Genomic DNA, 72,089 nt, shown 5'->3' with positions numbered 1-72,089 from the left:
GTATCCATAAAAACGACGATGAATCTATTCTTTTCCCTAACAATGGCACACAGTGAGATAGGCCCCCAAGCTTCAGTTTAATGATTCAAACCTTCTTTAATACACGCTATGAACTTGAATCAATCATCAAAACATGTTAAAACACGACACATCAAGAGAAACAAAAAATCAAGAACCTACATGAATATGCCAAACTTGAGGCGTGAAATATAAGGGTTCTTACATGCTTTCAATCATATAGACTTACTCCATATTACCTTGGGAAGGAGATTGATTGGTTGCTTGGCCTTGAGAATGCTTGTAACAAAAATTATGATATTTTCTCTTTCTTTGAATTTTGGCAATTTTGAAACCCTAGTTCCTTGCTCTCCTTCTCCTACTTTTCGTTCCCTCTTGGCTGCAAGTGTTAGCTATATATAAGTGAAGATGTTAGGTCAATTTTTTTGGAAAGAAATTGTGTGATTGATGACTTGAAAATATTGAAAATAATTTGATTTATTTTGTATGAAACCTTTCTATTTTCATTCAATCAATCTCTTCCCAATCAAATAGTTGATTTAATTGAGTCCTAAGAATGATATTTGAGTGAAAAGATTGAATCATATACCAATTTGATCTTTATTTTATTTTTTCTTGATTTAAATTGAATAAAAATCAAAAATAAATAAGATAAAAATTCAAAACCATGCTTGAAAGAAATTCCCTGGCCCTCAAGGTATTTCTTGGGCCCTTATGTGATCCAAAACAAAGCCCCATAATTTAATTTGTTATTTTTGATAATTTACCCAATTTATTTTGCATTTGAATGAATAAAATTCAAATAAATAGAAATAAAAATTCCAAAAATATGAGAATTATTTTATAGGTCCTTGTTTGGGTCATATATGTGTTTGAAGTCCAAAACTTAGGCCCATTAACTCAAAAGTCCAAAATTGACCAATTAAGGTTTTGTGTATTTCTTGAAATTTAACCAACTTGTGCGCTTCATATCTCCCTCAATATTTATCCTATGAATGTGTTCTAGGACTTTTTGGAAAGCTCAAGATGTCCTTTACAAGACACTTTGGAACATATTTTGCATTCGAGGATTTTATCTTGATGATATGGCCTTTGACAGAAAACAGCTTTTTGCGAGCTTCTAGAAGGACCTGTAATGTTTTGGCTTATATCTCTTATGCGGAAGCATTTATTGACCTTGAGCCCAACATAAAAGTTGTAAAGAATGAATTTTCCTTTAAAATAGGCTTTGGTTGGGAAATTTCTGATAAAGCATGTGGGAGATATGATTAGTCAAAGTACAGTTGACTTTTGCTTAGAAACCCTGATTTAGCAATTTGGACTTTTGTGGATTTCTGATATTTCCTTGATGAATCATGATCAAACCTTGATCAAATGATGAATGTGACATCAAAATATTGATATTGACCAAAAATCAAGAGTTTTGACTGTAATTTGACCATAGTTGACTTTTAGGTCCAATTGGTCGACTGTTGACCATTTGAGCTGTTGACTGAGCATTCTTATGAATCAGAGCTTGAAACTTGGCATGAGGACCCTTTTAAGCATATGAGAGGCCATGGGATCCATTTGAGGTCTTAGAAATTGATTTGATCTTTGAGAGAAGCTAAACCCTAGTTCAGAGACACTTGTTTAGGAGATAGGTAGCTTTGAGCAATTGGGGATCTTTGAGCATTTGAAAGTCAGATGGAATGAAATATGATGGGCAAATTTTGGGGTATAACATCTGCCCCGGTTCATTCTCATAATCTCATTGCATATTTGTTTCAAATCCGTGCCTATTTAATCTCCTCTCATAATCTTTTTTTCTCTTTTCACACATTCATCATTCTCTAAGTTTATGCGTTTCTGTAACCTGTTCTCTCTCTTCTCAAACCCTAAAAAGAAACCCAGAAATCTCAGAAGTGCTTCAATGGCTTCCCCTTCAAATCAGAATGTTGGTTCATCTTCTCAGCAACAACTTCAACAAGAACAAGATCAAGAGCAACAACTTGTTCCCCAGATAACCTGTTCGATTCCGTTAGATCAGTTGGAAGTTATCTGCGAGATAATGGTAGATTTTGATAATCTGTAGAAACATGATGCTCATCTTACAGAAAATATGGTGTTTCAAGGTTGGGGACCTTTATTCTATGATCTGTGTGGTCCAGTCTACCCAGATTTAGTGAAGGAATGCTGAGTGCATGCAACTGTTATGCCTAAAGCAATTCTCTCCATAGTTCATGGTGAATTCTTCTCAATCACCGAACCCCTCATAAGGAAGTTATTTGGTTTGATGACTGTTGAATGTGTTACTGAAGCAACTCCTAGAACTGATTGGGAAGTTGTGTATGCTGAGATCTTTCAGAATGGACAGAAGTCAAAAGAAGTTAAGGGTCTGAAAACCATCTACAAGGTATGGACTAAGATTCTTCTGGGTTGCTTCTACCACAGAAAATTAACAAGTTCTTCAAACTTCGTCAACAAGGATCACCAATACATTATGTATTGTATTGGTAAACAAATCCAGGTGGGTCTTCCCTTCATCATCTTCAATCACTTGTGGCATGTTGTGAATGATTCAAGAGACGAAATTAGGCTGCAGTATCCAAACAAAATAAGGAATGTTATTCCTTTTGGGAGAACCCTCACAAATCTTCTGGTTTAAACCAAGATTGTTGAAAATATGGAGAACGCTGGCATAGTCAACAATCCTTACACCATTATTGGAAGTACTCTGAATGCTCTTACTCTGAAGAAAATGGGTATAATCAGGTTTATTGATTCTAATCCTCAAGCAAATCCAGAAGTTAGGACCAGAAGAGGTCCTGTTTTGGCTGATTTTGAGTTGTTCTTTAGAAATGAACAACCAGAAGTTATTGTTCGCTGCATCGCTATGCACAGAGAAGCTGGTTCTAATTGTGAACCTATTTGGATAAGCAAGCAGAAAGCTCTCACTACTAAGGATGGAGTTCCATAAATTGTTCATGAGAAAGAAAGGAGAACCAAAAGAAGGTTAGATCTTCCCACAATAAGTGAAGAGAAAAGGAATGATAAGAAAGCTGATGAACAGAATGAAGAAGATGAATCAGAAAAGAAGAAGCATAAGAATGATGATAAGAAAGAAGAAGAGAAAAGAAAGAAAAATAAGAAAGATAAGAAGAAGAAAGAGGAAGAAAAGAAAGAGTTTGTTGATGGAAGATACTACCATCCCATCACCAGTTGGAAGCCTCTTGAAAAGAAGGAGTTTGTTGATGAGCTTGCAGAAGAAGAGAATCCTTTGGCAATGGTTATGTGGACGCCACATCGCTACAAGGTTCTAACTGGAGATTTTCAGTTCTTATTCAACTGGCTAAGGGAGCATCCCTCTGAAAAAGAACCAAATATGGTATATCCAGAAGTTGAATACCCTCCAGAACCTGTTGCACCAACACCTCCAAAGAATCTAGCTGCAATTCTTGAAGGCCTAGAACATCCTGCTGAAGAAATTCCTGTTGAGGAAAATCATGGAGATGTTCTTATGGTTGAAGTTGCTGCAAATCCTCCTGCTATGGACAACAACTTTGATGTTGCTTCTGCTGGTCCTTCTGCTTCTGTGCTGATTAACACTATGAAGGAGCTCCAACATAATCAAGCTAACTTGGCTCTTCTTCTAGACAAGCAAGAGGATACAAATGTTGAGTTTAGATCCTTCATGCAGGATCAGAAGGAAGCTACAAGGAAACAAGTTGAAGAAACTGCAGAGATTAAGAACCTTCTGGCCGTCTTAGCTTCTAAGTTTAGCCAGTCGTAGTCTGTCTTGTGTCTTAGTGTGTTTTCTTGTTTTCTGCATCTGCTTGAATTGCATCTGTTTTTCTTGTATTGCCTATCTTCTGATGATTATCAATGCAAAATTATATGTTCTTTCTTCTCTCTGTGTGTTTTGTTCATCTGAATCTTTATGCTTTTTGATGTTATGACAAAAAAGGGGAGAAATATGATAATTGAAATTGATTTATAATATCAATTGCTGGGATTAAGTCTCAACATTTCCTAGCATTATTTGCAAGTTCTTCTGTCTTTGATAGTTTTGCAGGAATGAGATATTCTGGTCAAAGCTCAACATGAGAAGCAAATACATGGGGAAAAGCAATTCTAAGAAGAAGCATGCTCTTAGAGAATTGAAGCAAGCTTAGTGCTTTGAAGGTTCAGGATCAGAAGCAAGAAGAATGCTCTAACATGCTCTGTTACAATTGATTACAAAGGGAAATTCAAAGCTCTACAGCTGTCCAATGGAAGCTCTGAAGAGAAGCTCTTAATGTTCTGAAGTTCTATTCTACGTGAAAGTTTCAACTGAAATGGAAAAATACTCATGGAAGTCTTCTATTTATAAATTCTTCTAGTATTAATTTTAGGGGGAGATTTTTAATCTCAGGGGGAGACATATTCACACAATCAAATTATATGCTTATGCTATAACTATGTAATTGTCTTTGTTAATCTGATATTCTGGATACAAATTCATATCAATTATATATGTTTTTGTTATCATAAAAAAGGGGGAGATTGTTAGAACAAGATTTGTTCTGATCAATATTATATGTTTCGATGATAACATTATATATGAATTTTGTATAAGATAATGTGGTACTCTAATCCTTTGCATTTTCCCTTTCAGGAAATATATAAAGAGTATGCACAAATCAGCGCTCAGAAGCAACTGACTCAGAAGGTTCTGGATGGCTTCATCAGAACATGCTCGGGCAAGACATCAGAAGATGGTCAAGCATAATCAGAGCATGAACTGAAAGCATCAGAAGAATGAAGTCGGAAGCAGAAACTCTAAAGTTCTGATGGTATCACGCCCAAGCTCTTCAAAGTCATAAGACAAGAAGATGCTCTGCACCAAAGCTGTTGACTCTGATATTCAAACGTTGTTACATACAAAATCTGACTCCAGAAGAAAGTACAAGATGAAAGGCTGAAACGTCTAATCTCTGACTGACAAAAGGAACGTTAGAAGCTACAAAAGGCAAAGTCAGTAAAAGCAGCAAAAGCAAGGCTCAAGGTAGTTGACAAAAGTGAGAAACATTAAATGCAGCGCTGTACTATTTAGGCAAAGCATTAAATGCTCCCAACGGTCATTTCCTCTCAGCGCCTATAAATAGAAGTTCTGATCAAAAGCAAAGTAGAACACTTGTGCAAAATACTGAAACACTATTAAAATCAAAACTCACGAACTTCATCTTCAACCTCACAAACTCTTGCAATATTTAGTGAGTTTTAAGCTTAGAACTTAAGAGAAATATCACTATTGTGATTACAGCTTTATTAGAAGCAATCTATACTCTTGTAAACATTATTTTACATTATTTGTAAAAGGTTCCTAGAGTGATCAAGCTGTGATCTGTAGACTCTAGAAGACTTAGAAGGTTTCTAAGTGAAGAATTCCTAGAGTGATCAAGTTGTGATTTGTATACTCTAGAAGAATTAGAAGGTTTCTAAGTGGATAACCATTGTAATCAATTGGATTAAATCCTCAGTTGAGGTAAATCACTCTAAGGGGGTGGACTAGAGTAGTTTCTTTAACAACGAACCAGGATAAAAATAATTTTGTTCATTGTTTTTATCTTACAAGTTATTGAAGTCACACTTATTCAATCCCCTCTTTCTAAGTGTTTTTCTATCCTTCACTTTAGTTTTCTTTTTACGTTCTCTTTGCATTCTTTAGCTTTCATTTCAGAACCTCTAAAACAACTTTCGTCCTTTGCTGTTTTTCCTTTCAAACACTCTCATCTTTTCCAATGGCCTTCAACCAAATTGTTGATCAACTCCAACACCATAATGCCATCCCCTTGGTTGCTAGCATGAGTACTTTGCTCCTGAACCATGGTCCACAATTCTTTGTGCTAGAACATCCTCTGACTAACGAAGGCAAGCTGCGTATCTTTTGTTCACAGGTTCTACTCCCTTTCCTTCTTGAGGATAATGCTCATGGTTTAACAAGTTAGGGGTTTGTATTGGGTTTTCCCCCCGAGTTTTTTCTATTGGTACTTCTTCTTATATCATCTTGTCTTTGACCTCAATGAATTCCTCCAACTAGTCTCTTGACATTCTGTATCCTGAGGCCAATTGAGCTAAGTAATTAGCCTCTTGGTTGTCGACTCGTCTGATATGCTTGATCGACACATTATCAAACTTTTCCATCAAACACAATGTTGCGGCGACATATCTTACCAAGTTTTCTATAGTCTTTGGTTAATTGTTTCACTACTAGCTCTGAATCTCCTTTAATGTCCACATCTTTGATCCCTACATCTATTCATGAAAAAAAATGTGCAAGATGGGCAAGAAAATATTATCAATATTGAACTTCACTTGGGAATGAATTTTGAATCTGAGGAGATGGCTTATGACTTTTATAATGAGTACAGTAAAAGAATTGGATTTGGTATTCGTAGAGAATATGCAAATAAAAGTAGAATAGGTGGAGTTTTAACTTCAAGAAGATTCACGTTCTTTAAAGAAGGTATACGAAGTGTTGACAAAAGACGACATTAGGTTGAGGAACCTAGAGCAGAAACCAGAACGGATTGTCAAGCACGTGTGGGTATTTCACTTGATCAGAAGATAAGAAAATATAAAGTTGTTGACTTTCTGAAGCACAAGCATCACAAATTGTATTGGCAGATGAATCTGGAATAAGACCAAAGGATGTGCATGAATATATGTCCAAGCAAGTCGGGGGAATAGAGACTATTGGCTTTACAAGAAGAGATCTTAAGAATTACCTTCGAACCAAAAGAAGTCAATCGCTAGAGTATGGTGAAGTGGGTGCATTGATGATGTATTTCAAACAAGAAAATGAAAATCCCTCATTTTTTTATGATTTTCAAATGGATGTTGAAGAGCAAATAACAAATATATTTTAGGCGGATGCACAAATGATAAATGATTATGGTTACTTAGGTGATTTCATTACTTTTGACACCACATATAAGACAAATAAGGATTATCGACCGTTGGGAGTATTTGTTCGACTTAATAATCATAGACAAACAGTCATTTTTGGGGCAGCATTGCTATATGATGAAACAATCCCTTCTTTTTAGTGGTTATTTGAAACTTTTCTCCAAGCAATGGGTGGAGAAAAACCTAAAACCATTCTAACAGATCAAGATGCCGCAATGGCTAAGGCCATTTCTTTAGTTATGCCTGAAACATTTCATGGATTATGCACTTGGCATATAAGACAAAAAGCTCTAAAGCATGTGAACATCTATATCAAAAAAGTGTGAAGTTCAGTTCAGATTTTGAAGCATGCATAGATCTACATGAAAAGGAAGGTGAGTTTTTGAATATATGGAATTCTTTACCTGTTGAGCATAGTGTTTTGGAAGGTTTGTGGTTGCATTTGATTTTTCAACTGCGTGAAAAATGGGCATGGACTTATGTCCGAAAAACATTCACTACAGGTATGAGATATACTCAATTAAGTGAGAGTTTTAATGCTGAATTGAAAAATCATTTGAAGTCAGATTTAAATCTGGTATAATTTTGTATACATTTCAAAAGGGTTGTCAATGGTAAACGTAACAATGAGTGTGAACAGAATATGAGTCAAGACATAAGCTACCTAAATTGAAAATGAAGAAGGCTCATATGCTCATACAAGCTGGAAATGCTTACGCTCCAAGAATTTTTGAGGAGTTTCAAGAGAATGTGAGGAATATCAAGATACTTGCATAAAGAATTTGAATGAAGGTATGCATGTTGTTACAAACTATGGTAATGAAAAGGAGAGAATAGTAATGGGAAATTCTATGGAACAAAAAGTTTCTTGTGATTGTCGTAAATTTGAGACACATGGTATCTTATGTAGTCATTGCAGGTATTGATTTTTTTACCAACACACAATCCTTTTACAAAACAACACAGAAAATATTTTATGCATCACCCATATGCTTGTGCTTCTCCATAAGTGCCTATCAATGCATTTTTTCACAAACAAATAATCTTCATATCCATCTTTAATAACATACTCATGACTTTCTTTCCCATTTAAATTCAATCATATCAGCATATTTGCACATACACACAAGACTAAAGTTATAGCTTCAACACTAATCTCAACTCCCTTTATTCTTATCAGCTTAAACAACTTCATAGTTTTATCATAAAATCCACTGCGGCGGCGAGAAATTTGAGTTTATGGCGGAGAGAAGCAAAAGTTCACAGCGGCGGAGAGAAGCAAAAGTGCACGGCAGCGGAGAGAAGGAAAAATAATTTGCATGAGGTGGAGAAGAAGAAGAAGAAGAAGAAGAAGAAGAAGAAGAAGAAGAAAATGTGATTTTGGGTTCTCTAATTTAGGTTTGAGTGTTTTTAGCGTGTTTGAGTTGAGGAAGAAGTACAAAATTTGATTTTGGTATTTCCTGTTTTATTGCTAAAAAAATTACTTTAAACTTTTAATCTGCACCTTTAAAAAACTAATTGACACGTGTCGCATATCTAAACAAATAATCGGATAACAAGACATTTTGTTAAATGGAGCAGATACAGACTCTATTTGCAGCCTAATAATAACCCATAAATGAGATATTTAGATTAAGGGTTATGCTAGTCAGACCCCTCAGGACACTCTTTAAGGATACTAAATAAAAAAATATTCTTTATACTCCCTCCGTCCCACAATGAGTGATCCAGACTCTAGCACGCCATTTCACACATATTAAAAAAGTGTATAAAAGTAAGAGAAATAATATTGTTTTTACTATAGTACCATTATCATGTACTAGTAATATACCCGTGCGTCTGCACGGGTAAAAATTATTTAGTAGTGTAAAACTATATTGTAAATTAAGAGTTATGTTTATGTATATTTAGCTGCAAATTGAAATAAATATTTGTGTCTCAAATAAAGGTAATTGTTAATTAAAAAATATATATATTGCTGATAATGCCCCGTGAAAAAAATAAAAAATTTTGACATTTGAAAATAAGAATTTTATGTTTTAAATAAAGGTAAATGTTTATTAAAATAAAATACATAGCTGCAAATTGAAAATAAAAATTTCATGGCTCAAATAAAGGCAATTGTTAATTAAAAAAAAGATATTCTGCTGATAATGTCCCGTGAGAAAAATAAAAATTTTGACATTTGAAAATAAGAATTTTGTGTTTTAAATAAAGATAAATGATTATTAAAATAAAATATATATTTTGTTGACAGTGGCCCGTGAGAAAAAGAAAATAATTTGACATTAAAAATATAAATTTTGTGTCTCAAATAAAGACAAATGTTAATTAAAATAAAATAGGTGTGAGAAAATTTAAAAATATATTAATTAATATTTTTAATAATAGTAAATAAATAAAAATGATTTTATATAGTGTAAAATCTATCTAAATATAAATATAAATTTAAAATAAATTACTTAACTGTAAAATGAATAATAATAATAATTTAAATTCAATTGTATTAAATAATTTTATATAAAAATAAATAAAGAATTCGTAAGATAAAGAGAAAAAAAAAGGAAATTTTAATGTTTGAAAAAAAATTCATTGTGAAATTCAAACTTTAATGAAGTGGTTTTAGTGAAGAGAGAGAAAAAAGTTATTTAAAAGTGAAGTGAAAATGTGTTGAAATGGGAGGGTGGTGTAAGATGGTTTTAGTACATGTGACAACATGAGAAATGATGGGAAGGGTGGTGTAAGATGGTTCTAGTAACATACCCGTGCGTCCGCACGGGTATACAAAAATTAGTGTAGTATTATTTGAATAACATGAATAATATGGATAAAAGTAAATAATAAAAATATTTAGAGAATTGACTCAATAAGTTTACAAATCATACTACATCAAAAGAATAAGTGAAATAAGAAGGCAAAAAAACTTTTGACATACAAATTTTAACTGATTATGAATTTAACTGATCGTGTTCCGTTATAACATTTTTTTGCGTGAATTTAACTGATCGTGTCCCGTTACAAATTTTTGCATTAATTTAAATGATTAATATATTAATAGTATGATATAAATTAATTTTATTATGATTTTTTTTTTAATCTAATATGAACAATCCAAGCAAGCTTGTCTTCAAGCATAAAGAGATCATTGGAAACAGCCAAGCATCAATTACAATCTCATGTTCTAGGCATTGTAAGACATTGTAGGAGAGGTTCTAGAATATTTACTGTTGGAACGATTCTAGTCTGTAGGTTCTGATCGTACCTGATCAGAAGAATCGTCAAGGCAGCAATATCTGGCTTGAAGAGCAAGATGGGGGGGTACCTGCAAGGTCCTCCGATGCTTAAGTTAGTAGCTATCAGAGAATGAGGGTTGAGAGTGAAGAATGGAATACCTGACCCTCTAGTGAAAGAGGGTATTTATAGCCCCCAGCGCTGGGCCAAGGTTCCCTAATTGGGCCAAATCCAATTGGAGGCCCACGTGCTAGGGAACTGTCAGAACGTCCCGTGCTAGGGCTGAGTCAGCAGGAGACTCACGTTCTGGATGTGCATGGCGTAGGGTTCGGAGATGGTTGACCGAATCCTTTGCTGAAGCGTGACGCGTGGTCTACGCGCGTGGACAACTCTTGACGGTTACCCAGTAAATGGGCCCAAATGATTTGGGCCTGCTCGGCTAGTGTCTTCGCGCGTGGACAACTCTTGACGGTTGCCCAGTAATTTGGCCCAAATGACTTGGGCCTGCTCGGCTGGTGATAAGAGCTGGGCCTGCTCGGCCCAGTCTAGAACAGGAGCCCCCCAAGTCATTAGTCTTGTAAGGGTGATGACTTTAACTAGGAGGTTAGCCGAGCACGAGCACGAGCAACGGTTTTCAACGGTGAGCTCCTCGTATGCTTAGGTCGACGGGGAGAGGAGTCGCTGCAGGTCATGAGACCGAATGGTGATCGGCCGGTGTCCATGGGAGCCGGGGAGGCGTTGTCCCTTGGTTTTCACTTGACACGTTTCGGTTACCATCTGTCAGCGCGATTGACAGGTGTCAGCTGTGTAGGTTGTCATTATTTCTGCGCCGTTTTTAGGGATGAAAGTAGACTGCGCCCTTTGGAGTTCCCAAGATGCTTCGGGACACGTGGCCTCTTTTTGTGGATGGAGCCGCCTTTGGGGTGTAGGCAATGATGGCGCCTCCTAGGCTGCCTAGGCCATCATGACACCCTTTGGCCTTTTTCCCTATATAAGGAGTGAGGAGATCACTCATTTGTCACTTAACATTTTTCAAACCTTCAAGATTCGTTCACTGCTCTCCTCCTCGTCTCGTACATCTCTTCTCCGCTCCTTCAAGTAAGTTCCTCGTCTTCTTCTTGTTTTTATTTAAGTTTCATGTATTAGTTTTGAGTGCGGCGGGCATGATTGATGAGTGTATCGAGCAAGGTTCATGAATTAGCCGAGTAGCTCTAGAAAATAATCGTTTCTCCCATGCGTTTGCCGAGTGAGATTTGAGTGAACGGGGCAAGAATGTTTGAATGAGACGTCTAGCCTTTAGGATTAATTAAGAGTAGTTTGAATGCCACGAGCAGTGGGGGTTGTCTGTCTCGGTGAGGATATGAGTTTGCCGGGGAGGTTAACGTGCCTACCGTCCTCCGCTGTATGCGACGACTTTATTCTGTGGGCGCATTAGCTCGTCGGTCATTCGGTGATTGGCGGGATTCTCTTCATCCCTTTTCCTCGCCCTTTCACTTGACTTGCGGTGGAAGGGTGGATTTGACCAGTCGAATTCACTGTTTCCTCTGCTTTTCAGGTAAATGGCCGACGAGAACAAGGACGATATCGTCTTCGACATTTCAGACGGGGATGAAGCTGTTGGTTCGCAAGGGGACATTCCCATCGTCGAGACCTCCCCGAGGGAACTTGAAGAATGGGTGGCCGTTGCTCCGAGGATGATTACATTGCGTTTCTCGACGAGTCCTAAGGAAGCTTTTAACGTTATCGAGGACCTTGACCAGGACGAGGAGCCTTCTTGGGGCGCCTTTGTGCCCAAGTCTCACCAGAGGATCTGTTCGCAATTCCCTGGTCCTCGCTTCGCTATGTATGAGTTCGTCTTTAAGGAGGTCGGCCTTCGACTCCCATTCACTTGTTTGCAGCGGAGCGTCTTCGGTTGGCTGCGCCTGTGCCCGTCCCAGCTTCATCCCAACGCTTTCGCGTTCTTAAGGGCTTTTGAAGTTGTATGTGGTTTTTTGGAGGTCGAAGCGACTCTGCCTCTTTTCTTCAGGGTATTTCATTTGCAGAGGTTGCGTGACCCGGATGGCAAGTGGAGTTGGGTGTCTTTTAAGCAGCCGAAGAAGCTGTTCGCCATTTATCAGGACTCTATCAAGCATTTCAAGAGTCGGTATTTTTTGGTTAAGCCACTTATCCCTGATGCCGAGAACCATTTGTTCGAGGAGCGCGAGTATATCGAGGACGGAGTGAAGAAGGTAGGTCCATCTGCTCGGTTCCCGCTGGAGTGGCAGCCTGATCACTTTGAGCGTGGGACTGACTATTACATCTTCCGGGATGAGGATCTCAATGAGCGGGATACAGGGGGGTACCAGCGGCTCACATCTTTCGTGGACGGGTTTAGACCGGCCGTATGTACGTATCCTAACGGGGATCCCCTATTCGAGGAAGATGGAGGCCCCATGCTGGAGCCTCGGTATATCAACACCAAAGCTGTCCTCGAGTGCGGAAGTTACGGGGACGCGATGATTTTGTTAGGTGAGATAGCTATTTCTTGTTCGAGCAATATCCCTTTGGTTCTAACTCTTTATTTTGCAGGAAAAATGGCCGACCTGCATGACAAAGTTGTGAAGATGAGGGCAAAGAACAAGGCGGCTGTCAAGCTGACCGTGAAGCGGACGCGGGTCGAGGAGGTTAAAGCGGCTGCTGCGGGTGCCCCCGACGGTGGCTCTCCCTCGTCGATTGGGACGACCTCGCGTGGTTCTCCAGCCGGGAAAAGGCAAAAGAATGAAGGGACCCCGGAACTTCGTCCTCTTATCATCGACAATCCTTCCGAGGAGGATATAGTGCTGCCCTCTTGTACTCTGCACAGAGGGATCTTCTCAAAGAGGAATGTGCTGCTCGAGCGCGAGGAGGTGAGGCATATAGTCAAGCGAGACCGGGCGGCTCGAGATAAGGACTTGTCCGAGGATCTTGAAGGGATGATGAGGGTGGCCGCCTTGGCTTTGGCCCTCAATGCCCAAAGTGTCTGTCCTAAGAAGGACTATGATGCTCTGCAGACCAAATATGATGAGCTGGAGCACGAGTTTGAAAATTACAAAGACAAGTATGAGGTCCAGAGAGGCATCGTTGAAGACCTCGTCAAAGAGCAGAACAAGGTCGCGGATTTGGAGGCCGAGGGAAAAAGGCTCCGTGAGCGAATTGTTGAGTTAGAGAGGTCTCATCTCCCTGCTGCCGAGGAAGATGAAGACGAGAAAACCTTGATGACGCGCTCCCAGCTTCTGGGCAAGGTGAGGGAGCTGGAGGTCGACTGTGTTGCTACCCTGGGGGTTGGTTTTAAAGCTGCGGTAGATCAGCTGAAAGTCCTCAACCCGTGCTTGGTGACGAGGGGCATTGGTCCGTACAATAAGGTTGTGGACGGGCGAATTGAATCAAACTCGGAGTTCGAAGACTAGGAAGATGAGCAGGAGCCCCAGGGTGAGGAAAACGGTGCCGAGGATGAGGATGGTGACGTCTGACCAGTTTGCCTTTGGTTGTGGCCTGCGTGCCAACGTTTTGTGGCCTGCGTGCCAATGTTTTGTGGCATGCGTGCCAATGTTTCGTGGCCTGCGTGCCAACGTAAAGTTAGTGGGGCGATGCCCGGATAATTTTTGTAATATTTGGATATCGTTGGCCAATTTGGTCGGATTTTAATACTATTCTGCATTTTATGCTTCAATGTTTATTTGCGCTTATCTGATATTTATTGTCGAATATTCATGTTTGTGCTCGAATATTTATGTTTGTGCTCGAATATTTATGTTTGTGCTCGACCGAGGTTTATAGCCCGGGCGTGTATTGTACGGTCCGGGTGCGCAGAGCGGGTGTGCGCTATAAGCGAGCTCGAGGCCGCGGTCGGGGCCACGTGCTCGCAGCGTGAACGATCCCATCGCGAGCTAGGGTTCTACCGTGCAGGTACTTCCGCGGGGGGTTTGTGTGCTAGGCCCGCTGCGGGGTCGGCTTCGCCTCTTGCTAGGGGTATCCGACCGATGCTGTCGTGGAGCATGCGCGCTCGTACCATGGCGCGAGTCCTTTCCCAGCCTTGTCTCGTGTTTGCTACGAGCGGCCGGGTAGTGTTAGGGTGTTTCTAACTGTAGTAGCGTCTGAGTTTTTCAGCATTCCAAGGTCGAGCAAGTTTTTCGCCGAGAAGGTTCTCGAGGTAATACGCACCATTTTCGGTTTTATCGTAAACTCGGTATGGGCCTTCCCAGTTCGGGGCTAGTTTGCCCTCGCGCGAATCTTTCATGTTCCTGCGGAGCACTAAGTCTCCGACTTCGAATCCGTGCTTGATAACTTTAGTGTTATGTCTTAAGGCTATCTGTTGTTTTAATTTCGCTTCTTGGAGGGAGGATCCTGTTCGGATTTCCTCGACCATATCGAGCTCTTCCCTCATAGCTTCGTCGTTGAGTTCTTCCTCGAGGGGTGACTCAGTCCGACGAGAGGGTTCTCGGATCTCCACGGGGATCACGGCCTCGGTGCCATAGGTTAACCTGAACGGAGTTTCCCCGGTGCTCGAATGTGGGGTTGTTCTGTATGCCCAGAGGATGCTGTGCAGCTCTTCGACCCAAGCTTTTTTCGCCTCGCCCAACCTTCTCTTTAGTCCCAGAGAATGACCCGGTTGGCGGCTTCAGCTTGTCCGTTGGTTTGAGGGTGCTCGACCGAAGTGAAGTGTTGTTTCGTCCCGAGTTTGGCCACGAATTCCTGGAATTTTCTGTCCGTGAACTGGGTGCCGTTATCGGTTATTATCGCCTGTGGCACCCCGAACCGAGCGAGTATGTTCCGCTTGTAAAATCGGAGTACGTTTTGGGATGTGATTTTAGCAAGCGCTTCAACTTCAATCCATTTCGTGAAGTAATCCACAGCGTCCACCAGGTATTTGTTTTGGTAGGATCCGACCGGGAAAGGTCCGAGGAGGTCCATTCCCCATGTGGAGAAAGGCCAAGGTGAGGAGAGAGATTTGAGCTCGTTCGGGGGAGCCAGGTGCATGTCGGCATGACGCTGGCATTTGTCGCATTTCTGGACATATTCTTTGGCGTCCTGCTGCATGGTCGGCCAATAATAGCCGGCTCTGAGGGCTTTCCTCGCTAGTGATCGTCCGCCGAGGTGTTGGCCGTTGATTCCTTCATGAAGCTCTTGGAGTACCTCAAGTGCTTGCGAGGCGTCGATGCATTTAAGGAGAGGGATGGAGAAGCCTCGTCGATATAGTTTGTTTTCGAGGATAGTGTATGAACAGGCTCGTCTCTTAATCGCTGAAGCTTCTTTTGCGTCAGCGGGGAGCTCGTCTTTCGTGAGGAAGTTATATACTGGGGTCATCCAGCAGTGGTCGTCCCCGATAGCGAATATTTGTAGAGCTCGCGCGTTTTCGCCTATACTTGGTCTGGGTAGAATTTCCTGGATAACCGATTTGTTTCCCCCTTTCTTTCTCGTGCTCGCAAGTTTGGATAATATGTCGGCGCGCGAGTTGTGTTCTCGGGGAATATGCTCGACTTCTGCTTTGGCGAATTTTTTCATCTTATCCTTGACGAGTGTGAGGTATTCGGCAAGTACGTCGTTTTTGGCTTGGTAGTCGCCGCTGATGTGGGATGCGACGAGTTGGGAGTCTGTATAGATCTTGATCTCCCGTGCGCCTACGTCCTCGGCGAGTCTCAGGCCTGCAAGGAGGGCTTCGTACTCGGCCTGGTTGTTCGACGTGTTGAAAAAGAGGACTAAAGATACTTCGACGATGAGTCCTTCGTCGTTTTCTAAGACAATGCCTACTCCGCTTCCCGAACTGCTTGAGGCGCCATCTAGGTAGATGGTCCATTTGTTCTTGGTCGGGTCCGGCGAGTCGGTGATCGAGGTCATCTCTGCTACAAAGTCTGCTAGCGCCTGAGCTTTTAATGCCCTCCTGCTTTCATACTGTACGTCGAACTCCGAAAGCTCGAGGGACCATCTTAGCATTCTGCCGGCCATGTCTGGTCGGCTGAGGAGTTGCTTGATGGGTTGATCTGTTCGAACGAAGATGGTGTGGGCGAGGAAATAATATCGCAGCCTTCTGGCCGCTATCACTAGGGCCATGGCGACTTTCTCGATCTGTTGGTATCGCACCTCGGGTCCTTGTAGGGCTTTGCTGGTGAAATATACGGGTTTTTGCCCGTCTTCGGTTTCTCAGATCAAAGCCGCGCTGACTGCTTCGTTCGAAACGGCTAAGTAAAGGTACAGAGGTTCGTTGTCATCGGGTCGAGAAAGGACGGGCGGTTTGGAGAGTACTTGCTTGAGGTGTGCAAGTGCTTGCTCTCATTCTTTGGACCATTCGAAGGCTGCTTCTTTGCGTAGTAGTTTAAAGAAAGGGAGGGCGTGCTGGGCGGATTTCGCGACGAAACGTGATAGTGCGGTGAGCATCCTGTTTAAGACTTGGATAGATTTTTTATTGTTAGGAGTGGGGAGTTCAGAGAATGCTCGGCATTTATCCGGGTTGGCCTCTATTCCCCGTTCGGTCAGATAGAAATCGAGGAATTTGCTTGCTCGGACGCCGAAGGTGCATTTCTCCAGGTTGAAGCGCATCTTGCAAGATCTGGCCCGCTCGAATACGCGCTCGAGATGGGAGGTGTGGTCGGTGTCTTCTCGAGATTTGACGATCATATCATCCATGTATACCTCGAGGGTGTCGCCGATCTCTCCTCGGAACACTTTGTTCATCATCCGTTGATACGTGGACCCAGCGTTTTTGAGGCCGAAGGGCATTACGTTGTAGTAATAGTTGCCCAACTCGGTCATAAACGTCGTGCACTGCTTGTCGCTCCTCGCCATGGGGATCTGGTTGTAACCTGACTAAGCATCCATAAAAGACAATAGTTTATAGTCGGCCGAGTTGTCGACCAGTCTATCAATGTTAGGTAAAGGATAGGCGTCTTTTGGACATGCCCGATTAACATCAGTGTAATCAACACACATTCTCCATTTTCCATTAGATTTCTTAACAAGTACAAATTTTGAGAGCCAAGTTGAATATTTGGCCTCGGAAATAAAATTTGCCTCAAGGAGGTCTTTTAAAGCTTTCTCGGCAGCCTCCGCTTTCTCGGGAGACTGTCGACGCCTACGTTGAACTACGGCCTTTGCGGCTGGATCGATGGAGAGGTGGTGGCAGGCGACCTCAGGGTCGAGTCCAGGCATTTCTGCGGCGCTCCAGGCGAACAGATTGGCATTGGCTCGAAGACAGGCCACGAGCTGCTTCCTCGGAAGGTCTGGGATGCCCTTACCGATTTTTACCGCTTTGTCGGGGTTGTCGCCCAAGGGAACAAGCTCGAAATCTCCGTCTGGAACAGGTCGGACGGGGTGAGGTGCCTTTGATCGCGCCTCTTCCCCGGTCTTCGGTTCTTCCTCTGCAAACCGGGCATCCAGGTCGACTGAGCTGACGTTGGTTGTCTGATGCTGGTCTTCTCAAGGGTGCTTGTCTTCGGCCCTTGGCTTTTTGTTGGAGCTGGTTGGCAGAGCGATCAGTTCTAGTCCTTTGACGGAGGCGTCGAAGATTCTTCTGGCGGCTTCAATATCGGCGTTGATGGTGGCCACTCGTCCTGTCCTCGTGTAGAACTTCATCTTCAGGTGGACAGTGGAGGGTACGGTGGTTAGCTCGGCCAGAGTGGGGCGTCCAATGATGCAGTTGTATAGGGTTTTGCAGTTGATCACCAAGAATCTGGTTTTGACTTGCCTAGAGGCCTCCCCCTCTCCGAAGGTGACAATCAGCTCGACGTAACCCCATGGTTTAGTGGTAGCTCCGTTGAAACCTTGGAGGTCTGAACCTACATAGGGAGTGAGGTGTGAGTCGTCCAGCTGGAGTGTTCGGAAGAGATGGGAGTACATGATATCGACCGAGCTGCCTTCATCGACTAGGACTCGTCGGACGTCGAAATTCGCCATTCTTGCTCGGACGAGCAGGGGAATTGTGGCATTTGGAGCTCCGCCGGGCAGTTCTTCCAGGTAGAAGGTGATTAGCTCTGACTTTCCCCGGAACTTTCGCAGTGTAGGGCCGAGGTCCGTGTTGGCGCTAAGCAGCTCATCGAACTTTCTCTTCACTGAACTGATGGTGAGGGAGCCCGGATCCCCGCCGTTGGAGACGACCATGGCGAATGGGAATCCTTCCCATTTGCTGAGTGCGGTAGACATCCCGACCGATGGCATGAAATCTTCTGGTCGGGTGACGGACAGGGCTACTTGCAGGGGCCTGTTATCCGGTGAGTTCCCTTCGTCAGAGTTTCTTTGGTCGTCCCTCCGAGAAGGTTCCCCTTTCTTTGTGTATCTCGAAAGGCGACCCTCCTTGATCAGTGTTTCAATGGCATCCTTAAGATGAATGCATTCCTCGGTCAGGTGTCCGTGACTCTTATGGTACTTGCAGTACTTCGACTTGTCGGTTCCTGGCCTCGCGGGGTTTGACTTCGGGGGCCTGATGTTCGACTTCTTGAAGTCAGTGTTTTGGCATTCGGCTAGAATCCTCTCCCGTGAGGCGTTCAGAGGGGTGTAGTCGTTGAAGCGACCAGAGGGTCCCCGGCGCTCTTTGACGTCGAGAGACCTGTCGTCTTTCCTTTTTTCGTGCCCTCGCCTCGAACCTGAGTGCTCATAGTTTGAACTGCGAGCGGCGTCATTGCCTCGCGAGGCTTTCATGGCAGCAGCCTCTCCTTCCTCGAATGCGATGAAAGCTTGAGCCTTGCGAAGGAAGGCGTTCATGGAGTGGACCTTCTCAATCTTGATGGCCTTCTTAAAGTCGCTTCCGGGGAGGAGCCCTCGTTCGAGGAGGTACCTCTTCATGTAGTCTGTCGTCTGCACTTGGATAGCTTCTTTGTTGAACCTGTCGAGGTAGTCTCTTAGAGGTTCGTTGGTACCTTGGATTATCGCTTCAAGATTCGCTTCCGACTTTGGTTGCCGACGAGACACCGTGAAGTGGCTTAGGAAAAGGTCTTTCAGTTCAGTCCAGGAGTGGATGGAGTCAGGGGGCAGATTCCTGTACCATGTCATCGCCCCTTTCCTTAATGTGGTTGGAAAGATGCGGCATTTGATGGATCCCCGGACAACATGGTAGTCCATGACAGCTTCGATGCTCCTTATGTGGTCATCGGGGTCGGTGGTCCCTGTAACACCCCTTTTTACCCCATAAATAATAAGCATATAATCAGAGAATAAGCATGCATATAATTAAAAGGGCGTCACATCGACGTTTTCAAAAACTAAAAGCTTTTAAAAACCGACAACATTTATCCACAAAATACAATACACCTGGTCATTTCAAATAACACCTGACATATAATCATAATTCATCCAGAATATGCATTAACAGCGGAAAGTAATACTCATGTGTTTCATATAAATGATACATGTCCCATACCATGATCATATCTCCATAAACAACTCATAAGATAACCATAATCATAATATTTGGCCCAAAGCCTCTCAACGACAAGTAACCAATTAAACAGGTTCACAAGTTATAACAAAATACATAAACAATTAGAACATGAGTTCAACGTCTAAACTACCCAGTGTTACATGACCAGAGCATTGACTCGCTACTTAATTACCAAGCAAACTCAGAAGAAACTCCGACTAGGTCACACGCAAGCTACTAATCGTCAAACCTGCATGTCGCCAAACGAGGGCAACATTAAAACAGAAGGGTGAGAATACAAACCATTATGAAGAAAGTATAACAAAATATAATGGTTAAATCAATACTTCAAGTAATTAGTCATACTATGTAAAACAGAATAGATAATAGTAATCAACACATATTTCACATGTTATCGAGTATACAACAAGCTTAAATAGCATAATATTTCAATTCTACTATTATATTCTCAATTAAGTACTCAATCATAATTCTCACATATTCATACATCTAATCAAATATGTATTAAAACTTCACTCGTTTCAATTATCAAACTCATACACATATCACAACTACATCAACTTCACATACTCAATTATCGCATAATTTTAATGTGACTCAATGCAAGATATGTGACGCTATGCATGTGGTACCAAATTGTGAACCCAAGGTTTCACCGCTTTCCGATTCAATATCTAGAATCCAAGCCACGCTTCCGATCCGGACAAGACCAAAGCCCACCAAACGTAAACATATAGTTTACCGCTTCCGATTCACTTTAGAATCTAAGCCTCGCTTTTGTTTCAAAGCAAACCACCTTTGTTTCAAGGCATCCATGATATGAATGTATGTACAATGTTAATCAAACATATGCAATTAAGATCATCTCTACCATCTTAATATTTAGCATATCACAATAATCCACTCTATGAATTATCTACAATATTGTACACAACATTCTCTTCACACAAGCATTATTCACATATAATAACCCACATGAAATCTCAATACACCATTTCAATTAACACTAGAAATTAATACAATCACATGCTAACTCTCAACTTATCAATTATATAGAATTTATTCATTTTCATGTTAAACTAATGATTCATTAAGATTTTTATCATTTAGTTATTCATGTAATTAAATTTTTAAAAACCATAATAGAAATACACTCCATTTACTATATCTATTATGAACCTACTATTTTATCTTGAATTCTAATTTCATTCAAACACACATATTTATCAATTATTCCAATATATATATATATATATATATATATATATATATATATATATATATATATAAACATATCTACCATGTATTTTCCATTAGTGAAGTGTGATGGTAGTTCATGTCCTTTAATTTATTAATGAATCAATAACATAGCAATTCCATAACTAAATTGGTTTAACTCACTTTTCCTTTTGGCCAAAGAAGTTTCTAAGTGGCTGTGAGCTAGTGGGATAGAAACAGCCACGTTCTTATTATAAACACCAAGAATTTTTTTTTTGATTTCTTTATAGCCAAAAGCGCTACAGTGGCGAGTCCCATCAGTATATGCAATGGACTTCATGTGCTCAATGTGTTCCCTAATTGGCCAAATAAGCTACAGCAGTAATATTTCTATCCACACCATGTACTACGGTCCTCATTTAATTGGTTAATAGCTACACGTTTTCCAGCAATTAATATAGTAGAGATTCATGTTGGAATTGACTAAAGTAAACACCAATAGCCAAGTAAAATAAATGAATGAAACAAGTGAAAATGAAACAGACACGTTTCCAGCATAACATGATAACCAATCTCGCCTGCCAGCAAACTACCGTCCGTCATCCATTTATATGAATATAGAGATAATCATTCCGGCATTAACTTAGTCTCCAATTTTAATTCTTCTACAGATTTTCAACATACTAACAAGAATAAAAGAAAACACCTATTCTATAAGATTCATTTATGAACATTTATAAATATGTTAATCTACCAATTACCCCATTATACTAGCCCATAATGATTAGGGATTCTCCCCCTTACCTCTTGATTTCTCCTCCAAAACCCTAGTTCCTCTTCTTGTTCCTCTCCTCCACTTCAATTCTTCAAACCAGAAAATGAAAATGAGTCTCCTCTACCCTATTCCCTTCTTACTATCTTTATTTATTATATTGGGCTTCAAATGAATAACACCTCCCAATTGCTTATATCCCCAACAAATAGGCCCAATTGATAAAATAGAGCAGTCAAATAAATAATTATGCTCCAACAAATAATATTATTACCCTTAATATTATTTTCCGATTAATCCAATTAAATCCGACTTTATCTCAAATAAATAAAATCCAATAATAATATTATTTCTAATATTATTTCTCTACATACTCCACTTTATTAATTCTCCGATTAACCGAATAAATTCCAACTTCACTTAATAATCCGAACATGTTTCTCAATAACACCGACGATCCAATTAATTATCAAACTTCGTCCAAATTAAGTAAATAAATCCTTATTTAATTTAATTAGTCAGATAATAAAATTCGGGCTGTTACAACTCTCCCCCACTTAAAATATTTTCGTCCTCGAAAATTCAGTCGACACAACCATCTCAACATCCAGACCACATCCACTCTCTCTCTATTCATATCGATACAAAACATTCTACACTTACGACCATACAAAGCTTCAAAAAAAAATGTCATTTCAACATCCGAAGGAAATACCATGCAACACACAATCCTTTGAGAATTCTAACCATCTCGTTTGCCTCCTACTCAATTCCTTCAATCAAACAAATACTGCAACTCCTGTGCTCACTAAACACTTCGAATCTCAATCCAACAATTAATACCTCTTAAGTTCCAAAACAACCCAACGGCGGATAACATCCATTCATACATCGAATAATTCTTCTCATGAACTTTAAGTTACCTTGAAGCATAAGCTACCACTTATCGATATCTGCATCAACACACCTCAACTCGAAATCCCATATCTAAGAAAATTCACTTCTTCTAACCAAAACTCATATTCAGAAAGCTTTACATAACCTCCTTCTCTTTTAGCACCGATAACCCAATCCTTAAATGTTCAACATGATCATCGTCGCTCTTAGAATCAGATATCCTCAAGAAACATTACCTCATAGAACCTTCCTCCTTCTTACTCGACAAACAGGCGTAACTCTACGACTATACACTCAGGAAATGAACCTCTTCTCAACAATTCCTCAAATCTACTCTTCAACTTCTCCTTGGTCGCTTTACACGCTACTAAGTTAGTAAGACAAGTCTATCTCGTTCAATACGATATCGCCTCCTATCAACAATAGATTAAGGGTGATCAGGTCCTCAATTTGTTAATAGACAGTCGTCAATCATAATGAAACATAAACTACCGTTACTAAACTATAATAGTGTTCCTTCAGAACTTATACTCGAAATCACTTAAACACCAAGATTCAAAATCCCTCTTAAGGTTACAATTACTTGATTCAACTCCAAAAAAATTCATACCAAAATTCATCAACTTGGTCTAACGGAAAACAACTTAAATCAATTCTCAAAATCTCTACCAAGATGCTCAACGGATAATTCAAACATGCCAAAAGGAGTAGAAACAAAGCCACAACAGTTGTATCAATATCTATACTTCTATGCATAACAGATAAAACAAGATCCAATCTTATAGCACAATCCAAAGAATAAAATAATGCGTTGCACCATTATCAATAATAAAGCACGTACCTCAGATTAACTTATCCTTAGTCTTAGTCTCAGCACCAGACAACGCAGACACTTTTTCTTTCGCTTGCTCCTTCTTTGGCTTATCGCACATGGCACAATTGTGTCCTTGCTCACCACAACTGTAGCAATTCCTACTCGAGCCAATTCCACAATCAACAGTTTTGTGACCCCTCTCGCCACACCTGTAGCACTTAATCGGAGTAGAATCCCTCCCCCACTTGGCTTCTTGCCAAGACCAGATTGTTCCCTCATGTCATCATACGATTTCTCACAGAATTGTTCTCCTCCTCATTTCAACTGTAGAAACCTCACTTCTTTCTTTCCACGCACATTTTCTGGAAAATAGTTTCCCAAAAATGCATCACGGAAAAGAGTCCAAGTAACTTCAATACCTTCTATTTCAAATCTCCGCACAGTATTACTCCACCAAACGTCAGCTTCTTTTGTCAGCACGTGAGTACCAAACTGTACCTTCTGTACATCAGTACAACTCACGACTTGAAAGATCTTCTCAATTTCTCTCATCCATGCGTGCGTTTTGTCCGGTCCATACCCTCCTTCAAATATCGACGGGTTGCACCTTTGAAAGTCTCCAAAAGCACGGAACTCATCCTTTCCTCCATAACCGACATTCTCTTGCGGTTCTTGTCCAATCGCACCAGTCCGCCTCATCATTGCCTCAACATCAATGTCAACATTCCTTCCCGCAGCCATCGTCCTAAACAACCAAACAACCAGACAAAATAGTATCGATCGTGTCAGATACACGAATCAAATACAACAGGATAAAAGACAATAATAACCTTGACCAACTGGTCGACCATGCTCTGATACCACTAATGTAACACCCCTTTTTACCCCATAAATAATAAGCATATAATCAGAGAATAAGCATGCATATAATTAAAAGGGCGTTACATCGACGTTTTCAAAAACTAAAAGCTTTTAAAAACCGACAACATTTATCCACAAAATACAATACACCTGGTCATTTCAAATAACACCTGACATATAATCATAATTCATCCAGAATATGCATTAACAGCGGAAAGTAATACTCATGTGTTTCATATAAATGATACATGTCCCATACCATGATCATATCTCCATAAACAACTCATAAGATAACCATAATCATAATATTTGGCCCAAAGCCTCTCAACGACAAGTAACCAATTAAACAGGTTCACAAGTTATAACAAAATACATAAACAATTAGAACATGAGTTCAACGTCTAAACTACCCAGTGTTACATGACCAGAGCATTGACTCGCTACTTAATTACCAAGCAAACTCAGAAGAAACTCCGACTAGGTCACACGCAAGCTACTAATCGTCAAACCTGCATGTCGCCAAACGAGGGCAACATTAAAACAGAAGGGTGAGAATACAAACCATTATGAAGAAAGTATAACAGAATATAATGGTTAAATCAACACTTCAAGTAATTAGTCATACTATGTAAAACAGAATAGATAATAGTAATCAACACATATTTCACATGTTATCGAGTATACAACAAGCTTAAATAGCATAATATTTCAATTCTACTATTATATTCTCAATTAAGTACTCAATCATAATTCTCACATATTCATACATCTAATCAAATATGTATTCAAACTTCACTCGTTTCAATTATCAAACTCATACACATATCACAACTACATCAACTTCACATACTCAATTATCGCATAATTTTAATGTGACTCAATGCAAGATATGTGACGCTATGCATGTGGTACCAAATTGTGAACCCAAGGTTTCACCACTTTCCGATTCAATATCTAGAATCCAAGCCACGCTTCCGATCCGGACAAGACCAAAGCCCACCAAACGTAAACATATAGTTTACCGCTTCCGATTTACTTTAGAATCTAAGCCTCGCTTTTGTTTCAAAGCAAACCACCTTTGTTTCAAGGCATCCATGATATGAATGTATGTACAATGTTAATCAAACATATGCAATTAAGATCATCTCTACCATCTTAATATTTAGCATATCACAATAATCCACTCTATGAATTATCTACAATATTGTACACAACATTCTCTTCACACAAGCATTATTCACATATAATAACCCACATGAAATCTCAATACACCATTTCAATTAACACTAGAAATTAATACAATCACATGCTAACTCTCAACTTATCAATTATATAGAATTTATTCATTTTCATGTTAAACTAATGATTCATTAAGATTTTTATCATTTAGTTATTCATGTAATTAAATTTTTAAAAACCATAATAGAAATACACTCCATTTACTATATCTATTATGAACCTACTATTTTATCTTGAATTCTAATTTCATTCAAACACACATATTTATCAATTATTCCAATATATATATATATATATATATATATATATATATATATATATATATATATATATATATATATGTATATATATATAAACATATCTACCATGTATTTTCCATTAGTGAAGTGTGATGGTAGTTCATGTCCTTTAATTTATTAATGAATCAATAACATAGCAATTCCATAACTAAATTGGTTTAACTCACTTTTCCTTTTGGCCAAAGAAGTTTCTAAGTGGCTATGAGCTAGTGGGATAGAAACAGCCACGTTCTTATTATAAACACCAAGAATTTTTTTTTGATTTCTTTATAGCCAAAAGCGCTACAGTGGCGAGTCCCATCAGTATATGCAATGGACTTCATGTGCTCAATGTGTTCCCTAATTGGCCAAATAAGCTACAGCAGTAATATTTCTATCCACACCATGTACTACGGTCCTCATTTAATTGGTTAATAGCTACACGTTTTCCAGCAATTAATATAGTAGAGATTCATGTTGGAATTGACTAAAGTAAACACCAATAGCCAAGTAAAATAAATGAATGAAACAAGTGAAAATGAAACAGACACGTTTCCAGCATAACATGATAACCAATCTCGCCTGCCAGCAAACTACCGTCCGTCATCCATTTATATGAATATAGAGATAATCATTCCGGCATTAACTTAGTCTCCAATTTTAATTCTTCTACAGATTTTCAACATACTAACAAGAATAAAAGAAAACACCTATTCTATAAGATTCATTTATGAACATTTATAAATATGTTAATCTACCAATTACCCCATTATACTAGCCCATAATGATTAGGGATTCTCCCCCTTACCTCTTGATTTCTCCTCCAAAACCCTAGTTCCTCTTCTTGTTCCTCTCCTCCACTTCAATTCTTCAAACCAGAAAATGAAAATGAGTCTCCTCTACCCTATTCCCTTCTTACTATCTTTATTTATTATATTGGGCTTCAAATGAATAACACCTCCCAATTGCTTATAACCCGAACAAATAGGCCCAATTGATAAAATAGAGCAGTCAAATAAATAATTATGCTCCAACAAATAATATTATTACCCTTAATATTATTTTCCGATTAATCCAATTAAATCCGACTTTATCTCAAATAAATAAAATCCAATAATAATATTATTTCTAATATTATTTCTCTACATACTCCACTTTATTAATTCTCCGATTAACCGAATAAATTCCAACTTCACTTAATAATCCGAACATGTTTCTCAATAACACCGACGATCCAATTAATTATCAAACTTCGTCCAAATTAAGTAAATAAATCCTTATTTAATTTAATTAGTCAGATAATAAAATTCGGGCTGTTACAGTCCCGTCGTACTGATCCAAGACGGGTGGTTTTTCCATCCCTCGCGGGAGACAAACTCGCCGGATGTGCTCAGACAACGGACTGCGGAAATCTTCTTCGTCGCTAGGTCCGGGGGAGTTTGAGTGTCTGCCCCGCTTGGATTTAGTGTGTGTTTTGCCCGAGATTTTGCAGTGTCTTTTGGAGGAGAGTGCTCGCGGGTTTTTAACACAGCTTTGGAGGGGCCTCGGTGTTCCTGCTCGGGTGAGAGGCTCCTGGGTTCAGTGGTTTCAGGTTTCTGATTCTTCCGACTCTTTCGAGGTGGAGAGCGGGAATAAGACCACTGACGCCGGTTTCTCCTCGGCGGGGAGCGAGACGGGGATGGGGAGCGCTTGCGATTTCTCCTCGGAGGCGACCGCGGGGAGGAATAGGAACGTGACCGATGGCGTCTCCGCGGAGGGGAACAATATCGTCGCTTCCTTTCCAGCTCGTGGATGTGGTCGCCTTGTTGGCGGATGAGACGGTTGGTTCTCTGCAGCTCCCTGAGTAGGATGATGGCTGTCGGATCAGCGCCCTCGGGGATGTTGATCTGCTCCTCCTCGTCTTGGCTACGGCCTCCTCGCCTGTCAGAGGTGTGGGTGAACGAGGAAGCAGCATGCCCGTCTCTGGGGTCAGTCTCATTCACAATTTGGAGCTGCTCTGGTTCAGTCTGGGGTCGAGTCTGCTCGTCTTCCCCGTTCTGAACATGTCCCTCAGGAGGAGCTTGTTCGACATTCTGGACTTGTTGAAGGTTGTGCATATGTTGAATGTTCTGAATCCGTTGCCTCTGGGGTTGCGAGGTCTCATGCCTCGGCCTTCTCTGTCTGGTAAGAGCACGTTGCGGTCCTTCCTGCCGACGGCGATTCGTCACCTCGCGGGTGGAATCTTCGATCAGCTGTTCCAGGAGGAAGGGATCAGGGTTTGGGATGTTGTTGTTGTTAGCCATGACGATGGTGAAAGGTTATGCTTTGATCTTTGTTAAAGAAGGGGGAGCAAGGTTCCCATAGACGGCACCACTGATCGTACCTGATCAGAAGAATCGTCAAGGCAGCAATATTTGGCTTGAAGAGCAAGATGGGGGGTACCTGCAAGGTCCTCCGATGCTTAAGTTAGTAGCTATCAGAGAATGAGGGTTAAGAGTGAAGAATGGAATACCTGACCCTCTAGTGAAAGAGGGTATTTATAGCCCCCAGCGCTGGGCCAAGGTTCCCTAATTGGGCCAAATCCAATTGGAGGCCCACGTGCTAGGGAACTGCCAGAACGTCCCGTGCTAGGGCTGAGTCAGCAGGAGACTCACGTTCTGGATGTGCATGGCATAGGGTTCGGAGATGGTTGACCGAATCCTTCGCTGAAGCGTGACGCGTGGTCTTCGCGCGTGGACAACTCTTGACGGTTACCCAGTAAATGGGCCCAAATGATTTGGGCCTGCTCGGCTAGTGTCTTCGCGCGTGGACAACTCTTGACGGTTGCCCAGTAATTGGGCCCAAATGACTTGGGCCTGCTCGGCTGGTGATAAGAGCTGGGCCTGCTCGGCCCAGTCCAGAACAGGTTCAAAAGCTTTCGATTGACCAAAAAAAAATATAATTTTTACTTGAAAAACTTATAATTATTACTATTCCAGGTGAACTTTGAAATTCAAAACCCCAAATAATATAGTAGTAATAAATATTCTATATGAGATGACAAATGAAGCATTTTCATAGCAACCCATTTTGCCAAACAGAAAAAATTTCAAAATTTGACAAGTAAAATTTTTAAGTTAGTAAAATAAAACAAACACAACATAAGATGAAAATGGAGAGAGAGAAAGAGAGAAAGAGAGAGATAGTTGTATATTTTGAGAAAGAGAGAGTTGTTCCAAGAGAGAGAAGGAAGTAAATAGAGAAAGTGAGACATTGTTTAAACCAATGGACAATACAGGTGGCAATAGGAGATTTGAGGGAAAGGTTTGAATATTTGGTTGATTATGAAAAGACAATATTAACCTTTTTGCTTTGTAAATTTTAAAAAAGAAAAGGGTATATTAGGTATAATGGTGGCATCTTATATTAATAGCTAGATAGTTGATAGTTGATTGGGAATGGTGAAACTTTTATTAATTAAATGGTAGAATTGGAAAAGTTTATTGAAAATTAAAATGGATCATTCATTTTGAAACATTATTTTCAAATCGATCACTCATTATGGGACAGAGAGAGTAAAAATCAATATTTCAATTTTCAATGCATTTGCAATACATTGGATACACACATTTTAAAAATACTTATTATTTTAATCACTTAAAGAATGATTCAAAGACAGTAATTAGCATTTCCCTTTAATTAAATAGTAAATTCCATGAAAAAAACTGAAATCAACATTAATTAATCTCCAATTCAGTTCTTAATACTGTTAATCTAAACATTTTATAAATCTTACTATGCATGTGTCAAATGATTTTTTATAAATCTATTATAAATCTATAAAAATTAAAGTACCTGTTAATTACAAATCAAGCCCTCTGATAAAATAACTAAAACTGTTCTTATTCCAGGGATAAAAATGACTTTTGACAAAATAACTCAATATCATTGTTTTGGCATTTAATACGGGTGATGTGGCATCACCCAAATATTTGTTGAATTTTCATTTTTTTTTATTTCAATTTTTATTTAAGAAATAATTAATAGAGACATTGGAACTGTTGAGTTTTAATCATACTAATTATTCCACTAATTTAGGATTGAAAAAGCCAACCCTAATTTTGAACATTAATGCACGTGTATATGCTTTGGAACAATCACAACTTTTCTAATTCCTCTCCACTCCTCTCCATCGCTATAAAACATGACAGACAGTAATCTAATGCCTCTACACTACATTCCTACCACCACTATTTCTTTTTCTTCTTTTTGTCGTCATACTGTATGTTCTTCCACATTTTTTATTTTTGTCAATCTTCATCCAATTTTTTTCTCTTCATCTTAATTTATTCCATATATGATATACATATGGTCTTCAAAATCTATTGTTTGAAGTCTCTTACGGGTTGAATTTTCGAATTAGAGTTCGATGTTTCACTTCAAAGCCCACCCATTGTTGCTGGAATTTCATGCTTTTGGAGCTTTTGGGTCAAACGGGTCTTCTAAATTTTTTTTCACCAGAATCAGAATCGTATCAGCATAAAATACAAATGTAATTTTTATATATTTTTAGGGTTGAACCTTTTACTCCAAAGGTATTCAACTCACACTCAAAAATCAGAAATCTTATTGTATGTTTGTAATCATCTATTATAAACTAAAATCAGAAATCTTATTGTATGTTTGTAATCATCTATTATAAACTGTTGCGGCAGGTTTTTACTCAAACAGTTTTTTTTAAAAAAATATGATATTACAAATAGGCAAAATACAAATAGATTTGTTTATTTGATTATCAAATTGACTATGTTCCAGCACGACAAATCACTGAAGCAGATAAAAACAATTATCTAAGATGTGCACCAGATAAAAACAATTATCTTGACTATGTTCCAGCACGACGAATCACTGAAGCAAATAAAAACAATTATCTAAGATGTGCACCAGATAAAATCAATTATCTAAGTTGTGCACCGATAAAAACAATTATCTAAGTTGTGCACCAAATGACCGTCAATTATTTATTTGCTATGTTTCCTCTGCTTTTGCACCTGTTATGTTTGTGATGAATCGAGTTTTTTTTGCAGCTGAAGATAAATAAAACATCATGAATTTTTTTTTGCAGCCGAAGATAACTAAAATATCATGAAAATAATGATATTAATTATCTGTAACAAAAGAAGTATACTAAAAAATGCAATTTTTTTATTATTTTAATTGACATATTAGGTACTATTTCCAATGATTATACTAAAAATATAGTATTTTTTAGGTTCATATTAGATTTTAATATTTATGCACAAAGATACGAATGATCTACTGATTTAATTAAATTATTTTCAAAAGTTTAATTGATCCATTAAAATAATATTATTCCTCATATTTCAAAAGTTTAATTGATCCATTAAAATAATATTATTCCTCATATTTCAAAAGTTTAATTGATCCATTAAAATAATATTATTCCTCATAATATTATGCTATTGATTTATTCCAAAATGATAAAATAAATTTGTTTTAAAATAAATATTCCAAAATAAAATATTATTAACTTGAAATTAAATCTATAAAGATTATGATCTATTTAAATAAAGAATATAAATATTTAACAATTATTTTATTCTCTAACTATATTTGATTTCTTAATTCAAATTATATATTTTTTAACTTATAAAATTACTAAAACAAAACAAAATCTTTTTAAATTAACTTTATTATGGTAATCATGATAAACAAAAATGATAAATGATATTAATGATAAATGATATTCATGAAAAAAATATGATAAATGGAGTATTCAAGAAAAAAATCATGTTAATGAGAAAAAATGTATTGATATAGAAATAATAATTAAAAACTATTTTTATGAATTTATTTAAAATGTTTTATGAATGGGAAAAATCATACCATATATAATATTACGGATGATATAAAAATAAAGAAAATACTTAACTCCTAATTTAATTTGCCTTAGTTTTTTTTTTTCAAATCTAATAAATAAAAGCAAATATTATTTAATATTAAACCTGATTTACCTTTAATGTTCAAAAATATATATTTTTAAATATGATTTTACTTTTAGTATTCAAAATTCACGTGGTTGTTATTATTAAATTTATTTATGTTTTTATTTTTAATATTTTAGTAATATATGAAATATAATTAAAATCTCTATTAAAATATAATAAATTATAGAGTTTAAAGGTAGTGCACTGACAGTGTAAACAAACTTTACACATACATCCAATCAAAATCCTTACACTTGCCATGTCATATTAATTTTTTTAAATTAAAATTGTGTTTTAATTGGATGCATGGTTGTGATTGGTTGACAGTGTAAAAATATTTTACACTGTCAGTGCATATCCCTTTTTCTCTAAATTATATTAAAATTTCAATTTATCAAAAAATGTTAGTGTTTTTCTATAATAAAATGTTATCATCATACAATAGAATAAAGCAAGATGAGTTCTTTGGCAAGTTTGCCACTTGGCATTCTCTCATGCATTCTTCTATTTATATTTTTGCTATAAAAGGAAAGTTTCTTATAATATCTTATTATTATTTTTATATTATTTTATAAATAATATACAACTTCGATTTGTATTGGGTCACATTTCATAATCAATTTTATCTAAGCCTTTTGTAATAACCAATGCTATGTCGGTTCATATTCTCTCGAAAGATACATAATTGCTCCGAAAAAAACAAAGACAACAAATTCATTTGATTCTCAATGCAAACCCTTCAATTCTAATTTCTCTCCTCTTAATCTAACTTTTCTTTTCCCGATCCCTTCTCATAAATGTTACTTTTCTCCCAATTTATATATAATGGAACAAACAAAAGGACAAAGGAAGCCAGATCAGAACCATCCTTTTCTTAACCCAAATCCTAAACAAAAAAAACACTAATTTCACAAAATTATTGTGCTCGTCTTCTTCGTCAGCTACTCTTCTCACTGGTTTGTTTTCAAACTCCAAATTTCTATCCCAATTTTTCTTAATTGAATCTATGAACCATCAATCTCATCCATTTAATTTCAAATCGTATAATTTATTTATCGATTTAATTCCCAATCTCATCCAGAGTATGAAATATTATTTATGTGAATTTGTAATTGAGAGATTTTGTTGTTCTGATTGATGATTTGGTTTGCAGAACATTGCAAATTTAGAACTACCACCAACTCATCCAATTAGGCCCTACCTTGCTCCGAACTTCTCCATTTTTTACTATGAAATCCTTAACTCTCCTGATCGTGCCTGCAATCTTGCAAAACAGGTTAGAATTTCAGAGGCTGATTGTCATGTGCTATTACTATGTTCTGTATTATTTCCTTTAACTCTATTTGATTTAAATTTTGGATGTTTGGTGAGAAAATATGAAGTTCTAATGTGTTCCATATTAATTTCTCAGAGATTCTATTTTTTTATTAAATGTTGCTTTATTAAAATTCTTTTTTATGTGATAATTCTTTTCTTGATCTTCTTCCCATATTTCATGGCGTTACAAATTCATAATTTTAATTTGGATGAAGCACTGACTAAGTTGACGCCTTTGTTTTTGTTTGAAATAATTTATGGTTTTGGTGATGGTTCTATTGAGGATAATATGGTATTTCAGAACAGTTTTCTTTGTTGGTGTTTGGTTTAGGGTGATAGTGTCAAATACAAGATTTCTCACGGTTTATTTTTTCTTATATTCTATCTTGATACATTTCATAATCAACTGTAGTTTGGAATCTAATTTAACATTTTCTCTTCACAGAACCAAAACCATCTGAGTTGTATGGGAAATATATTTGAAAGATAGAAAAGTTTTCTCAAATTACCCTAAGGGAACTTTGTAGTAATGCATTTGAAATTGGAAATAACAAGTGGTATGTGGCTTTTGGATTTCAGGTATGTAAGATTGGCTCTGTTTGGTTTGATGATTGATTTCAGGTAATAAGAGTTGTATCAATTTGTGCAGAATTTTCGGAAGCTTTTGGCTTACCATTATTGAACTCATTGTTTGGGAGTTATTTCTTCTTTCTCTGTCTTCAAAGTTCTACTACTATCTAAGACTGCATAACCATATATGTATCCCAATGATTAATATATTATTATTGAACTCAACAACCATTTATTTTATATATTCAGAGAAGGAAGGAATAAGTTCCAAGTTCAATGATCATGTATATGCTATGTAATTCAATCCCTTTACAATCAGACGCAATAGAAAAATATTCATAGGGATCATGAGCATGTATTTCTATTCATTCTATGAAGTTATTTTTTAAATCTTGTGTTTGAAGTTATATATGAGTGGAAAGTAGTTGAGTGTCATGCTTCATCTGTTATAGCTTGGTAGTTTGGGTTGCAGTGCGTGCTCCAGCTGTTATAGCTTGGTAGTTTGGGTTGCAGTGCGTGCTCCAGCAATAGTCTCAAGTTCACCTTTCCAATTGGGAATTGTAAAGTCTGTTTAAACTTTGTTTTAGTGGTTGTTATTAAATACGTTTTCCTTTGCTGGTACACTTGGATATGCATGAATTAACTTGCAGTTGTTCGTAATGGTAATAGTTATTTGCTTTGTACCTGCAAAAGATAGCTCATAAGAAAGATGCTTCTTTACTGTATTATCGCCTTAGCACAATCCAGGTGCATAAGTGGTGTAGTTTTATGAATATGCTATTATGTAATTAACAATGACATCTGTGATATTTCTAGCTTTGTTTGGTTTGCATATCATTTATTGTTCTTCTAGGTTTGCATACTAGGTCAACTTTTATCTTTGTACTATGATACTTTTAGCTACTTCACTTTTGACGGTGTTATCTTTTATTTTATTTTCCAAAGGATCAATTTTCAAGTATGGTTGACATTCTTCTATTGTAGTTCTCCATAAAAAAATGAAGTATGGTTTTCAATTTTCAAGTAGTTGGTATTCTCCTACTGGTGCAATATTTGTTTGACATTTAGCAGAGTAATTTTTAATGAAATTAAGCATCAACATGAGGCGTTAATTAAGTTTTAAAATGTGATACATTTAAAATTAAACACATTTCATTCCCATATTACATCTTAGCTCTTGAACCACGTGATGTTAGAAAGAAAAAATTTGGGTTGGTTTGGAACTCCAATGTTGTTTCTCTTCTCTTAATTAACCATAGTGAATAACCATTATATTACAGGAGTAAACTGCACCACTGACTTTCTAGATTTTGGCAAGGATTCATTTTGAGCTTTATTTGGACGGTGATTTGGAAGAATTTTTAATTAGATATGCTACTTTTTTTTACTCTTTGTGAACCTTAGCTTTTTGTTACAATTTCTTGACATATCAACTCAAGATTGAATGGGTCAATTTTTGTCTCTGAAACTTACAACAATCCTTGCTAAAACATTCTCCAGAATTTCAAGTGAAGGAAGTAGAGGTGCACATAAATCTCCGTCTCATGATAAACTAAGCAACAACTTTCATTGTAATAATATGAAGTATTAGTAAAGTAGGATTAATTTATTCAAGAGCATTTTGAATTTGAATGATAAGATAATAGATTATTTTCACTTAATTAAAATGGGAGTTTTGTTTCACATTATAGTTTTTTAATTTAACTATATTATACTCAAATTCAATTTACAACAATATAATTAATCTATATATATAATTCAATTAAATAATAATTAGACAAAATAATTCTTTTTTACCATGGACGGTTCTTTATTCCTTTTTTTGATTAAGTTTATTTTTCATTATTTTGAAATAAAATAAAAATTAAATCATTTTTAAATTATTTGTTGTTTTTATTAAATAATTTTTTTATAAAATTAATTTAAAAAATTTAAAAAATATTTGAAGGAATAGGATGCTCCTTCACCCTTTTTAGGATAGTTTTTATTTTATTTTATTTTATTTATTTGTTATTCATTTAATTTTGTTAACAAATTTTAATTATTGATTAATAAATAAACTATAATAATTTGAATTTGATCTTTTGTTTTCATTTTTAAAAAATAATAATCAAATTTTTTAAAACTGTGAATGTCCCTTTCCCCTTTTGTCCTTGTCCTGTGTCTCGCACGGGTATACACACTAGTTTATACTAAAAAGTGTTATAAATATTTGTGTATGATAAAATAACATGAGACAATTGTGATAGAAAAATACATACATTTATTATGAAAAAGATAAATTCATCATTCTTTTTACATTTCTACAATTATGTATTATCATTTTATTTAATAAGTACATATATCATATAGCTTTATCACCGCATCAAAAGTAAGTTTTGTCTCTTTATAAAAACATAGAAAATAATATACATTAATTGTAATAATTGTAATGATTATAATAATATACATTAAACGTAGAAACTTTTAAGTATTTGACGGGAGCTGTCATACATTTTATGTTTGGAAAAATGGACTAATATCTAAAAAAATTTAATAAATTTTTAGAATTAACTCATTTGGATTCAACTAAGGTGTGTGAACTTATCTGAATTGACGGGTAGATGTGAACGTATCTATAAGATATCAACTATTGACTAATCATTTTAATGTCTATCTTTTAACTATTTCTTTTGTTGTTGTTTTACATAATTGAAGTTATAAAAATAGTTGTACGATTTATTATAAATATGCAATGCTTAAAAGTAAATATTATTAATAATTGAAACTACACGAATATTTATCAACTGCAAAATAAGTTATATTATGTTTGGTATTCCAAAGACATAAATTAAAATTTGATAAATAATTATAAGTTATTACTGTATTGATGTTATCCAACTGAAAATATGATCTCATGATTCAAGTTATACCCCTCTAATTGAAAATTAACTTTAACTTAATAACAATGATACATTAGACTTTTTTCACTACTACTCTCACCACATTGTTTCCACTATTTAGTTAATGTAATCATTCGTGCATTTATAATAGAGATTGGAATTAGAACCTATTTCCAATATACTGAAAAGGCAGTAATTATTTTCAATCTTCAAGGCACACTATTTTCAACTAAACCCGCCCTTTTCCCAAGATCCTCACATCCTCACGGGAAAAGGAAAAACCACGTTAAATATTTTTCAATTTTCCACTTTCACTTTTCATTCAGTCTCTCACTTTTTCAATTTCATTTTCCCTGCCGAACCACCATTAACCACGCTACATATTTATCATCTTTTTTTTCATCGTCATCAAAATCTCTTGCAATTTAGAGATTCACGGTTGTATGATTAACTGATTTGAATTTAACTGAGTTTTGTTAACTCATCTAGATTCACGGGTAGATGTAAACGTATCTATGAGATGTTAACTCATCTAGATTCACGGGTAGATGTAAACGTATCTATGAGATGTTAACTCATTTAGATTCACGGGTAGATGTAAACGTATCTATGAGATATCAAGTGTAAATTGTTCATTTTAATGTTCATCTTATAAATATTTCTCTTGCGGTTGTTTTATATAATTGAAGTTAGATAATCAACTGTACGATTTATTGTACGTACTAATCAATGCTTAAAAGTTGAGTATATTATAAGCATATATTTGTAACTATGTGAATGTGAACCAATTGAAAAATTAATTTATACTTTATAAATGATGGTCTGATAAACGTGTAATGTGAATTCAGACGGGACCCGTGCGATAGCACGGGTTTCTTACTAGTATCATCGATAAAATTTTATATTTATTTAGCTTATAATTTGATTATTAAATTTTTATTATTATGATGATATATTAAGTTCTTTATAATAACATGTCTTTCAAAAGAATTATTGGAAAGATGTAGAATGAACTTTTATATAAATTGAAAAAAGTTTTAAAGCGAGAAATTTAGAAGTAATAAAATTCGAAGAAAACTTTTAGGTAGATTAAAAATAAAAGTTCTAACATATTTATAGATGAGGTGGATATGAGAATAATTGAGATTTTTTTATTTTAGTTTGTATAATAATATTTTCATTTTAAAGATGCAACATGAAATTTAATAAAAGTATAAATTTAAAGGGATTGAAGTTTGAATTTTCTTTATAATTAAAAATAAAATTGTATATATTTTAAGAAAATGCAAAAATGTATTTAATAAATATTAAATAAAATTCAAACTTCTAATAATAAATAAAATAAAGGGCAATGCTAACCAGTGCCTCAGGGGGCACTCGTTAAGACTTATTAATTACGTCATGGATCCATTAATAATCATTAAAAAGAGAGTTTATTATTAAAAGTGTTATTTATGATTAATAAATTAATCATATAGATCGATTAAAAATATGCAACATGACATTTTATAAAATAAAAGATTCAGATTAAAACTAATAGCAGAAAAGTTAAATTAAAAAAAAAAAATTCAAAGTTTGAATTTTTCAAAATAAAGTAAAAATAAAAACTCATATTTTGAAAAAGAAAAAATCCATTTAATAAATATAAAACAAAAAATATTAATTTATGAAAATATACTTTCTCTATATAATTATTAATTATAAAAAAAATCATAATTAAATTTAAGATTATTTAAGACTGATTTCAATTTATTTTATAAATTTTATTATTCAATCTTAATAATCATTATAGTAGTTATTATTAGGCTGCAAAAGCATAGAGTCACATAACTTAGTTGCCGAGGATTCATTCTCATTAAGGTGTGCTTACTTGATTGTTAATTAATTGCAAGTAACCACATTAACTTAATGTTAAAATTGTGTTAACCATCTACATATTGAAATTTGATGTGAAAATTATGTCCAAAGATAGAGTTAAACTACTATTATCTGTATGTCCAAATAACACACGAGTGACTGGTCGAATCTGAAATTACCCATGATTTTGTGTTTTCCCATGATTCCCATTTTGTCCCTTTTCAAAATGTCTTTCTTGCTGGCCATTAAATATTGCATTCTTCGCCGTTCATTTTTGGTAGTACTTGCTGTCAACTTTTGTGTTGATACTCGCTGGTTGTTGTTATTTTAGGATCTTAACTTTCAGAACTCAGAGAGTTAACAACTAACCAGACTGAAAAATGGAAGTGATCAACAAATACATAGTGCTAAAGAATCACATAGAAGATGCACCAAAAGAGTCCCATTTTGAGATCAAAACTCAGCCTTTTGCTCTTTCATTGGACCCAGGTTCTGATGATATCATTGTCAAGAATTTATATGTCTCTATTGATCCATATCTTATTAACCGCTTTAAAAGCTACAGCGCTTCCCACAAAGCTATCAGCTTTGCAACTCCCTTAACACCCGGCGAGGTACTCATTTTATTTGTTCGTCTACCGGTCTTATTATGGGTGTGATTTTTAAACATTGTAGCCAACCTTCTTGTTGTTGTCTTTTTTGGATACTTTTGTAGGCTATTGATGCTCTTATTATTGGAAAAGTTGTGACTTGTGGAAATGCCAAGTTTGAAAAAGATGATTTGGTTTTGGGAGTATTCACTTGGGCTGAGTACAGTGTGGTTAAGGAACAAAGCATAATAAAAAAATTAGAGTCCTCGGAATTTCCACTCACTTATCATCTTGGAGTTCTTGGTAATTCTTTAATACTTATCACTAAATTACTCTTCTTTTCTGGTTTTTCCACACTTAATTTTGAAGAACTCAAATCATGTTTTTCCATTTTTTATTGCAGGATTTAGTGGATTGTCAGCTTATGGGGGATTTTTTGAAATTTGCAAACCTCAAAAGGGTGAAAAGGTATTTGTTTCAGCAGCATCTGGATCTGTTGGAAATATTGTAGGACAATATGCTAAACTCTTGGGTTGTTATGTTGTTGGTTGTGCTGGGAGTCAGAAAAAGGTGAGCCTTATTTGGATCAATGTTCCTTAGAATTTGATTTGTGCTTAAACAGAAAATAATAATCTATAAATGATTTATCTTAGGTTGCATTACTCAAAGAAAAACTAGGATTTGATGATGCCTTTAACTACAAGGAAGAAACAGATCTAAACTCTACTCTTAAAAGGTTTGTAATAAAATGAAAGTGATTTTTCCGTGACATGTGAATGTCAGACACAAACACGTGTTAGAAACTTAACATATCTTTTTAATTATAGGTACTTTCCGGATGGAATTGACATATATTTTGACAATGTTGGGGGAAAAATGCTAGAAGCAGCTGTTGCTAACATGAACGCATTTGGTAGAGTGTCTGTTTGTGGTATAATCTCTGAGTATACTGATGTGGGAAAGAGAGCATCACCAAATATGATGGATGTTGTGTATAAGAGAATCACCATCAGAGGATTTTTGGCTGCTGATTATTTGAATGTTTTTGCTGAATTTTCTGCTAAGACATTGGATTATCTTCGCAATGGCCAGTTAGAGGTGATTGAAGACAAGTCATTGGGTGTAGAGAGCATCCCTTCTGCATTTGTTGGGCTTTTCAATGGAGATAACGTTGGAAAGAAAATTGTAGTTTTAGCAGAAGAGTGATTAGCAAGAGAGGATAAAAATGTTACTGTTATTTGATGAACTTTATCTTTTATAAATAAGATTAACTTGCTTTAACTGAAACATAAATCCACCTTACCACTTGAATTCCAACATAAATATAAATCCACCTCCCGAATGTTTTAGAAAAATCAACCTTATATGTATATGTCCAATTATGATTTCTTCCATTCAAACATATTTTCCTCAATAACCTTACGACTTTAAGGTAGTCTTCTACAAACAACATTACAACTTCACGCCCTTAACTCTACAATTTCACTGAGGATTACTTTTTCTTTAACAGTAAATATTAATCATCTGCAATGAGATATGCATCTGGTACTGAAAACCCCTTATGCTTCCTAGAGTCCTTCACTGATGTAATCAATGATTAAAACCCAACAAAGACCCTCAATTACCAGTAATCACCACAGCTACAAAATCCCTTTCTGAAATGATGAAACCGCTTGTTATCCCTCACAATAATTTCCCTTTTATCAACCTTTGTTACTAACTTAATAGCATTGTGACAGTCTACACAAATGCGTAGATTTTTGCAAACCCTCAGTGTGGTACCTTCAGCTGTATTCAATAAACCAAAAGAAATTGCAAGCTTCTCACTATGGTTTCTCAGTATCTTAATCTTTTCCTCTTCTTCTAGTTCATGAAGCACACAGCTTGTGTCTGGTTTATATCCAATTTTGTTTATTTTTTTCTCTAATTTAGTCCAAGTCTGTTGAATTTTCTTTGATTCCAAAAGAGATCCATCACCAACAAGAAATCTATAAATCTTTCCGTCTATTTCAATCCAACTACAACCTGCATCTTTCTGAAGGCCAATATCCTTCATCCTCTGCCTCACTTTTCTCACCTCATCCCATTTTTCTAATCTAGCATACAAGTTTGATATCATTACATAATTCTCAGGTTTGTCTGGTCCCAGTTCTAATAATTTTTTAGCAACTTCCTCTCCAATATCCAAATCCCCGTGATTTTTACAAGAACTGAGCAACGAACTCCAAATTCCGGAATCGGGTTTGTCTGGAAGCTCGTTCACAAGCTTCATTGCTTCATTCAATCGTCCTGCACGACCAAGCATATCAATCACACATGCATAATGTTCTAGTTTTGGCTTTATACCAAACAAACTTTGCATCTGGCCAAGATATTCTAACCCTTCTGCTACTAAACCTGCATGGTTACATGCCATTAACAATCCTACAAACGTGATAGAATCTGGTCTGCAGCCCGCACTTTGCATTGACTTAAATAGCTCTATAGCCTTCAGTCCATGTCCATGAATTCCATATCCTTTAATTAAAACATTCCATGAAGCTTCGCCTTTCTTATTTATGCTGTCAAAAATGTTCTGAGATTGTTCTATACATCCACATTTTGCATACATGTCTATCAACGAACAAGTAACAAAGCTCTCTTTTGTGAGATGAGCTTTCATTGCAAAGCAGTGAAGTTCTTTGCCCAGTCGCAGCGCGGACACCTGCGAACAAGCACCCATAGCACCTATTATGGAAATCTCATCAGGCCACACCTTACTTGAAAGCATTTGACGAAACATATCAAGGGCGTCCAAAGGAAGCTCGTTCTGGGAAAAGCCAGAAATCATAGTATTCCAGCACACCAAACTTTTCCCTTCCATATTATCAAAAAACAGTTTTGCTAGTGACATTTTCCCACATTGAACATAAAGTGACACTAACGATATCCCAATAAATTCGTCGAGTTCTAAACCATTACGGAACATAAAACCATGAATCTCTTTCCCGTAAGACAGGGATTTCAGTCGAGCACAAGCCGAAAGAAGACTACCAATTGTAAACCAATCAGGATCTAATCCAGAATCTCTCATCAAAAGGTACAAATCCAAAGCCTTACCAGGAAAACCATTCTGCGCATGACCGCCAATCATCGCATTCCAAGAACTCACCGTTTTCGACTCCATACCAAAAAACACACCTTCAGCATAATCCAGTGAACCACACTTTGCATATCCGGCAACCAAAGCATTGGCAACCAATTCATCACTCCAAAGGAATCCAAGCCTTAAAGAATAACCATGAATCTCCTTCAACTTCAAAAACAAAATCTCTTCCACACAAACCGGTAAAACATTCAAAAGAGTCACCCCATCCACCCTTACCTTCTCTTCCATCTGCATGTTCCTTAACAACTCAAACGTTCTGCGAAAATCTCCCTCCTTAGAGTATCCCCCGATCATAGAATTCCATGAAACAACACTCTTCTCCTCATTCAAATCAAATAAAACTCGAGCTTCACATAAGTAACCACATTTCGAATACATATCCATGAGAGAATTATTCACCTTCACTTCCCCAACAAGGCCAAGTTTCAAAGCCAAACCATGAAGCAACATCCCCAATTTAACTTCACCTTGTGCTGCACACAAAGGTATCACTGTCACCATCGTAGCAACATCCGGCACCAAACCTTCATCACCAATTATAAGCCTCTTAAACAAACCATAACTCTCTTCAAAAACACCATTCTCAGAATACGCATTCATAATCGAGTTCCACGAAACCAAGTTCCTCTCCGGCATTCTTTCAAACACCTTAAATGCACTCTCCACAACCCCAAACTTCCCATACATAGCAACCAACGCATTCCCAACAAACACATCGGAGAAAAGCTTTGTCTTTACAGCAAACGCATGAATCGCCTCTCCAAGTTTTACATCATATAGCCCCACAGACGCCTTAATAACGCACGGCAACGTGAAGTTATCCGGAGAAAGCGAAAACTCCGACACAGAAATTAACTCCACAAACATAAAAACAGCTTCATAAAAAAGCGCGTTCCTGGTGTAACCACTAAGAAGCGCGTTCCAGAGGAAGAGATTCTTCTTCCGCGACGCGTCAAACACGAATCGGGAATCATAGGGAGAGCCACAGTTGGAATACATGGTGAGAATGCGAGTGATGAGAACGACGTCGTTTCGGAAACGCGGTGACATGGAAATGTAGGCGTGTAGTTTTCGACCGAGTTCGATGTTTTTGTGGCGTCCGCATGCTTGTAGTAGGATGGTAATGGCTTCTTCTGGTTTAACGTTGGAAGATGAAACGACGGAGTTGAGATTTGATTTGAGGAAGTTGAAGGCTTCGTTGAGGTTTCCGGTATGGCAGAGATTGTGAAAATGTTGGAGAGGATAAGGTTGTTTGGCTGGATTTTCATGGGTTGAGATTGTGGGAGGGGATAAGAGGGATGATTTTGGAGGTGTGAATGAAGTAATGGGTTTTTTTATTTTGTTGTTGTGTTTGATGTTTAGGCTCCAAATGGTTGCGTTGTGAAGGGTGAGGTTATGGTTATGAAATGAGAATGATAGATGTAGAGGCGACACGGAAGTCATTGCTACACTGATGATGCTGTGAAAATTGATTAGTTAGTAGAAATTAAGATGATGACCCAATGATAGTGTGAAGTTTTTTTAGGAGCAGATCATGACGCAATGATAAATCTTTCAACTTTGGAATTTCGTTACTCAAAGGTTCACTTACTTCTAAACTTAAATTGGAAAGTTGTACAATCTCTGAGAGAATTATTCTTCCATTCTTAATTCATGTACCAAAACTTCTTACAAGCACTTCATCTTCCACTACTTCGTTTATCTACAATTTGACTTCCAGCTTGTTTAATGTGAATAGCTTAATTATATAGTATATTTATTTTCTTTGTTTGGACGACATGATATATGAATATATGTGAAACAATTAATTGTATTCTTTCAGTTTTTAAGTTTTTATGTTACTGATCTGTGTTGGTTACTTGGTTTATTTGTTGTTTGATGTGGGCTTAATTTTAACTTTGAATAATATAACAGACATTAAAAGAATACAATCAACAACTTGCAACATTAATAGAAAAGTTTCAATTTGATGTTTATTTGGAGGAGCCTAGTTTAGATTCTACTTGTCAAAACTATAATGACTTTTTTTTTTTTTTGACCAAATAATGACTTAATATTCTTCAATAGTATAAAAAGAAAATAGGTATCAATTTAAAGATTTACCTTTAACAGCTCATGATTTTTTAGGAATTCCTTACCATTACTATTGCATTTGAATCGACTTTTAGCATTGGTTCTATTATTCTTAACAAATATAGAAGTCATTTATTATCAGAAAATGTTAAGGTTTTGATTTGCACTTGCATTTGGCTACATACAATATACAATATATGGTTGTGACTATTTTGCAATTTATTGTATGGAGCTATAGTGGGTGACAATGAGGAGAAGGGTGGTGGAAGGTTTCAGTCACTGCTATGACATCAACCAAAATTTCATATGTTTATTCTTTGTTGTCTTTGTTTAGTGTATTATGGTTGAGTGGATTATTTTGGTGTTTTAGTGTTTGTTTTTATTTTTTGGTATTAAGCTATGTTGTTTTGTTTATGTTAGAAGAATATGGCATTGACATTAAATATTATTATGCATTAATATAAAAAAAATATCTCTTATAGGTTTTATTAATAATGATTAAAAAAATTATAAATTATGTAATAAAAAAATTGGCCAAACCATTTGTAAATGAGACGGACTTGACTTTTGAGTTTGAATAATTAAGTTCATCCGTCCTGCATTTAGACAGACTTAAACGGAATAAGCCGCGTAGAAAGAGAGGAGTCAGATCGGTCATACCAAACACTATAACATTTATTTTTTTTGCTGAATTTCAACCAAGTTTTGGCAATGTACAAAGGATTTTTCCATTTCATCGAGGCTTTCGTACTTCATAAATTGGTCCATCATGGAGGTGGTGGCTTGAACCCAGGGGTGCCCTGGACGCCCCTATTTTCAAGTGGGTCAATATCATATAAATTTCTTAGCTTCCTTAATTGATCTTTATAAGATTACTACAATATCATATAGTAAATAAGAAGCAGACCACTCCTTTAAACACCATATCTTGACATTTGATCTCTACATAACAACTAAGTCATTAAACTAGATAAATATATTCATTTGACAGAGGCCTTCAAAAATGGATTGGACCCTCTTTTTGCTGTCACCAAACCAGGATCTGACTTTATATTAGTACCATGTGATTGAGGAGGAGCTTGCATTTCCTCCTTACCCTTATCACTTGTTTCACCTCCTCCTATCTGCTTTACATTCGTACTTTCATTCACCATTGCAGTTTTATTCATTCCATCTGTAGTCGAGTCTTGTGTTTTATTTTTCTTTATGAACGAAAGTGTAGATAATTTTGATGATGAAACAGTATATGCTTTTGATGTTTCGGTCAGCATTGAGGCCTTGCTTCCGCTAGGTAGAGAATCAGATGTAATGGGTGCAGAATTGTTTTCCTTATGGCTGGTTTCTGTAGTCTTTTTAACTTCACCAAGTAGCCTTTCCTGTTTTACACATAGCACAAATATTCACAAGGTAAAGATGACAAGGAAATAATACCTTTTTTGTACCCTAATTGATTGTTAAAATATAGCAGGATTACCTCTATTATGCTGCTGAATTTTTCTGCCAAATTCGGAAGCTTAAGAGCAGTAACAAGTTTTATTGCTCCTTTCATTGATTTCTCTAGTGACAAAAGCTTCACAAGTTCAGTGGCTCTCACAAGTTTATCACCTGAAATATTCGTGAGGTATTTCTACTTTTCACTTTTACAATTCAGATTACACAAAGGGGAAAGAGAGTGAAAAAGAGATGAAATAGGAACTCACTATTGCAGCAGGATGCTATAAGCCTTAGTATGCATCTATCTTGTGCTGCTTCCAAATTGAAAGCTTCATCATCAAGTAAACTAACATCCAAACCCGCATTATCCATTTCATCCATTTTTTTCTGAATCTGCACGTTATGTATTTAGAATTTTAGATATTGAACAGAAATGATAAAAACAATTTAAACACAAATTACAAGCTGAAAACATCAACCTAAAATTAAAAACAGCAAAAGAATTGTTAGTGCCTATGATGGATCAAAGAAACAGCTGGCTAGAGGTTAGCAAAACAATGACCATAAGATTTGAAGAGATTACTCGAACAAACCTCAAAGAGATGCATGTTGTTCATCATAAACTCGTTTTCAAGGGCCTCAGATCCCAAATCAGAGGTAGCAAGTGGAAATGAAAGATCCTTTAAAGTGAGAATTGGCTTAGGCATCACCTGATGGGTAAGGGAACAGCAATTGATGTTTTAGTCATACACGCGAGGAAAAATTGGGAGTATAATCAATATATCAAACTGTCATATTCATGCTCATACCTGTGGGAAGGATTCAGGCTTTTTGCATACAACACAAACTAACTTGTTTGAATTCAAACCAACCATCCAATAGTTTTCATCTGACTTCTTCTCTTTAACAGCGCTGCAATGAAATTTTAATAAATCAAAAGTCCAGCATAAGAAAAATATTAGGCACATTAGATGAATACAAATGGTTGAACAAATATTGAACCTGAAAACTGGGAACCAGCTACCACCAAATTGGCTTGTATGTAATCTTAGCACACCCTGCATATTATACTTACAGAATTAGCTGGTATAACAATATGCATTCATAAGAAAGAATGGAATAAATACCAAATATTAACGCTAGTGTAAACACAATTAATACCTTAGAATCGTAAGAACACAATTGGCCCTCCTCACTAAATCCAAACCAACAAAGAGAGGAACCAGGAGTTATTGGCAAGCGACCTCGAAGGGGTTGGGTCCCAAGTGGTATATTGAATAACCTAAACTCTAGCACCTACATTGAGGAAATACATATCTTTTCATTAAAAATCGACATGATTTGATGTTTTTAAAACCAAATAAGTATTTTGTATACAAAAAAACTGATGACTGTGCTATGCCACTGAGATAATATTTTCAAAAGGTCAAATTAAATGACAATAGAATAATTAAGAACTTTGAATATTTGTGGGTGTATGTACTACTAGGTAAAACCATACTGAATGTGCCAGTGTCGAAAGCAACAGCTTCCATGAAGGCTGAACCAACCTGATCATTTGAAGAAAGGCAATCAGAAGCATGAGTGACAAGTGCCAGATTATCCTTGAAACCTGATGCAGTCACCACTGGCCCATCTAGCGAAATAACATGTCTCTGCAATGAAATAGATTCAGGAATGTGCAAATACTTAACTATTGTCGACATCTACAGATTCTCTCTTATCTCACGTGTTAACACACAATTTTATGCTTCACATGAAAGGCTAGCAAGTACATATACTTATCTACCCTTTTAAACCCGTATATTTTACAAACCTGCATACCACCCTCTGTAAAGATACGAAGATAGTTAAAACTAGTTACTGCGGCCACCCAAGAAGCACCTAGTGCAACAGCCTTTACTTCTTCACCTTCAAAGCGCATGGACCACTGCAATAAAAATTCCACCAAGTGAGCATGCAGTAAAAATTTCATATCATGCACTGTTAATTAACCACAAGAGCTGAAATATTCCATGTCTTTATAGCAAAATAAAGTTGAAAGGTGGTGCAATTACATATCTCTTTAATAACATAATTTTCTTCCGGAAAAAAGAATGTGAATAGTAGAAGTGCATAATCTCACCTCACTATTACTAGCCCAAGTACTAAATGGGCGATACATGAGGGTGCTCATGTTTTTCTCCCCCTTGCAAGGATTTGCAAGGACACTTCCATTCTCATTCAATGCAGCCATTGTGAATCCAAAATGGTCAGTCATTGATGGAACTCGAGGACTGCTTCCAGTATCATGAAAATCAATCTGCAACAAAGACATGTCAACTCATTAACAAATGTAATAGAATTGAAGATTTAGCTCAAATACAAATGGAGATAAATTTAAGCTTCAATAATGTATGGTTCTCTTCACATGTATTACCTCAATATGAGAGTATCCATCATAATCGACAGTGGTTATACTTCCAAGCATACTGTAGCATAAGAAGCGCTTTTTCCCAGGCTGCACTGGAGTAGCTCCTGATTGAAATGCCTCCTGCATTGTTGCCTTAGATGTTACCATTGGGCTTCTAAATACTACATTACCATTATCCAAATTTTCCTTGACGGAACGGTTCCTTTTCTTGTGAGATTCGGCCTTTGGATATAGATCAATTCCTTCTTCTTCATACTCATCCAAATTTTCCTCACTCAAGGAATGTTTGCGCAATCTTTTCCTGCTAGTTGGTGGCTCAAACTCACCATTACTATTTTCACCAAGATCACTTAAGCTCCCACTGACACTATTGTCCTGATCCTCATCGTCAAACAAAAGAAATCCATTACTGTTCTTTCCCTGCAAAGGTATATCCTCAGTTGGAGACTTCATAGATGAAGGGATAACATTGTCCCATATACCGTACTTTCCCTTAACATCAATAACAGCCAATGCATTCCCAATCGGCCTCCATGCCATGCAACTCACTCTTTCATCAAACTTCGTCCTGTCAATATCCTGCTTCCTATCAACATCCCATATCAGAATCTGCTTATCTAAACCAGAGGTAGCCATATACTTGCCATTGGGGGACCAACACAAAAAACAAATAGGCTGATTATGATCCCCTCTCAAAGTGAACAACTTCTCAGCTGTGTCCCTATCATACATCACAACATCATTTCTCAAGCCGGGAACGGCTAAGGTCTCACCATCAGGACTCCAACAAAGAACATTCATGGTTGAAACATCTAACCCAATATCAGGAGCTATGCCTTTGAGGTTGTGAAGGTTTCTTCCGGAGTGAAGCTCCCAGATGATAACAGTACCATTCGAATCCAAAGATGCTAAATATTCACCATTGGGGTCGAAAGCTACACCTGTGACAGGTCCTTTATGCCCCTTGAGAACCCTTGCAATGGAACCATCAACTGTGTTTATGAGCTTGATTCCCTCATCATCACCTGCAGCTGCTAACATGCTTCCTTTCTTGTTGAATGCTAAGGAACGTATAGGAAGTGTGAACCGTGTAATATTTGTCTCAAATTCTCCACCTGTCAAATGCCAACAATCAATCCGAAGATTAAACAAAGATACAAAAACAAAATCAAGGGCATAAAATTACTAAATAACAATAGCTTATAAGAAATGAGGTTCAATAATCAAAATTAGGGCTAAGTTAAACGGGTATAGTACCAGGGAACTTGTAGAGCTTAACGGAATGGTCGACAGATCCAGAAGCAAGGCAAGTGGAATTAGGGCTAAGAGCCAGAGCAGTGACACCGTCGCGGTGGTGACGGAGAATCTTAGGTGCGGCGGAGGGAAGAAGAGGGTTGTGAATGGAGAGAGATACGTCGGAAGAGGAGGCGGTGACGAGATGTTCGGCTTTCTGGTCCCATACGACGGAGCAGAAGGAAACGCCGCCGCCCTTTTGAGTGTGGGCCTCCCTCATTTTCACTGAGCGAATCTTCATGCTGCTTTGTTTGTTAGTGACGGGTTGGATTCCGGTTGACTGAGAATGGGGATTGAAGAGTTTTGGAGGGAGAAGATAGAGTTGTGTGAGGAAAATGGATCTGGAGGGAGAAGTAGTGAATTGTTTAGGGCGCCAAATGAGGATTGTGTTTTAGAGAGTTGGCGGGAGGGGAAATCGAAATGATCTCTTTTTTTGTCCAACGAATGACCCATTTCAAATTTTGAAATTATTACAAAAATGAGTAAGGAATGTCTTTTTGCACCACACGTTTTGCTAGTGTATCTTTATATATATATATATATATATATATATATATATATATATATATATATATATATATATATATATATATATATATATATATATATATATATATATATATCCAAAAATTCGCTTATTAGCCACGGTTAATTTGCCACAGTTTAATAAATATGGTTAATTTTTTTAATTAGTTACAGTTTAACCGTGGCTAAATTAATATTATCACAATATAGTCAACATATACAATTTAATAGCTACATTTGTTTTTGACAGTGGATAAAAGGTAAAAAAAATTAAAACTAACACGGCTAAAACCGTGGCTTAGAAAAGCGGGATATTTTCATTCCCAAAAACTCTCGCGCTCTCGTATTTCTCCTTTCCCTCTATTATTTTCATTTTTCCTTTTCTCTCAGTTCTCTCACGTTTATCCCTTTTGCAAAAATCATCAATAGAGAATAATTTTTCTCTATCATTCCTTCAAATTATACAGCCAAACCATCTTGTATTCAAAGGATCTCAGTTCTGATTTTTTGATGTTTCATATAACAAAGATGAATTCCATAAACCATAATCCCTAATCATTCAGCTTCTGTGTTGTTCCAACGTGGATTTTTCATTTTCAATTTCTGCACTAGTTCTGATCCCTAATCCTAAATTGTTATCTTCTTTAAGTTCCAGTTACGATTTTTCTACTATCCCAATATTTTCCTCTTCTGGTATCTTTTCAGATTTCGCCGTTGTTTCTGGTTCCTCTTGAACGTTCTTATCCATCCTACATTTTTCTGAGCTTAAAGGTACTTTATAAACTCAAATATGTATAATTTTGTTATGCAAACATAAATTTGGAGATTTTGATTTTAGATAGGTAATGATTTTGTTTATCTCTTTTATAAGATGTTTATATCAATTGAGTAATTTATTGACATTTTTTCAAGAACACCGATGAGCCTTTTTATTTACCTACAAATAGTTTTCAAGGACACTAAGAAATTATCTTAAGATTGAGTAAGTTATTTAAAATTATTTTTGCTCTATATGTAATTCTCATATTGTGTTCATTATTATATAATATATTAAATCCTTTTTTTTTAATATATTCAGTTTAGTTATTAGAGATAATGAAGATAATGAAAAAAAACAGATCAAAATTAAGAAAAATTGTACATGGTTTGTATTGATTCTTCTATATAATGGATGATTGTGTGTATTGTGTTTCCTACCAGTAGTATAGTTTTGTTGGACTGTCATTATGTTATTGATTTAAATACTTTTCTGTTATAAGGTATGAATATTAGGAGTAATATTTATACCGGATTGACATGCTACGAGAGTACTACAAAAAATGTTATGCAAAGTGTCATAAGTTAATCTCAAAGTGATAGTGGTGTATACTCACCTTCGACATGAAACCACTATGGACCCTAGATGTAGAGTCGAGTACTTTATTGTTGATCAAACATTGTCCGTAACAGGATGACCATAAAGACAATTGATGGATACTCCACAAAGCATGTTGAGGGACATGAGTGACCTAGATGGAATTTGCCCACCCTGCATAACAGGATAGATGTCTAAGGGCCCAATATTGAACTGGACAAAGGTGATACGGTGTATGCCTTATGTTCAATAAAGACATGAGGGCAAAATGGTTATTGTACACACAAACATTATCACGTAGAAGATTTTATCAGATCATATGACATTTTCGTGACTTGTGTAGCAGTAATGTGTTACTAGATATTGTTTGCTGTTTATTATGTTAAATGTGTGATTTAATATAATTGTCAACGTCGCGAGAACCTATATGATCACACACATAAGGACAGATTGATGAGAGATAGAATAAATAAAGAACACCGTAAGGTACAGTGTACTTGAGAGAATCACAGAACACCTTATGGTATGGTGCACTTAAGTGAAATGTGGAATATCATATAATATAATAATAGTTAATATTATTATTATTAGTATTATTATTTTATAATAGTTATAAAATGTAATAATAATAATAATAATATATATTTATTATAATAATAGTTATAATAATAATAATAATAATAATAATAATAATATTATGTGGTGCACTTAAGTTAGGTTTTTTAGCTTGCAGTCGATACAAGTGGTTCTATAAATACAAACCTTGTGCATAAGCTTTGTTACTTAATAAAAATTAGGTTTGTGAAATCCTGGCCGAATTTCTCTCTCATTCTCTCTTACTCAAAGCCTTCATTCATAGCAGCTAGCATTGAGACTGAAGGTTGTCTGTTCGTGCGGACTGAGTAGAGGCGTTTTTCTTCATCAACGCTCGTGATCAATCCTCTGGTTTTTGCATCAAATTTGTTAATCACCATAAGAGGTAATTGTTCCATCACTGATCACGTTCATTTGTAACACCCTTCTAAACCCCGCAGAAAATATGACATAAATTATAGTAGTATATCATGCATATCAATGCAAGGACGTCATACATAATTTAAAAACCGCAAAAACCTGTCATGCTCAATAACACTGAGATATAATTCACGTTTTTCTATAAACTTCAACATATGCACTTTCGCATCGAAATCACATTCATTCGGACAAAACACGTTATTGTCTCATAATGAAATTCACTTTATTCAAAACTTAGGCATAAAAGCCAATTATCACATAATCTCATTAAATAACAAAATAAGAAAGAATACAAAGTATCCTTCAAAACATGAACCAAAAACGTTGTCTAGTGTTACATGATTAGAGCACGACTCAAAAACCCAAAATGCAAAAATAAATAAATTAGATTCTCTAGTTCCAAGCACACTAGGACCAACTCTAACTTCGGTACTTGAGTGATGCCGTTATAAAACATCATTCCAACAGAAGGGTGGGAATTCACATAATTATCGAAATCATATAAGTAATATATAATACATAGCATACATGCATACAATTAAATATTCTCACACTTCAAATGCTTTATACACATAACATCATCCCACTTATCATACTATTCATAAGTATACACTAACAATCTACAATTTCAAAATTCATCATTTACACATACTGCACATAATCTTATATTATGATATAGACATAATGTGACTCGTGCCAGACTCATATATAATACTCATGCATGTGGTACCAATCACCTGTTATATTTTTTCATTTTTTACATTTAAACTAGGTCCACCCCCTAGACCAGTAACACAACAAAAGCTCATTCCCTAAGCTTTCAAACCCGCTTTAGGTTTGGGACAAGTCACTAGCTTCCAAGGAACTAACAGACATCGTCTCTTTACCAAATGATGCATGTGCAATTACAACAATCATATGCAATCATACTTGAATTATCACACAATTGCACATACAACCACATATTCATGAATTATTCACATACAATTCATATTCATAGTATTCCTACACCCAAACATTATCACAATACACAACAAATAGTCCACAAGTATCATTACAATCCAACATTTTTATAAGTTCAAAACATCTTAATAGAGTATTTTTATTAATATATTCTATACTCCTAACTCGTAAAGCTTATGAAAATATTTTTAATTATAACCCAGCAGAGTTTCCAAGGAACTCTAAACAATTCTACAACAATCCCTACAACTCTAAAGTGCTAAAAATACTTTACTGGCAATTCTTATATATAAGGATAGCTCTTATAAATATAACTGGCTAATGGTCTGACTCAAGTAATAATGAAACTACACTAAGGAGTCAAATACCTTCAATTTTAATTTTACGGTTTATCAGATCTAATTAGACCTGAAAAGTTACACCACAAGTTTGTTAGCTGAAGATTTCGACACAACCAATAATGTTTTTCAAAGTCATTTGATTCGAATAAAGAATGGCCTTTAAAGAGCTATCTCTAAGTTATTATGTTTCAAGAAGTTTTAGGTCGAAGTAAACCTGAGATAATTTCTCTTCGAGGTATAAGAGGTAAAATTACTTAGAATATTCTGACGTATTAAAATCACGTTGCGTCACGTCGAAGCGCTTCGAGCGGGAAGATTTGAATTTTAAACATATTTCATTTAAATTCGAAGAGACACGTGGAACTCCAAGAATTCGAAGCGCATGCAAAAAGAGACGTGGAATTGTATCTATGGGCTCTTAATTGCTTAGTTCACTTTTGTTTGTGTGAATGTTTGAAAGAGTGCAGTGTGTGTTTAGAAAAACAATTTGTCTTGAAAATGTCTAAAAAGACAATGTTAAAAAACAGGGTGTGAAAATCATTTGATTTGTTATGAACAAGCACTTAAGAGTTACCTACCCTATGTTTGTAAGGTCTTTCCTATTCTAAAGACTTTCCTTGAGTAATAGTACTATCCATACCATATAGGGGTAGGTAATCCTATACATTGGATGTAAAGGGACATCAAAGATCATCGCGTAGTCATAGGGGCTATGAAGGATAGAAAAACACTTAGAAAGGGGGGGTTTGAATAAGTGTAGTCTAAAAACTTGAATGATAAAAACAAATTGCACAGTTATTTTTATCCTGGTTCATTGTTAACTAAACTACTCCAGTCCACCCCTACGGAGTGATTTACCTCACCTGAGGATTTAATCCACTAATCGCAACAGATTACAATGGTTTTCCACATAGCCCACGACTAAGTCTTATAGAGTATCCTGATCACAACCTGATCACTCTAGGAACAAATGCTTAGATACAAGCTAAGACTTTCTTAGAGTATCCTGACCACCACGTGATCACTCTAATTACAACTGCTTAGACACAAGCTAAGACTTCCTAGAGTATCCTGATCAACACTTGATCACTCTAGTTACTTACAAATTAATGTAATCAATTCTAAGAGTATTACAAATGCTTCTGAAAAGCTATAATCACAACAGTGATATTTCTCCTAACGTTTAAGCTTAATCTCACTAATATATTACAACAGCAATGTAGTGAGCTTTGATGAAGATGAAGTTTTTGAGCTTTGAGTTGAACAGCGTTTCAGCAAGTTATTCAGAATAGGTTCGTTCAGAATTCGTAACCTTGCTTCTCATCAGAACTTCATATTTATAGGCACTTGAGAAGATGACAGTTGGGAGCATTTAATGCTTTGTGTGTTCCGTACAGCATTGCATTTAATGTTTCACGCTTTTGTCAACTACCTCGGGCCTTGTTCACGCTGTGTCTAGTGACGTTGCCTTTAATAGCTTCCAACGTTCCTTTTGTCAGTCAGCGTAGCCTGCCACCTGTACTTTCTTCTGATCTGATGTTTGTGTATACAACGTTTGAATATGATCAGAGTCAAACAGCTTGGTGCATAGCATCTTCTTGTCTTCTGACCTTGAAATGCTTCTGAGCGTGATACCATGAGAACTTCAATGCTTCTGCTTCTGAACTCAAGTTCTTCTGATGCTTCCATAGACCCATGTTCTGATTCTGCCTTGACCATCTTCTGATGTCTTGCCAGACCATGTTCTGATGTTGCATGCTGAACCTTCTGAGTCAAAGCTTCTGAGCGCTGATTTGTGCATACTCTTTATATATTTCCTGAAAAGGAAATTGCAATGTATTAGAGTACCACATTATCTCACACAAAATTCATATCCTTATTATCATCAAAACTAAGAATATTGATCAGAACAAATCTTGTTCTAACAATCTCCCCCTTTTTGATGATGACAAAAACATATATAAATGATATGAATTTGCGATCAGAAAGAGCAGACGGCTAAAGACAATTTACACAGCTATAGCATAAGCATGTGAATATGTCTCCCCCTGAGATTAATAATCTCCCCCTGAGATGAATAATCTCCCCCTGAAATTAATACTAGAAGAATTTTAATAATAAAAGACTTCCCTGAGTATTTCAGTAGAGACGTTCACAGTGCTTGATCTACAGAACATTCATGACTTCTGATTTCTGCTTCCATATGACAGCTTCAGAACATTGAATTTCTTTAGATCCACAAAACATTCACAGCTTCTGATTTCTGCTCCATCGGACAGCTTCAGAACATTGAATTTCTTTAGATCCTCAGAACATTCACAGCTTCTGATTTCTGCTTTCATCGGACAGCTTCAGAACATTGAATTTCTTTAGATCCTCAGAACATTCACAGCTTCTGATTTTTGCTTCCATTGGGACAGCTTCAAAGCTTGAATTTCTTCTTACATCACTTCATGCTAGATTGTATCAGAACATTGTTGAATGTACCAGAGCATCATCAGAGCATCTCTACATCCTGAAATGTTACATAACAAAACTAAACGACAAAAGTCAGCATGAATGAGTTAGAACATAGAATATGTTTCAGAACACATAATATGTATCAGAGCCATATAGAATGTGTCAGAACAAATAGACAAAATGTTTCAGAGCATATTCTATCATTAGAATATCTTAACATTCTTCCTTCTTGCTTCTGATTCTGAAGCTTCATAGCACTCAGCTTGCTTCAAGAATCCAAGAACTTGATTCATCTTGTTGCTTCTTATGTTGATCTTGTAAAGAGAATCTTCAATTCCTGTAACAACACAACTTAAAGCATAGAACTTTGCAAGTTCTGTTAGTAAAGCAACCGATTAAATCAAATCATTTATCACATATTTCTCCCCCTTTTTGTCATAACATCAAAAATATAAAAGATTCAGATGAAAAACAAAAAGAAACACATGGAAGAAAAAGATAATTTTCATTGAAGCTCAAAAAAAAAAGTACAGAAGTACAAGGAGATAAGCAAGAAAAAAGATGCACAGAACAGATGCAGCAAAGCAAAAAACGAGAAACAAAACAACTAAGACTCAATCTAAGATGACCCTAGCTTCGACAAGATCTTGGCCAGCATCTCTTGAATCCCATTGTTGTATTCATTTTGCCTCTCCATGAAAGCTCTAAACTCAGCATTGACTGAGCTTTGCTCATCCTGGTTCTTCTGAATAACTTCCAGAGTCCTTGCAAGACGGGAAGGTTCATCAGAAGAAGCTTCACAGCTTCTATCCACAGGGATGGCATTGTGATCTGCAGCTTCCATTGATAAATCATTTGCAGGATTTTCCTCAACAGGAACTGTTTCAGCAACATGATCTTCTGCATCTGCTTCTTGCATAGAAGCATCTCCATAATCTGCAGCCGGAATCTCAGAATCTCCATTCTCACGTGCCTGAAGAATGGCAGCTAGATTCCTAGGGGCAGAAGGACCTTCAACTTCTGGTGGGTCAACAACTTCTGGAATGACCAAGCTTGGGTCTTTCTTAGAAGGGTTTTCCCTCAAAAAGTCAAAGAGAGTCTTTAAGTCTCCGAGCAGAACAGGATATTGAGGTCTCCAAACCACAATCTCCCTGCAAGGGTTAGCTTCCAATGCAGCAGTCAGTCTTGCTTCTTCCAATTCATCCACAAACTGCTTCTCCTCAGCAGCAACACAATTTCTGAGAGGATGGTAGTATATACCATTATCACCCTCCAGAAGGTAACCAGGGTAACCAGGGGCAGCAGCCACTAGTCTTTTTTGTACTCCCATTGCTTCTACTTGAAAATCCTTGCGAAATATTTTCCAAAGATTTCTTGTAGAAACATCATCCAGACCATTTAGAAAGGCATCCTTCAGAAGGTATAGACTGCTAATCACCTCATGTCTGAATAGTTCCAAGTAGGTATAGGGTTCAGGTTCAGGCGGATTGAAGGTGAATTTGTAGTCAGGGTAGAGGAGACAGTAGGGTTTGGATTTTCTGGTAAGTAAGGGATGGGATATAGAAGGTGGAGGTGCGGTGGATAAGGAAGAAGGGATATCTGAGAGAATGATTGATGAGGATGGAATATCAGAAAGGATAGATTGAGAAGAGGATGGAGTATTTGTAAAGGGAATTGGTGAGAAAGATTTATCAGAAGGAGTTGGGGGAAGAATACTTAGAGGTGTGGGGTTTAGAATGGGAGAGGAAAAAGATGATGGAGAAGGATTTGGTGAAGTGAAGTTTACTTTTGGTTCAGATGGAGGTGATTGGAGAGATGGTTTAGGGACAGAAGGAGGTGGAGTAAAAACTTGCCTGGAGACGTGTTCAGAAGAAGCATGTGAAGATCTGGTTCTGTGAAAGGAGTCTCTGATCCTTTTCTCCCTTCGTTCTTCAGAGTCCACCTTGTCAGGATCATAGGTGACCCTCAACTTCTTGGCTTTCATAACCTCATCTTCTCGGGCCTTTCTTTTTAGCCTAGCCTTTTGTTCCTTCTGATCCTTCTTCAGAAGATCAGCTTTGGACGGAAGTACTCTGCCACGGATCCAAGCAGGATCAATATCTGATTGCTTCCTAACACAATCTTCCAGGTAAAGCTTGACAACCTGATGCAGTTCTTTATGAAACGTAGAGGCAAAACCTTCAACAGCAACTCTTCTTGACAGGATGTCAGGAAAGCTTGTGCACACAGAAGGCACATTTTGAATGAGTTCCAGTCTGAACAAATCCACACCATTGAAGATGGGGCCTTGAACTACTCCAAGAAAATGGGACGCATTGAGTTTTCTGATGGAGTCTAGCACTTTGCTTTCAATCAGAATGTCTGAAATCATTCTTCCGAAGGGAATAGTCTTTCTTGAAATATGAGGGTACTTCGCCCTTTCATCTTCTCTTGACTCACAAATAGAAGTCTTCAGATTCTCAAACAAAATATGAGAGATGTTGATCTCTATCTTTCTGCCAATGCAGAAAAGAGTATACTTGTGATCCGGACTGATGTAGGAGGAGGAGAGCATCTTCTTTCTATGGTGAAGAGAACCCAGAATAATCTCAGCCCATACTTAATAAAACGGCCTTAAGGTGCCCGTGTTATGAGAATCAATTCCAAAAGCCAGAGAGATTTGTTGTTCAACTTTAGACCAGTCAACTGTTGCATGTTGAAGACCAGACCAACCTTCTTCATCATTCAGATTGTACAACTTCCTGATGAGCTTTTCAGTGATAACCACTTCATGCCCTAGCACGAATGAAATGATGGCAGTTGGAGTAACCGTTGCATGTACCCAGAAATCCTTCACAAGTTCAGGATAAATTAGACCAACCAATCTATCAAGATATTTAGACCATCCTTGCTCAAAGACTCTTGCATCACACTTAAAGCCATTTGCTTTTAGGTTATTGATGTCCACAGCAGATTCACATAGAACTTCCAGTTCTTCCGTGGGTATTAAGCATGTTTTCAATGGAGAATACTCATATTTGCGTAGAAGGATCTGTGTAGAAGTGAGTCTTTCTTTTGAATTTGATGAACATGAAGATGAGTTCATGATGATTATGCTTTGAGATCAAATCAAAAACTAGGGTTTGAAAAACATATGCAACGAAAGGGATGCACAAAAGAGAGAGAGAGAGAGAGAGAGAGAGAGAGAGAGAGAGAGAGAGAGAGAGAGAGAGAGAGAGAGAGAGAAGGAATGAAGGTGAAGCGGGTTATTTAAATGATTTGAAAATAACGAAATCATTATGCATTTAATGAGAAATGACATTAGGAGAGAGAACACGGTAAATGAAATGATTTAACACAGTTACCTAGATCTGCGTCTTTTCAATTGCACGCTTTTTACTAACCGTACAGACACGCGTTCACTATCCGAAAATAGATGACAGCTGTATTTTTCTGAATAGACTTTACGCCTACTGATTCCGATCACTGCTTCTGATTGTCATTCTTAAGGAATGATCTTGTTCTGATAGAATCATCTTTCTTCACAAGGATCACATCTTCTGAATGAGCTGAAGCAATTCTAGGTGATCTTCTGACTGTTGGCTCTTCAGAAATCCTGAGATTCTCTAAAGATGCAGCAACTTGATCTTCTGATCCATTGCTTTTGAGACTATCAGCTTCTGCAGCTTTGCTTCTTGGTTCTACTGCTTCTGATATATCAATATCAAAATCTGCAAAATTCTCAAACTGCTTTGGTTTTTCAAGACCAAGCTTATCATCAAACCTGATATTGATTGATTCTTCTACAATCAATGTTTCAGTATTGTATACTCTGTAGCCTTTAGAGCGTTCAAAATATCCAAGAAGGAAACACTTTTGTGCTTTAGAATCAAACTTACCAAGATGATCTTTAGTATTCAGAATAAAACATACACATCCAAAAGGATGGAAATATGAAATGTTGGGCTTTCTGTTCTTCCACAAATCATAAGGAGTCTTATTTAGAATAGGTCTGATAGAGATTCTATTCTGAATATAACACGCAGTGTTTATTGCTTCTGCCCAGAAATGCTTAGCCATATTGGTTTCATTGATCATGGTTCTGGCCATTTCTTGTAGAGTCCTATTCTTTCGCTCTACAACTCCATTTTGTTGTGGAGTTCTAGGACAAGAGAAATCATGGGCAATACCATTTTCTTTGAAGAACTCCTCAAAGAATCTGTTCTCAAATTCGCCACCATGATCACTTCTAACCTTTATGATTTTACACTCTTTCTCAGATTGGATCTGAGTGCAGAATTCAAAGAACACTGAATGAGACTCATCCTTGTGTTTTAAGAACTTTACCCATGTCCAGCGGCTATAATCATCAACGATGACTAATCCATATTTCTTCCCTCTGACAAATGCTGTTTTGACTGGGCCAAACAGATCAATGTGCAAGAGTTCTAACGGCCTTGAGGAAGAAACAACATTCTTAGACTTGAATGCAGGTCTGGAGAACTTGCCCTTCTGACATGCTTCACAAAGAGCATCTGATTTGTATTTCAGATTTGGGAGTCCTCTGACCAGATTTAGTTTGTTAATTTGAGAAATCTTTCTCAAACTAGCATGTCCTAATCTTTTGTGCCAGACCCATTGCTCCTCAGAAACAGACATAAGGCAAGTCACCTTCTGCTTCTCAAGATCAGAAAGATCAGTCTTATAAATGTTGTTCTTTCTCTTGCATGTAAATAGGATTGAGCCATCCTTCTGACTTACAGCCTTGCAAGACTTTTGATTGAAGATTATATCATAACCATTGTCACTTAATTGACTTATGGATAATAAGTTATGTGTTAATCCTTCTACAAGAAGTACATTAGTTATGGAAGGAGAGTTACCAAGACTTATGGTTCTAGAGACAATGATTTTGCCCTTCTGATCTCCTCCAAACTTGACTTCTCCACCTTGTTTAAGCACCAGGTCTTGGAATGTAGACCTTCTTCCCGTCATGTGTCGCGAGCACCCAGAGTCCAGGTACCATGACATTTTGCTTTTTGTCCTCTTTGCCGCCAAAGATATCTGCAACATAAATTATCTTCTCCTTAGGTACCCACAATTTCTTGGGTCCTTTCTTGTTAGTTCTCCTCAAGTTCTGATTGAACTTGGGTTTAGCAAAATATTTAACAGGAGGAACAACATGATATTCTTTAGGTTTGTCAGCATGATATTTCTTAGGATGTGTCACATGCTTCTTGGTGTGAACAGTGTTAAACTTCTGTGCATGTGAAGTGAGCCTAATATCATGAGCATGGCCATATTTGAACTGATCATACAATGGCTTGTATGTGATCTTCAGATCATCAACAGGTTCAAATTTATGTGAGGTATCACCCTCATAGCCAAAACCAAACCTTCTGTTTCCAGAAACACCATATATCATAGAAGCAAGATGACTTCTGCTAATACTTCTAGATAAGAACTTTCTGAAGTTCGAGTCATATTCTTTCAGAATATGATTCATGCTAGGAATGGATTTTTCTGTTTCAGAAGGAGATCCACCATCTTTGGATAGATTTAAAACTTTTTCCTTCAGTTCAGAGTTTTCCACTTCCAGCTTCTTAGTTTCAAATTCAAACTGCTTCTTCAGCTTTTTGTATTTGATACTAAGATGAGCCTTGAGTTCCAGAAGTTATGTTAAACTGGAAACTAACTCTTCTCTAGATAGTTCAGAAAATACCTCTTCAGAATCTGATTCTGATGTAGATTCTGATCCATCATCTTCTGTAGCCATCAGCGCGAAGTTGGCTTGTTCTCCTTCAGAGTCTGATTTTGATTCAGAATCATCCCATGTTGCCATAAGACCTTTCTTCTTATGAAACTTCTTTTTGGGATTCTCCTTCTGAAGTTTTGGACACTCGTTCTTGTAATATTCAGGCTCATTGCACTCATAGCAGACAGCCTTCTTCTTGTCAGATCTTCTGTCACCAGAAGATTCTCCATGTTCAAATCTCTTTGAACTTCTGAAGCCTCTGAACTTCCTTTGCTTGCTCTTCCAGAGTTGGTTTACCCTTCTGGAGATCATGGACAGTTCATCTTCTTCTTCAGATTCTGATTCTTCAGGATCTTCTTCTCTAGCCTGAAAAGCGTTAGTGCATTTTTTAACATTAGATTTTAATGCAATAGACTTACCTTTCTTCTGAGGCTCGTTTGCATCCAGCTCTATTTCATGGCTTCTCAAGGCACTGATAAGCTCTTCCAAAGAAACTTCATTCAGATTCTTGGCAATCTTGAATGCAGTCACCATTGGACCCCATCTTCTGGGTAATCTTCTGATAATCTTCTTTACATGATAAGCCTTGGTGTAGCCTTTATCCAGAACTCTTAATCCAGCAGTTAGCGTTTGAAATCTTGAGAACATCTTCTCAATGTTTTCATCATCCTCCATCTTGAAGGCTTCATATTTCTGGATTAGAGCAAGAGCTTTAGTCTCCTTGACTTGAGCATTTCCCTCATGGGTCATTTTCAATGACTCATATATATCATAGGCAGTTTCCCTGTTAGATATCTTCTCATACTCAGCATGAGAGATAGCATTCAGCAAAACAGTCCTACATTTATGATGATTCTTGAAAAGCTTCTTCTGATCATCATCCATTTCTTGCCTGGTAAGCCTTACGCCACTAGCTTTCACTGGATGTTTGTAACCATCCATCAGAAGATCTCATAGTTCACCATCTAGACCAAGAAAGTAACTTTCCAGTTTATCTTTCCAGTATTCAAAGTTTTCACCATCAAATACTGGTGGTCTAGTATAACCATTGTTACCATTATATTGCTCAGCAGAGCCAGATGTAGATGCAGGTGGATTTGTTGGAATTTCACCAGCCATCTTATACTGAAGCATTTTTCTCTTCCTGAATCTTTTCTAAACACGGTTAAGTGCTTGCACCTTAGAACCGGCGCTCTGATACCAATTGAAGGATAGAAAAACACTTAAAAAGGGGGGGTTTGAATAAGTGTAGTCTAAAAACTTGAACGATAAAAACAAATTGCACAGTTATTTTTATCCTGGTTCGTTGTTAACTAAACTACTCCAGTCCACCCCCACTGAGTGATTTACCTCACTTGAGGATTTAATCCACTAATCACAACAGATTATAATGGTTTTCCACTTAGCCCACGACTAAGTCTTCTAGAGTATCCTGATCACAACCTGATCACTCTAGGAACAAATGCTTAGACACAAGCTAAGACTAGAGTATCCTGACCACCACGTAATCACTCTAATTACAACTGCTTAGACATAAGCTAAGACTTCCTAGAGTATCCTGATCAACACTTGATCACTCTAGTTACTTACAAATTAATGTAATCAATTCTAAGAGTATTACAAATGCTTCTGAAAAGCTATAATCACAACAGTGATATTTCTCTTAACGTTTAAGCTTAATCTCACTAATATATTACAACAGCAATGTAGTGAGCTTTGATGAAGATGAAGTTTCTGAGCTTTGAGTTGAACAGCGTTTCAGCAAGTTATTCAGAATAGGTTCGTTCCGAATTCGTAACCTTGCTTCTCATCAGAACTTCATATTTATAGGCACTTGAGAAGATGACTGTTGGGAGCATTTAATGCTTTGCGTGTTCCGTACAGCATTGCATTTAATGTTTCACGCTTTTGTCAACTACCTCGAGCCTTGTTCACGCTGTGTCTACTGACGTTGCCTTTAATAGCTTCCAACGTTCCTTTTGTCAGTCAGCGTAGCCTGCCACCTGTACTTTCTTATGATCTGATGTTTGTGTATACAACGTTTGAATATCATCAGAGTCAAACAGCTTGGTGCATAGCATCTTCTTGTCTTCTGACCTTGAAGTGCTTCTGAGTGTGATACCATGAGAACTTCAGTGCTTCTGCTTCTGAACTCAAGTTCTTCTGATGCTTCCATAGACCCATGTTCTGATTCTGCCTTGACCATCTTCTGATGTCTTGCCATACCATGTTCTGATGTTGCATGCTGAACCTTCTGAGTCAAAGCTTCTGAGCGCTGATTTGTGCATACTCTTTATATATTTCCTGAAAAGGAAATTGCAATGTATTAGAGTACCACATTATCTCACACAAAATTCATATCCTTGTTATCATCAAAACTAAGAATATTGATCAGAACAAATCTTGTTCTAACAGGCTATCCATACCATAAAGAGGGTAGGAAGTCCTATGCATGAGATGAGAATAGTCATACAGGCAACAAGTAAGGATACCTTAGCAATCTAAAGGGACTATCATCATTAATCGTAGGCAACTTGAGGGACGAGATCATTTTATCGTAGGCAACTCGAAGGGACTATGATCTTTATTCCGAAGGGACGATGATGATTTTGAATCGGTAGGCCTCATACGCTAAGGTATCCTCACGTTCGAGGGACTTGACCACATATCGAAAGGCAACCGAAGAGGGGAAACCCTAAAGGTGGGTGTTGTAACACCCCTCTAAATAACCCGCGGCAATTAAACAATTTATTAAATCAGAGTAACATGTAGAGAGGTATCACAATTCATAAATAACAAAAATACACGTCACATAAGTCATGCATCATTGGAACACCTGAAAATCATAACTCATTATCCAAACCATGTTCTACGCAGCGGAAAAATACCACATCAAGTCTACATTATTACTAAATGTATCAGACTTCAACCAAAACAGATAAATATAGAGTTACAATCAAAACTACAAACAAACGTTCCCAGTGTTACAACTACCAGAGCATGACACCTGACGCTAACTAAAAACACTGACTCATGAGCTAATCCTCACTGAGTCGAGCAGCTGCTATCCTCAGTCTGAAAATGACAACACGTAAGGGTGAGTCTCGTCATAATTAACAAATGTTATAAGGTTATAAAGCAATAACACGTCACAGTTGCATCATTCACCCAATTGTTTCATAAACAGACAATCAAAACAAAACAAATAACAACCAACGCATCATCAGCATTTACAACACTGGAATACCTCCAATCATGTCATAAATCATGCATATGAATGAACTGACACTATGCATGTGGTACCAACGTCATCCAATGGGAATAACCCATGACCGATCTATCATCATTCAGATACGGCCCTGCCAGCACAGATTCCACACAATGGGAATCATGCCCTTCACTGATCCAACACTTCCCTTATGGATACAGTATCAACAATGCACATGAATGAATGCAACATATATAACATACTTATATCATTATCATTATCATTCTCAATAATCATCATCATTCAAGTATGCTCATATATATTAACATCATTCAACCACAATTCTATCATCATCCTGTCGAAAACATGCACATATTTGCTACAATCATCATCATCATCAAGAAATAGCAACATATATTATCATCATTCTAAAACCAGTCAAATCATCATCACATAGATCGTTTAATAAGGTTCATTTAGCCCAAAACGGCGCATCAAATGAACCAACGGTTAGAAAGTTATGCCTCTTTGAACTTTCTTAAAATATCACAAAACATCAACAGCACGCGGCGCCATCATACATTCGCGGCGCGGAACGAATCGAAACAACGCCTTCGCGGCGCGGCCACATGTTCGCGGCGCGGAACGAATCGGAACAACGCCTTCGCGGCGCGGTCACCTGTTCGCGGCGCGTACTGAACACAACAAGACTTCCTGACCTTCTGCCTTCAGGTTCGCGGCGCCTCCCCTATGTACGCGGCGCGAACCGCGATTCTAAAAACCCCAATCTGCAGAAAAACAGCATTCCATGTATCCCAAACACCCCAACACATACCAGTGCGAACATGGAGAATTAGAATGCACAAACAACACAAATTACGTCTCGTAATGCACCAAATATACATCAATTGAGATTATAACAACACATACATCATAGATTCAAACACAGGGGTCAAATATCATACAATTGACACAATCCCTAAACCTATCATATGACTCAATTGATCCGAATTCTACATCTATTCAGCATTACCAACCCCTAACCCGATAATAGATGATAATCAGACAAGTCCCCCCTTACCTTAGATAATTCTGGATTCTTGGTCTCTCCCTCTATCGTTCTCCTTCACGTTCTTCGTTCTTCAGACTTCTTTCTTTCACGCTCTTTCTTTTTCCCAATTCCAATGTTTATGAAATAATAAGATTAGAAAAAGGTTTTTCAGAATTACCCCCCCTTCTTCCTCTATTTCCACATATGGCCCAAAAGCCAAAACCTCATTTATTCATTATTTCCACAATTTCTTTAATAATTCTAATTATTAATTCAATAATAAAATTAAATTAATATTAAAATTATACGGGCGTTACAACTCTCCCCCACTAAAAGAGTTTTCGTCCTCGAAAACATACCTCAAGCAAAGAGCTCCGGATAGGAATCTTTCATCTGGCTCTCTAGCTCCCAGGTAACATTCCCTTCAGCTGGTCCTCCCCAAGCTACTCTGACTAAAGCTATTTCCTTGCCACGCAATTGCTTCAGTCTTCTATCTTCAATCCTCACAGGCAATGTTTCAACCGTTAAGTTGTCTTTTACCTGTACATCGTCTACTTGGATCACATGGGACAGATCTGAAATGTACTTCCTCAATTGAGACACATGAAACACGTCGTGCAAGTTTGCAAGCATCGGCGGCAAAGCGACACGATATGCCAATTCTCCCACTTTTTCAGAAATTTGGAACGGTCCAATAAAACGCGGAGTCAACTTCCTTGACTTCAATGCCCGACCAATTCCTGTCATAGGAGTAACTCTCATAAACACATGATCTCCCTCTTGAAACTCAAGTGTCTTCCTTCTTTTATCATAGTAACTCTTCTGACGACTCTGAGAAGCTCTCATCTTCTCCTGAATCATCTTAATCTTCTCCGTAGTCTGTTGTACAATTTCTGGCCCAATCACAGCACTCTCACCAGATTCATACCAACACAACGGCGTCCTACATCTCCTACCATACAAAGCCTCAAACGGAGCCATACCAATACTCGAATGATAACTATTGTTGTAAGTAAACTCGATCAAAGGCAGATAGCTATCCCAAGTACCTCCTTTTTCCAGCACACAAGCACGTAACAAATCTTCTAACGACTGTATTGTCCTCTCCGTCTGTCCATCCGTCTGCGGATGATAAGCAGAACTCAACCTCAGTTTAGTACCTAAAGCCTTCTGCAAACCTTCCCAGAACTTAGACGTAAACCTCGGATCTCTGTCTGACACGATACTTGAAGGAATACCATGAAGACTAACTATCTTCTCGATATACAACTGAGCTAGCTTCTCCATCGGATAATCCATCCTCACCGGTATAAAATGTGCAGATTTCGTCAACCTGTCTACCACGACCCAGATAGCTTCACAATTCTTGCCAGTCCTCGGCAAACCCGACACAAAATCCATTGATATGCTATCCCACTTCCACTCAGGGATAAACATCGGTTGCATAAACCCAGACGGTTTCTGATGCTCAATCTTTGACTTCTGGCAAATTAAACAAGAGTACACAAACTCGACAATTTCTTTCTTCATTCTCGGCCACCAAAACAACTTTTTCAAATCATGATACATCTTGGTAGCACCAGGATGAATACTCAACCCACTACGGTGTCCTTCTTCTAAAATACGTTTCCGGAGTTCAACAATATCAGGGACACACACTCGATCACCAAACCTCAGTATACCATTTTCATCAATTCTAAATTCACCACCCTTGCCTTGATTAATCAAAGTCAACTTATCTATTAACTCAACATCATCTTTCTGACCCTCTCTGATCTCTTCAAGAATGCCACTAGTCAACTTCAACATACCCAATTTGACACTAGTAGGAGTACCTTCACATACCAAACTCAAGTCTCTGAATTGTTCAATCAAATCCAATTCCTTCACCATTAGCATAGACATATGCAAGGTTTTCCTACTCAATGCATCAGCAACAACGTTTGCCTTACCCGGATGGTAATTCAAACCAAAATCATAATCTTTCAGGAATTCTAACCATCTTCTCTGCCTCATATTCAACTCTTTCTGGTCAAAGAGATACTTCAGGCTCTTATGATCACTGGATACCTCAAATCTTGAACCATACAAATAGTGTCGCCACAACTTCAAAACGAACACTACAGCTGCCAACTCCAAATCATGAGTCGGATAATTCCTCTCATGCACTTTAAGTTGTCTCGACGCATAAGCAACTACTTGCTGATTTTTCATTAACACACCACCTAAACCCATTAGTGATGCGTCACAATAAACCACAAATGATTCTGTCGGACTTGGCAAAATCAAGATAGGAGCACTAGTCAATCTCCTCTTGAGCTCTTGGAATCCTTCTTCACACTTTGCATCCCAAATAAAGGCTTGTCCCTTCCTGGTCAGTTTAGTTAACGGCAATGCTAACTTTGCAAATCCTTCAATAAACTTCCTGTAATAACCTGCAAGGCCAAGAAAACTACGAATCTCTGATACTGACTTCGGAGCTTCCCACTGAGACACGGCTTCTATTTTTGTAGGATCAACAGCAATACCATTCTTAGAAATCACATGTCCAAGAAAACTAACTTCTTCTAACCAGAATTCACACTTCGACAGTTTGGCAAAAAGTTGCTTCTCCTTCAACAGTTCTAACACAGTTCTGAGGTGTTCGGCATGTTCTTCCTCATTCTTAGAATATATCAGGATATCGTCGATAAATACCACCACAAACTTGTCGAGATAAGGATGAAATATTCTGTTCATATACTCCATAAAAACACCAGGTGCATTAGTAACTCCAAACGGCATTACAGAATACTCATAATGTCCATACCTTGTTCTAAAAGCAGTCTTCTGAATGTCATCATCTTTCACACGTATCTGGTGATACCCAGACCTCAAATCAATTTTACTAAATACCCGCGCTCCAACCAACTGATCCATCAAATCATCAATCCTCGGCAATGGATACCGATTCTTGACAGTAACCTTGTTCAATTGTCTGTAATCTACGCACAGCCTCATCGAACCCTCTTTCTTCTTTACTAGTAACACAGGCGCACCCCACGGAGAAACACTAGGACGAATAAATTTCTTCTCCAGCAATTCTTCCAACTGCTTCTTCAGTTCGGCTAGCTCAGACGGCGACATACGGTACGGTGCCATTGACACTGGACTGGTTCCCGGAATCAAATCAATAGAAAACTCCACTTCTCTTTCCGGTGGTAATTCATTTACATCTTCAGGAAAAACTTCTGGAAATTCACACACCACAGGTAATTCGCTACTAGCCACCTTTTCTTTCACATTCATCATTGCGAACAACATAAATACTATTGCACCATCTCCGATAGCCTCATTCACCTGCCTAGCTGTCATTTCCAGATTATCAGCACAACCCTCTTCAGGAAAAATTACCGTCTTCTCAAAACAGTTGATATGAACACGGTTGAACTCCAACCAGTTCATTCCCAGGATTACATCAAGTTCTTTCAACGGAAGGCACACTAAGTCCATTCCGAATTCTCTACCAAAAATATCAATCGGACAATTCAAGCATGCAGACGAAGTAGTTACTGAACCCGACGCAGGAGTGTCAATAATCATACTTCCATTTATGTCAGATATCTCAAGATTTAACCTCGTAGCACAGTCCAAAGAAATAAAAGAATGAGTTGCTCCAGTATCAATAATCGCAACTAAAGGTGTGCCATGAATGAAACACATACCTTTAATCAATCTGTCCTCTGGAGTAGTCTCTGACCCAGTCAAAGCAAAAACTTTTCCTCCCTGTCATACCCCAAAATTTTCCTTCCATATTCCATTCACAATGATTCAAAGTTCAAGATTCAAATCCAAAGCTTTGCTCCCTCAATGGTCCAGGTAACCCACAGTCAACTGGTTTGACCTAAAAGTCAACCATAATCAAAGCACAGTCAAAACTCTCAACTTTTGGGTCAACATAAAGTGAATAAGAGTATAACCATCATTTGATCAAAGATTGATCAGGATTCCATTAATAGAAACTCAGAGATGAACAAATACAAAAAGGTTCAAATTAGGGTTTCTTAGGAGAAAGTCAACCCAACTTTGACTGGGCATAACTTTCACATGGAACATCAAAAATTACCCACTCAAAGCCTATTTTGAAGGAAATTGGATCCTCTACAACTTTGTCTCTCACAAGCTAGGGCTAGAAATGATTCATTTGAGAGATACAATGCAAAAGATTACAGGTCATTTTCAGGCATCCTCCAAAAGCAATTTTTTCCCAAAGAGGATATGATCAAGATAAAAGCTTCAAATGAAAAATATATTCCAAAGTGGCTTATAGAGGACCTCTTGAGGTTTCCAAAAAGTCTTAGAACTCCTTCATAGCTTAAATATTGAGTGAGATATGCTTGATCAAAGTTAGGCGATTTTGAGGGAAATATGTGAAATAAAAGTGGTTCAAAATGATTATTTTTCCAAATGGGCCTATATTATTATGACCCAAACTTGATTATAAGGTCACTAGGAACCCCTAAATCCAAGGCCACGACCATATGATTTTTATTAGAATTTTAATGAATTTTTATTCATTTTAAATTTAGTTTAAATCAAATAAATAACAGAAAAAACAAAGAGACTTGATTTGATTTGATTCCTAATCAATATTAATCTCTCAAAAGGCATATTACTCCTCACAATTTCGTTCAAATTGAATTAGGTAAGATTGGATGGGATTTTATCAATTTTGGAAAGATTTCATACAAGTTCTAAACCAAATATCAATCTCACAATTTAGAGGGATTTGATTGAATGGAAATAACCTAATTCAGTCTGTCATATATAAGCAAACACAACAGATGCAAAAAAGGGGAGGATTGGCCGCTAAAGAAAGGTGTTCAGAACTTGAAAAAAATCGTGAAGCTAGTGGCTATGGCAGAAGGAGTTTGAGGTTGATTCGAGAGATTCCACACGTCCAGATCGAATCCTCGGTCCTTCCTGAAGCGTTCTGGATTGCCACGAGTCATAAGTACCTCCAGAATCACGCCATTCTTGGTGACGGTTTGAACAAATACTTTTATCCCCGATTTTCACAATACGTGCATTATGGATTGAATTTAATCGTATATTTATGTTTATATTGATGTTCATGATCTTTCTGGAAAGTTAATTGGATTTTGGAGCTTGTATAGAAGAACCACCATTGTTAGGGTTCGTGCTCATAATTTTAGGGGAACTCGGCTATGGACGCTTTCAGATCAAATTAATGGTCTTACTGGATTCCTGAGGGTCATTATAATTAATCTGGGCTCTTGATTGGTGTTTACCGGTGACGGTTTATGGGTTTTGAGGGTGGAGATACATAGCCACGGTGGAAAACCGTGGGTAAAAGTATTTGAGTTTTTTTGCAGAAAGAATAGATGAAGAAGCAAGGTCTGGGCACGCTGGTTTTATTTTTAAAAAAGCATTCGCGTCATTTGAAGGCTTATATCTGACGCGTTTCAATTAGTTAACAGCAAGCGCACATGGAACGACTGGCAAGAGGCATATATGTATCACCATTCAAACTGGGGTTCGATCCCCACTGGAGGTAGTATTTTTTTCAATTTTCTGGATGAGTATTAGCAAGGTGATCCAGCGCGCGCATTCTTATCACGCACCCTCAATCATGCACCGTCAGATCTCACCAGGATCAGATCCACGCCCAGAAAATACCCGTCCACCATGGATATTCAAAGCTTACTCACACACAATCCAAACCAGGTTTTTATTATGTTTTTTTATTTATTTATCTATTTATTTTGTTCTATAATTGTTTAGATTAGATTATTAATTATTTAAATTAGGATTAGATTGTTCCATTAGGATTAATGATATAAATAGGATTAGGACCATAATTATTCCCGATTATTTTCCCGATTATTCGGTTTAATTAAATCATTTAATTTTATTTATAAATCACAAAAACCCTAGAACGGTGATATATGATATTAGGGTTTGCCAGATCCCATGAATTTTTTAGCCGAAATCTTAGGATTTAATTTATTATTCGTTTCGACCGTATTAATCGGTCGCGATGGGTAATAATTGGTCATTTAATTAATATAATTCAAATACATAATATTTGGCTAAAGGGTTTCAACCATCGTATTGGTTGCGATGATTAGCCTATTTTCTTTATTCTAATTCATTATCATTTTTAATCGAATCAATCGATTACGAAGGGTAATGATACAAATTAAATCATTAAAACTTCTAAAAAATACTATAATTCATTATTAGTGATAAT

General features: G+C 37.0%; 4 protein-coding genes, 1 long non-coding RNA gene and 1 pseudogene across 5 annotated transcripts; 3 read left to right on the top strand and 3 right to left on the bottom strand.

Moving 5' to 3' along the window:
- The first annotated feature begins 6,300 nt into the window (after positions 1-6,300).
- Positions 6,301-7,874, top strand: LOC131597383 (protein FAR1-RELATED SEQUENCE 5-like; annotated as a pseudogene).
- Positions 7,875-26,959: 19,085 nt separating this feature from the next.
- Positions 26,960-27,925, bottom strand: LOC131597382 (uncharacterized). The gene has a single exon (XM_058870084.1). It carries the CDS (start codon positions 27,923-27,925, stop codon positions 26,960-26,962), a length of 966 nt encoding a protein of 321 aa, XP_058726067.1.
- Positions 27,926-32,227: 4,302 nt separating this feature from the next.
- Positions 32,228-33,505, top strand: LOC131599260 (uncharacterized). Its single transcript, XR_009282677.1, has 3 exons — positions 32,228-32,565; positions 32,763-32,885; positions 33,372-33,505. It is a non-coding gene; the product is annotated as an uncharacterized LOC131599260 (long non-coding RNA).
- A 4,988-nt stretch (positions 33,506-38,493) lies between these two features.
- On the top strand, positions 38,494-40,043 carry LOC131594908 (2-alkenal reductase (NADP(+)-dependent)-like). Its single transcript, XM_058867105.1, has 5 exons — positions 38,494-38,849; positions 38,951-39,128; positions 39,229-39,395; positions 39,479-39,561; positions 39,653-40,043. Exons 1-5 carry the CDS (start codon positions 38,616-38,618, stop codon positions 40,029-40,031), a joined length of 1,041 nt encoding a protein of 346 aa, XP_058723088.1. The 5' UTR covers positions 38,494-38,615; the 3' UTR covers positions 40,032-40,043.
- Positions 40,044-40,095: 52 nt separating this feature from the next.
- On the bottom strand, positions 40,096-43,684 carry LOC131594906 (pentatricopeptide repeat-containing protein At1g18485). Its single transcript, XM_058867104.1, has one exon. The coding sequence runs from the start codon at positions 43,414-43,416 to the stop codon at positions 40,447-40,449; it is 2,970 nt and encodes a 989-aa protein (XP_058723087.1). The 5' UTR covers positions 43,417-43,684; the 3' UTR covers positions 40,096-40,446.
- Positions 43,685-44,673: 989 nt separating this feature from the next.
- LOC131594905 (protein ENHANCER OF LHP1 1) lies at positions 44,674-49,585 on the bottom strand. The gene is made up of 12 exons (XM_058867103.1): positions 49,151-49,585; positions 47,900-49,008; positions 47,606-47,782; positions 47,297-47,410; positions 47,031-47,135; positions 46,642-46,776; positions 46,483-46,538; positions 46,290-46,392; positions 46,074-46,190; positions 45,747-45,873; positions 45,521-45,651; positions 44,674-45,422 (listed from the first exon to the last, which is right to left on the bottom strand). Exons 1-12 carry the CDS (start codon positions 49,425-49,427, stop codon positions 45,027-45,029), a joined length of 2,847 nt encoding a protein of 948 aa, XP_058723086.1. The 5' UTR covers positions 49,428-49,585; the 3' UTR covers positions 44,674-45,026.
- Between the last annotated feature and the right edge of the window lie 22,504 nt (positions 49,586-72,089).

This window comes from Vicia villosa, linkage group LG4 (genome assembly GCF_029867415.1).
Source record: "Vicia villosa cultivar HV-30 ecotype Madison, WI linkage group LG4, Vvil1.0, whole genome shotgun sequence".
NCBI classification, from domain to species: Eukaryota; Viridiplantae; Streptophyta; class Magnoliopsida; order Fabales; family Fabaceae; genus Vicia; species Vicia villosa.
Note: the sequence above shows the minus strand (reverse complement) of the source record. Positions and strands in the feature narration are given on the sequence as shown.

What these genes read in the sequence shown, in the direction of transcription:
- LOC131597382 (XM_058870084.1), bottom strand. Translation starts at nt 27,925, where the DNA reads ATGGCTAACAACAACAACATCCCAAACCCTGATCCCTTCCTCCTGGAA.
- LOC131594905 (XM_058867103.1), bottom strand. Translation starts at nt 49,427, where the DNA reads ATGAAGATTCGCTCAGTGAAAATGAGGGAGGCCCACACTCAAAAGGGC. An exon ending in CTTGGGCTAGTAATAGTGAG is followed by an intron (nt 47,411 to 47,605) that starts GTGAGATTATGC and finishes TTTTTATTGCAG; the next exon opens with TGGTCCATGCGCTTTGAAGG. An exon ending in AATTCAGCAGCATAATAGAG is followed by an intron (nt 45,423 to 45,520) that starts GTAATCCTGCTA and finishes TGTGTAAAACAG; the next exon opens with GAAAGGCTACTTGGTGAAGT.
- LOC131594908 (XM_058867105.1), top strand. Translation starts at nt 38,616, where the DNA reads ATGGAAGTGATCAACAAATACATAGTGCTAAAGAATCACATAGAAGAT. An exon ending in TTATCATCTTGGAGTTCTTG is followed by an intron (nt 39,129 to 39,228) that starts GTAATTCTTTAA and finishes TTTTTATTGCAG; the next exon opens with GATTTAGTGGATTGTCAGCT. An exon ending in CTAAACTCTACTCTTAAAAG is followed by an intron (nt 39,562 to 39,652) that starts GTTTGTAATAAA and finishes TTTTAATTATAG; the next exon opens with GTACTTTCCGGATGGAATTG.
- LOC131594906 (XM_058867104.1), bottom strand. Translation starts at nt 43,416, where the DNA reads ATGACTTCCGTGTCGCCTCTACATCTATCATTCTCATTTCATAACCAT.